At 43.3% G+C, this 72,089-nt stretch overlaps 2 long non-coding RNA genes across 2 annotated transcripts in view; both read left to right on the top strand.

Moving 5' to 3' along the window:
• The window catches only part of LOC310758864, a 16,023-nt gene extending 1,508 nt beyond the window's left edge, over positions 1-14,515 (top strand). The window contains exons 2-3 of the long non-coding RNA XR_014546026.1: positions 12,501-12,609; positions 14,431-14,515. This is a non-coding gene — a long non-coding RNA (uncharacterized lncRNA). The remainder of the gene's footprint in view (positions 1-12,500; positions 12,610-14,430) is intronic.
• Positions 14,516-26,408: 11,893 nt separating this feature from the next.
• LOC310758904 lies at positions 26,409-67,552 on the top strand. The gene is made up of 4 exons (XR_014546079.1): positions 26,409-26,475; positions 35,774-35,872; positions 58,563-58,758; positions 67,383-67,552. It is a non-coding gene; the product is annotated as an uncharacterized lncRNA (long non-coding RNA).
• The last annotated feature ends 4,537 nt before the right edge of the window (positions 67,553-72,089 follow it).

Raw genomic sequence — 72,089 nt, 5'->3', positions numbered from 1 at the left:
TCACCTAGGACTCAGCTATACAGCTGCAAAAAAAAAGCACACCAAAAAAACCAACAACGTTTTAAAGTGCATTATGAAAATGTGACTCTATATGGGGATGATGAGCTATGGCATATTCAATATATTTTTCAAAACGTTTTTTTAAAAAGCATTTTCACGGCTTAAAAAAATATGTGTCTAGATTCCACCTTAATAACAACAATCATAGATGGGATAAAAACTATGAAAAAGTCAAAAGGCACTTGTTGGTGTAATATGAAAATACTCTTAGTTACAGCGATCCTTGCTAAACTAAGAAAGTAATGTGCATTCTTCTGCCATGCTGTGGATACGCATATATCAAATAAAAGGGAAATATCATAGAGTTAGGGGCTCACAGAAGGGCCCTATGTAAGCAAAATGTATTTCCGCCAAAATAGAAGCCCTATTCAGCCACGGTATTACTGGAATTCGGAGCAGGAATTAATGGGAAGTTGTGGGTTAGCACTTTGATTTATGACCCAGGTAAGACACAAATTGGGAGAGGTTAAAGAGGTCCACTTTGGATACCTGTGGCTGTTCACTTTGGCCTCTGGTAGACACTACTATCCCCACTAGCATGCTCATTATCTCATACAGTACTTGAGATGACGGGGGAAGGGTAGTCAGAATTTCCCTGGCAGGGAGCTAGCAGTCAGATGAAAGGAGGAGCAGCAGAAGTGGGGAGGGTGTTGGTTTGAATAGCCTTGCCCTGGAATTCCCTCCCTGCATAAACAGGGTTTGCAGTGGTACCTCGGTTTTCGAACAGCTAAGTTCACAATCAACTTGGAACCCAAATACTGCAAAACCAGAAGTAGGTGTTCCAGTTTTTGATTATTTTTTTTTCCGGAAGCCAAACATTCTCCATTTTGAGTCCCCCTGTGTTTCCTGTTGCACTGCTAATTTGCATCCCCCCATTGTAATTCAAGCCTTCCATTTCCAATTGCAGTGTTCTGAGGTGATATTTGGAGCTTATGTTTTGTGCTTTTGTTTTTGCTATTTATTTTGTGTTTTTTTGTTTTGAGGCTTTTTCAGTTAATTTGATTGATTGATTGATTGATTGTGTGACTGCGGAAATGGATAAAAGCCCCCATCCAAACAATGACTATCATCAGTGCAGGTAAGAAATTGCTTTAATTTTAATTTTTATCATCTACAATACTGTTTTACTTGTTTTATAGTACAGTACATTGATTATTGCTTTCATTTTATGGATCAGTGGTCTCGTTAGATAGTAAAATTCATGTTAAACTGGTGTTTTAGGGGTTATTTTTAAAAGTCTGGAACGCATTAATCCATTTTGCATGACTTTCTATGGGAAAGCATGCCTTGGTTTTGGAACGCTTTGGTTTTGGAATAGACTTCTGGAATGGATTAAGTTTGAAAACCAAGGTACCACTGTTTTCAGGAAAAATAATCTTAAATCATGTGTAATTTGCCTGTTGATCAAAAGTTTCCTTAATTTAAGCCTGAGGGGAAGAAAATGGAAAAGAAATGGAGGTTCAGTTCACTACAGAAACATTGGACTGGATTCAGCTAATGAGTCTCACTAGCAGAAGCTCATGCAAGGACATTTCCCACCCCACCCCATCTCCACCCACATGTGCCCCATGCTCCTAAATTGGCTTGAGACAGTCAGGAGAACCCCCAGAACAGTGGGGGGGGAGAGAAGGGGATCATTCCATCTTGCAAGCTGAAATGCTAACCTTTGGACATAGTGCCAAGCTGAATTCCTCCCATTGGGTTGGATCCAGATTTCCCTTCCACCAACTGGAGCATCCCTTAACCGATTTCCTCTCAAAGGATGATGCATCCATCCATGGAGGAAGAGATGATTGTTCCTCCCTTTGTCTCCATTCTCTCTCTCTCTCTCTCTGGCAATGGGATCCTTCTTTCCCATCCATGGAAGGTGAAGTCTGGGTCCTACCCATTTTTAGAAGTTTACCAATAAGTTTCAGCTCATGTCATATCGTTCTTTGTAACCATCAACAAAGACAAGATAAAGAAGGAAAGAAGGATTGCTTTAGTGCACTTCATACTTGGGTGTTTCCTGACTAGAGATCTGGTTATTCACTGCAGTTATTTGATTAACATTTTTAAGCAGTTTATCCACCGTAATATTTACCTGTTTCAGTGAGTTGTGGGGAAAGGGAATTTCAATAAGAAACTGAAATTGGGTTTGCTAGTTTGCTCAAGGCTTCCTGCAGTTTTCTGTTTGTACAGAACTTTTTTTTTCCAATAGGATGGCTAGCATCTGCACACCTGTCATAAAGCAGTACAACTATTTCCAAATACGCTTGATAGAAAATAGCTAAAATGATCTCTTAAGCAAATCAATTTAGTGTAAGATTATGCAAGCCTTTGACTTACATAGAACTCCGCCTTTGACAAAATGGATAATAATTTTCAGCCAAGATTGAGAACCAGCAAATACAATGGATGTATGTGCTTGAGAAATGTACACATTGTCCCCAATAGCTAGGGGATATTTGAGTAATTTGTGACTGTAGCACATTCAGAGTTCATCAGTTTCCAAAACTGGGAACAGAGCTTCACCACTCCTATATAATACTGCCTGGCAGCACAACACACTTTGACAGCTATTGTTCTCATGATGCGGCTTATAGTTTCATTCTTCAAATAAAGTAAAGCTGCAGTCCTATGCATGCTTACTTAGGAATAAGCTCCATTGAGCACAGTGGGAGACATTTTGCTGCCTGAAGCAAAGGACAAGATGGCATCCACAACAGAAGCTGGCCAGACTAGTAGCTGAATCCGAATTCAACACTGGCAACAGGATTGCATCCTCCAGCACCCCCAAAGGGCAGCAAGCTAGGTGAGCCATAGTTCATCATCTCCACCAGAGGGATCAGGAAGAATAGCCAGAGGGCTGCTGCCGCCCCTGGAACCTGCTACCTGAAGTAATGGCCTCCCTCTGCCCTACAGTAGGGCTGGCCCTGGTTGGGATTGCTTTTAAGTAAACATGCTTAGTCCTATTGAATTTGAAGGTGTTTGTTGGCTCCTGATACACAGCTTACCTGCACAGGTGGTTGAGTGCAAATGGGGCTACCAAGATAAAGTATTGATTTCTACACACTTGGTATGCAGTTGAAACTGAGAGAGGATCTTGCTCATTGGACCCAGATAAGACCTACCTATCTGTCAAAGTGCCTTCTCCCATATAAACAGTCCCAGGTACTGCAATTGGCAGCGTCTCTTTCTGTTGTGCCCCAAGTGGGTTTAGCCCACTGAGTGGCAATATGGTAGGGGGTCTTCCTCTGTTGTGGCTCACCGGTCTTGGAATTCCCTTCCCCTGGAGGGACAGACAAAATGGACTATGAGGGGTTTCCTACTGCTATTTAAAACAAAAAAAACCCTGTTTTCCCATCTAACTCAATATTCTCTGTACTGTACTGATGAGCAATTGCTCTTTAGTATTTCAGAGAGGAGCCTTTCCTGGCCCTTGCTGGAGAAGTTAGCATCCAATTTGCCGTACCTGCCAAAGGCTGCTTCATAACCAATACCTGAGTTTGCTGAAAACACCAACAAAGCTGGATGTTATCAGCATGGCAGTGCCTTACTCCAAAACCATGAGTAATCTCACCTATAGGTTTTATGTAGACTTCAGATTGTGCTAAAGTAATGACACTCTCCGCTATCCCATTGCATCAGTGTATGCAAAAATATAAGGATGGAGAATGTAATGGTATGTGTGCAGAGGCCCACAGAGCACAATGGAAGGATGCAGAGCTCCTCCCTCCTGTCTCACTGCCATTTACATTTTCTTTCAAAGTATAATGTGTGTGGGTGTGTGTGAACCATTGTGGTTAGGATGGATTCCAACAACAACAACAACAACAACAACAGATCAGTGGAAGCCTGGGAAAGTAAAAGGGTCCTTGCAGCTTACCAGAAAGATAGGAGAGTGGGCACCAGGTGAATTTCTTTGGGCAGCTTGTTCCAAGGCTGGGGCATTTCCACAGAAAAAGTTCTGTGCCCTGTAACTTCCCAGTGCACCCCAGATAGCCAAAGGGTTCAGATAGGAATGGGGTAGCAATTTGATTCTGTTCACATTTAAAGGCAAACTTACCTCATTCACATTTTCCCATAAAAGATCCAAGCCGAAGCACAGCCATCCTTCAAAATTCAAATTTCTCTGAATTTTGCAATGCAGTTTTCTAGCCAAGTAATGTGTACAGAAGTGCATATGCTAGTGCAAAGTGTCCCTATGAATGCATGTATGAGTGAAAACAACACACAAAAGGCATTATATTGGGAAAAGGTTGCTTTGCAAACATTTTATATTAATGTGTATTTTAGGAGAAATTTGCACTAAAATTAAGGTGAATTTTCATGAAGACTTCTTTAAAAAAAATGCAAACTGTTGTGGAAATGCGGAGACCTGAATTTAAGATTAGAAAAATGAGAAACTGAGAGAAACCAGAATTGATGTCTGAAGTGCCTCTGATCACCGGATTTACAGTGTTGCATGGACAGGCAGAAGCAGGTCCTGAACCTTACCCTTCCCACTTTGCTCTCCCCAAAACACTAGTTTTCTGCTACTGAGGGTTATGTCTAGGCACAAGAGTTTCATGGGCAAAAGAAACAGTAAAGGAGACATGTTTTGAAACAGTGGGTGCAGGAATGAAGAAAGGGAAAGGGTTCCGCACATAATTTCTACCACCCACTCACTCATGCTGCACTTTTAAATCACCCTAGCTTTGCCTTGCTTTATATAGCAGTGATGGCAACCCAGTTCTAACACATGCTGTTGCCATGTTTAATTTGCCCAGTAGAGACCAAGGTACATCTGAGAAGAGGTGAGGGGCCATGGTGAGCGGCCGAGTGCCTTGCTTTGCATGTGAATGCTCCCATCGTCAGTCCTTGGTCTCTTTGGATAAAAAGGGTGACGTAGAGTAGGTGATGGGAAAGGCTTCTGCCAGACACCGTAGAGAATCTCTCCCAGTCATAGTAGGCTTATTGGGCTGGGGAGCACAAATGTAGTCTGATATTACGCAGCTTCCTATGTTCCTAATAGGAAATGGAAGCGCAATGCAAATCAGTGAAAAAATAGGGAAAGGCAACTTATTTCCAGCTTCAGCATTCATACAAAAATATCATGCCTTTCAGTCTTCCACACATTGCCATTAGTTGCATGGCACCCTGCATCTGCAAAACTCTCAAGTATATGGAGAAGCTTCCTGTATATTCCTTCTGGGTAATTTGTTAGTGGATATGCAAAGCAAGATTTCTTTCTGTGTACATTGTACTTGATTTGTTGCTGGCAACATTTGACAGCTCACCTGATCAGCCTTTGGCCTCATAATTATTTCAAACTGTCTTTGTTCTTTCTGTGCCTTCTGCAATATATTTGATTTTTTTTTTTTGGTCCTTATTAACTTTTTACAGCATGTTTTTCAGCTGTGGCTAAAATCACAGTGTTAATGAACCAACCATGGTAATCACTATTAGTTATCTAGGAGCTTTAATGAAGCATAATTAAAACTAACATGACATGTATGGAAAGAGCTGTTCCAAACTCTTTTATTATTATTATTATTTATATCCTGGTTTTTTTCTTGAATAGAAATTATTCCTTATTCCAGTTTTCGGTGCAATAATTGCTGCATTCAGTGAGAGCTTTTTCTTATCAGAAAACCAGAACCTGAGGGGGGAAACACCATAGTTTCCTTGGGAGGGACATTTAGCTAATCCTTAAGTCAAACACACTCAAGAAACATACTCAGGAAAATGGAAGTACATGTCACAGTGAGGAATTGCTTCAACAACTGGCATATGATTCTTTCCCCTCTTGCATGAGAATATATCGAATGAAGAATTATGGCAGATTATATATTCCATTTAGGAGATAATTGTGAACATATATGTGAATGTTTGCATGTTGAAATTCTTTAACACTCCAGATGAAACATGCTTTTTTTATTATGCAAATCTCCTCTTTTCATACTTTTTGAGGAATAGATCTAGAGAGTATAGCACCTGCACTTTAAAGCAAAGTTTTTATGTCAACGGATAGCATGCAAAAAAAGGTTAATAAAGCAAATTTGCTCTCCATCCTTAACTGATGTTGTTTTAATAAGCTGCTTCAATTTGATAGACTTAGCTTTTCTTTTATTCTGCTATATTTGAACTAGCTGTTTTAAGTCACAAGTGTTCTATTAAGACATATGTAATGACAAATCTTACCTCTCCTTAAAGTAAATCCAAACTCCAGCAGCAAAAATTGGTTAATGTCATTTTAATGTCACCAGTAGATTTTAAGTACAGGATAAATCAATTATTGTAATCGCAGCCCTTGTGTAAATCACTAAAGGCAAACCAACCTCAGGATTATAAAATGAATCTTTGACAAGTATTCAAGGTTTTAGCATATTCCCAATAATGAGGATTAAGCACTTGCTATCTTGTGAAAGAAAAGTTTTATTCAGTTACTAAGGAATATGTGCGTAATCATTAAGAGAGGTCAGATTAACAAAGGTATTTTGCAAAAAAAGGGCATCCAGTACAACATCTGGTGGAAGATCAATGATAATTTTGTCAATTCTTTTTGTAAAAGGGGAAAGATTAAGAAAGTGATAAGATAATGGAGTAGCTTAATGCTATATTTTGAAAGAATGGACAGAAATTATAATGGTATCATAAAATATAATTATATAACTTTTTGACATTTTTATGTCAAGAAAAAGACTATTCTTCCTTGAACCAAGAGCAAACAATGATTTCTGAAATCCACGGGCAATTCAGTCAATCCCAAATAAGTCCTGATTCTACATGAAGGGATTATGTAAAAAAGGCTCCAGACTAGTCTATCTGGTTCATTACAATTCCTCACACTTCACTTTTTTTGTAGCTGTAAATGCGGAAAAGAAATTTGAATGTAATGTTCTGACTCCTGATGAAATCCTGTGATAATTTTTTTTTTAAAAGACCAATCATATGTTTAATTGGATAATTTGCTCCAAAATACAGTTCACTCTAAAGGAGACTTTATGCTGAGTATAAATGATGAATAATCTTACCATGTATTGCTTTTCGAAAAGCCAGCCTTTTACTTTTCTGTTTAGTGGAATGTTGAAAACAGAACCGGTCGTCAGCAGGAATGTGTCTTATAAGGGCAAAATGGCTTTATTGTATTATCATTAATAATTTAATTATTAATGAGAAACTGTGCATTAAGTGTCAGAATATTTTTTTATTAATGTCTGATATCAGTGTTTACAGGTGCTCTCCCCCTCTGCAACGTTGCAGTATATACATTTCAGCACATATATCTTTTTAATCCAAGTACACTTGGGTTTTATCTAGAAAGATTTGTTTTGTACAAGCATTTTAAATTAATGAATATGACTTGGCTCTGGGGATCCCCTTCTGTTAATTGGAAGAGGGTTTTAAAAATACCTTCTCCAGCTTCCCGTTCTGTCCTTTTGGCACATGGAATTACACGTTTATTTTTAAACAGCACGATACAAAATTCCGTGTCTGTTGCAACGGAGAAAAGAATTTACATTGCTATTTGAGCTGCAATTTTTTTCTTTTCCAAAACAACATGTCTCTGTTCATAGATACGTCTTTCTGCATGCTTACAGTCTTGGTGTCATATGAATTGTGGCGTAATAGCATTTAGTTATGGATGTGTTGGGGAAATGTGCATATTATTCATAAATTGCACTCCACAATGTAAATGAATATCTGCCATTTGAAAACAAAACCAAAAACATTTTAACCACTTCAATTTCAAGAACCAAAATATTTTTTAAAAAAAATATTTATTCTTCAAATAAAACATAAATGCCATGGCTACTAAATTGGAAAGAAAATTGTTATATGAAAGTCATATGTGGTTTAAATGTACTGCATTTTAGATCTTGATGTAAGAATAAATATTCTTACGACAGGCTTCCTCTGTATAGGAGTAATGTTTATAGATTTGTCTGGCTGCTAAATTGTTGAATCTATTTAATTTAGTTTTTCATGTGAAAGATTTTAATTTTCTTTTATTGCTACACATTAGATGCCATTGTTCCTCATGCAACTGAGGACTGAATTTTATTATCTGGCGCGGGTTCTAGAGGGGTAAAGCGAAATGATCGAAGAGGAAAATCACAGTCCTTTAAAAAGAAGGATTCCTTGACAAAATTGTAATCACCTTTAGAAACAGTTTGCGGATAATCAAGGATTGTTACAGTAAATGAATAGCATCAAGAACACGCTGCTTAAAAGACGGGGAATTTCTGCTGAAGGGATATATTAATGCATAGAAAGATCATCTGAGTCTGTCCTGTATATGTGATAAAACAGAAATTTGCAGTAGACGTCTGGCATCTGGTGGCTTGGAAATGAAATGACAGCCTTTCCTGAAAGGCAGCAAGAATGTTTAAAGACTGCTTCGAATCTTGGTTTTATTGCAAATGGGAAATCACAGTTTCATTTCCTAACAAACTTTCAAAGCCTCTCAATTTTTTTCTGTGGAGAATTTGGAGTTCTTGCAACATCTCTGTGTGGTCATAATACTAATGATAATAAAATCATAGAGTTGGAACCTGAAACCTTGGCGTTATCAGCACCACGCTGTAACCAACTGAGCTATTGAGGGTGATTGCTATTGGTTTAATGTCTACGTGCCAAAACATATGGCCATTTCTCTGAATTTACCCCTCTGATCTCAAAGTACCTTTCTTTGTGGGAGAAAGCAAGACAAGTGAGGGGTTTTTATGCCACATCAAGCAGAGAGGAAGGAAGGAAGGGTCTCTAGAATGCCGAATTTAATCACTTTCTCACAAGTTCTGCAACTAGAATAAATTATGTAAATAAACTTGACATCAGCTGGGGTTGTCCCTGTATCTCCCACCCTGTATCTCCAATGCTGTGGCTAGCTCTGTTTTGCCATGCAGATTTCTACAGCCTCTAGTTATAAGCAACTGCCTTCAACTTCTGTGGCAAAAACTATACAGCGCCGTGACTTTCCCTTGCTTCTTGGATGGTTATTTTGGGATATTGGTTAGAAATAAAAATCCTTGCATTCTTCCATTGCTGTGATAGGATAACTGATACTTTCATATACTTGATGCTATGCAAACAATACACCTAAAATAATCTACAAACTGACCCATCCATGGGTTAGAAAGTGGTTATTCTCAGTGTGTGCCATTCTACATGAACATGATAACCTTTGAAATAGTTCTCCAGGGAGGAACAGAATAGAAAGATTGAATAAAAGAGGATAAATAGATATTTTTTTAATTCTATGGTGCGTATTATTCATACTTTTCTGAGACATTCAGATATGGAGCTCTGGCATCCTTTCCTCTATTAGCAAACTTGGGTGGCCTCATGCCACACGACCATCAGTTTGGAAGAAAAATGGGGCCAGCCAGACATAACAAGTAGGTTTCTGTATAACCAAGGAGCAACCCAGGAATCCTAAAGTATTCTGTTCATACAGTAATAGGAAATAAAAGTTTTGAAAATCCAAAAGACAGGTCTTTCTATGCTTAGTGACTCCCAGGACCTATGAAATGTTGATGACTTCAGTTTGCAGATTAAAGGAATGTGGAGAGTGTTATGTACTCAGCTTGGATCCTAGAACAATAGGCAAGTAGGATCCTAGAAGGCAGCAACCTGATTGGTCTGCAGGAGCCGCCCAATCCGGCTCCAGGAGGAAGTGAATCAGCATCCTGATTGGCCTGCAGGAACAGTCCACTCAGGCTCCAGGAGGGGAATTGAATCAGCCAATCACATGGGACCCATTGTGTAAATAATGTACCTCGGGTTAAGTACTTAATTAGTTCCGGAGGTCCGTACTTAACCTGAAACTGTTCTTAACCTGAAGCACCACTTTAGCTAATGAGGCCTCCTGCTGCTGCTGTGCCGCCGGAGCACGATTTCTGTTCTCATCCTGAAGCAAAGTTCTTAACCTGAAGCACTATTTCTGGGTTAGTGGAGTCTGTAACCTGAAGCGTATGTAACTTGAAGCGTATGTAACCTGAGGTACCACTGTATATATAACCAGAGGTTTTTGGGGAAAGCACTCACTCACTGTTTACCATGAGCTGAAATAAAGAGCATGAAATCAGCACTGAACTCCAAGTATATTTCAGAGAGGGATGGAAGGACTTGCTTTGTTTGATCCCTTAACTGCTTGTGGTATCCTAGAAGGGAGCTTAGGGTTAAGAGGATCTGTGAATCTTCTCCATGCTATATGCGAAAGCTTTGGGACAGGAAAGGGGGGAAAGCACATTTCCACTTCTCCACTCTCCAGATACCAAATGATACAGCAATAAAACACTGAGCCCTTGAGCACTTAATAGCACTGTGCAGGGTAGTTTCAGTAAGGTAGAAATGAAAAAGGGGTGTCCTTTTTCCTTTCCCGCCTCCACATCTGTGCACATCTGCACTTCTAGGTTCCTGTTCCAGGCTGGTTGGAGTTCCTTACAGGGTTTGTTTCTAGGGGCTGAGGAAACACTGCAACATTTAGTTGTGAGTCTGCTTATTGTGGGCAAATAACAAAGAGATAAGAACATTTCCTTTGTGGGAATTTCACTTGGACAGATTTTGTTATTCATTTGTTCAATTTTTAAAGTTCTCTTCATCTGTTAAGCCTAGGCTCCTTTTGGAGCTATCCAGGGTGCCACCCACCTTACATTTTTTGCCTTTTGATCTTGAACCTCTGCTTTGCCCTGCCCTTCTTTATCTGGACTTGTTCTCTGCTTTGTTTGAGCTTGCCTTGCTGGAATATGAGTTAGGCTGGGATTTGAAACTGGTGTTGGAGGTACATGATCTGGTGTCCCTGACCTCTGTGCTCAGCATAAGCCCCTACCGGGCTAGAACCACATTATCCCTGAGCTGAGACCACTGCCTTGGACAGAACAAGAGACTCTAACAGTTCCTCAAGAATTATTGGGGATCAGGCATCCAACCACTTAAATAATAAGGTGCCTATGCTTATATAGAAACATCCAGGAAAAGGCCAATGATGGGAGATGGTGGAACATAAAAAGTTGTCTTTTTGAGGCAGGTGATGGATCTGCTTATCACAGTATTATGGGCACTGGCTGCCAGTGACTCTTCAAAAATACTCGGGACAGAACCTGGGATCACAAATAGGAAGGGAAGCCAAGGTGATAAGGATTGAAATAATTGAGGCTAGGAAACATCCATCGAAGACTTGGCCATAATGTTTTAAAGCAGATAACTCTTATAGGCTCAGTAACTTGAGGAGTGTGCAAAGAATGATGCTGAAGTCTGTTGATGTGAATACTGATGGCAGCAGTTTCTCAGGCATGGGGCTTCCATTGTCTGGCCTCTAAGTCAGTCAAATGAACCATGGGTGGCTTGGTTAGGTTACAGATTAGAAAGAAAGAGAAGGCATTTGCATTTTCCCTCCAGGCTCATTGCTGTCTTAATGGGTTGACCTGGGGTTGTGGGTCCCTGGCGTGGGTCCCTAGCCATGATGGCTATGTTCTGTCACCACAGTGAGAGACAGTATGCCTCTGAATACCAGTTGCTACATGAGCAGAATGCTGTTGTGCTTGTGTCTTCCTTGCAGGCTTTCCACAGGCATCTGGCTGGCCACTGTGAAAACAGGATGCTGGACCAGATTTAGGAGACTCTTATGTTCTTATGTGGTCAGTTCTTTGGGGACGGGACTGGATTTAGACTCCAGCATTTCTGATGCAGGAGTCCCTGATTCAGAGGCTTCCAATCCAATGGGCTTAGGCCTCATAAAGTCAGGGCCCATGTAGTTTTCCAGCATTTCTGCCTGTGTTGCTGCTTGTCAGATGGACCTGACTGGCTCCTCTTCATCTGAGTTGCTCTCCAAGAACCAGGCTATTGCTCAGAGTTGGGCCCTGACACAGTCTTAGCAATCCTTCAGGACTGAAAGACAGCCTAGAAATCAAATCAGTCAGTCAGCCAATGAAAAATTTCCATGACTTCCTACTGCCACATTTACTTCTTGCCAGAAAAGTCCGTGCAATTGCCACAGAAACAATTTAGATTTTTTAAGTCTAAATTCAAATGTGAAGTGGCATTTTCTCTTTCTCCCCTTTCATCTCTACCATTCATATCTGGCATCACATAACGTGGCTGTGGAATTCAATCTGTGAAATGTGACTTCAAAAGTTATATTAAATCCACTGAAAAGTGCTGATTCAACTTTCAACAGCCCAGTCAGCATCATGCTTGTCTGCATTGTGTCAGCTGTTGTCAGAAATTTGGAGGGCATCACTGGTACATAAAAGTGAAATGTGAAAAAATGGCAGATTTTGGATTTCAGGGTGGTGGAGAATGGTTTCCTCCAAAAAAAGAGTTTCTGCTTTGAGTTTACATGTACTAATTAGCCGACTCTTATCTTGGTATATAATGTGACATGATTGCAGCCTTAATATTGCATCTTTATATGTGAATCCTATGATGTATTTAAAAAGTGAATCTTTGTTAATGAACTCGCTCCTTATACTTAGACTGTTTGAAGCATTCAGTCCAGCCACTCTACAATATTAACAGATGCAGAGTCAGACAGAAAACCTATTGATCAAAAGTGATATATCCAGAAGCAACATACTGTTTACAGTAAGTTATCATTCAACTGAATAATGATTTAGCCATTTACTAGGAAAATCTTCCAAATTGAAGTCTAATACACAGATACTAGGTCTTCCTGATGGCACCACATTGCCAAGATTAAGTCCCATAAAGTATCTCACACAAATTTTATTGAAACTACTGCACAGTTCTTTATGTGTGGGATACAGAAGCACATAAAGTATCTTGCAGTAAATTTTGTAATGAATGGCCACAAACTGCTTGTTAAAGGTCCCTGTGTGAATGTTCAGCCCCTCAGAAGCTATTGCCACTCTGATGTATTTTTCTAATAGTTTGCAGCCTACCAAAACATGTCAAGAAGATATAAGTATGGGCAAATGACTTAATGGTAAACATAAGTACTATAGCATGGAAGATGAGATTATCACAGCATCTATCTATCAAAAGGTGTGTCACGGAGTGTTTGACTGACCATGAATCCTTTGCAAGTTGGTAGCATGGACTCTCCTGGATTTATTGGAAGGGAAAGTGGTATACTGTATTGAGCAGGAAATTTGTGGCAAATACTTCTCTTTTTTTGCTTCTTGAGAAGTCTTTGGTGAAATGGAGACGTCCTGCAAAATGCTAACCATGTTTGCTTTAACTCTGGTAAAGATCCAAATAGCACAATGAAATCATGGTGCATCTTGCTAAATTATCCCTAGAGAATATGTATAGGGACACACCAGTGAGATCTGCTGCTTACAGTCTTTTAAAATACAACATTAGAAAAACGGGGGTTGCGTTAACCATGGTTAAATATTATTGGGGTGTATGGGGTGTTAGAGGAAGGGTGCCTCCTTTTGGCAACTCCTGCAGCCAGGCTGGTGCCGAACATACTGCTCTGCTTTCTTTGGACTGCATCAGCGAGGTCGAGAGGGGAGTCTTGTTGTCTGGGCAGCCCAGGACCTCCAAGCTTGTGCTCCAGGGAGGTCACTTAGGTGCCAACACAATGGTTTGACTTCACCCCCGGAGGTGCGTTCCACTGTCTCTCAAGACAGATGGATGCCAGCAGGTTAAGTATTATGTCAATATAGGCATAATAATTATATCCTTCAAGCTGTGGGTTTGCATCCTGAACTGTAAAGGTAAAGGGACCCCTGACCATTAGGTCCAGTCATGGCCGACTCTGGGGTTGCGGCGCTCATCTCGCTTTATTGGCCGAGGGAGCCGGCGTACAGCTTCCGGGTCATGTGGCCAGCATGACTGAACAGCATGACAGCATCCTGAACTGTAGCCAGACTTAAACGGGTTTAAGGACTGTTGAGCCACTTTTTGTCAAGGCAGATAAACCATGCACAACCATGGTTTATGTGGCCGTTCATTACAAACTGAAAGCTGGAGATCTAGAGATTGCGGAAATTAACATCCACCCTTCCAACATTCAAAATCTCCACTTTGACTTTGCAAATGCAAAATGTTATACACCCTGATTCATACAGAGTTAAGACCAAAATGTTTGCCACTTATGTCTGGCATAAAATGAAGAGGATATTTCGCCAAGCTGTGTAAGAGGCTTGTCAAGCGTTTCTGCTCACCCTGTTTGGCAGGAATTGCATCATAAGCCTTTTGACTGATGCCAGGTTGACAAAAAAAAGAGGGGCTTTGTTGTGGCATTAATGTTTTGAAAGTGATGTTTTTGTCCCGTGCCTCAAGTGACATAATGGATCATCCCTCTTAAACCCTTTGCTGATACAGCCACTGTGATCAGGGTGATTGATGAAAAATCCAATTGGCTCTGAATGTTTTTATTGTTAAATTGTATGGAAGAACAAGACAATCACTCTACTGATATCTTCACTTCTATAGGCAATGGCTGGACATATGCATGCAGTTCAGTATATGAATGCTTGCACACATCTCAACATATGCACCAACAGAACGAGCACACCTACAAAACAAGTAAACAAAACAAGTATTTTCTTTTTTAGAAAATAGAGTTACAAGCTTGGTAGATCAGGGGAATGCTTTGGACATAGTATATTTTGATTTCAGTAAGGTTTTTTAACAAACTCCCCCATGATATTCTTGTGGAAAAGCTGGTAAGATGTGGGCTGGACAAGGTTGCTGTTAGATAGATTTGTAGCTGGTTGACTGACTGAACACAAAGAGTGCTCACTAATGGTTCCTCAGCATCCTGGAAAAAAGTGACAAGTGGGGTATCACAGGGTTCCGTCCTGGATGACTTGGATGAAGGAATTGAGGGGATGCTCATCCAATTTGCAGATGGCGCCAAACTGGGAGGGGTAGCTAACACAGCAGAAGACAGAATTGGGACTTTAACAGATTAGAGAACTGGGCCCAAACTAGCAAAATGAATTTCAATGGCGACAAATGTAAGGTTCTACACTTAGGCAGGAATAACAAGCTGCATAAATATAAGATCGAGGATACCTGGTTTACTAGTAGTACATGTGAAAAAGATCTAGGGGTCTTAGTAGAACACAACCCCAACATGAGTCAACAGCGTGATGCAGCAGCCAAAAAAGCTAATGCTATTCCAGGCTACATCAACAGAAGTATAGTGCCCTGATCAAGGGAATTAATAGTACTGCTATATTCTGCCTTGGTCTGGAGTCCTGTATCTGGTTCTGAACACCACAATTTAAGAAGGATATGGACAAGCTGGAATGTATGCAGAGGAGGGCAACCAGTGTTTTGGAAATCAAGCCTTATGAGGAACAGTTGAGGAAGCCCGAGAAGAGATAGAATAGCTATCTTCAAATATCTAAAGAGCTGTCACGTGGAAGATGGAGCAAGCTTGTTTTCTCCTGTTCTTGAGAGAGATTCCGACTAAACTTTAGAAATAAGTTTCTGACAGTAAAAGCTGTTCAACAGTGGAATGGACTCCTTTGGAACATGGTAGTTTTTAAGCAGAGGTTGGGTGACCATTTGTCATGGATGCTTTAGCTGTGATTCCTGCATCATAGGAGGTGGGTCTAGATGGCCCTCAGAGTCCCTTCCAATTCTTTAGTTCTTTGATTCTGAGTCTCTGGCTTTCTATTCAGTCTACTTCTCAGGGTTGTTGTGAGACTAAAAAACTCTACTTGCATGTTTCTTGCTTGCATGCCTGAATCCTTTTGTTGTCTATTTTCAAACTTGCTTCCCCCCACACACCTTTTTTTAAAAAATGGAATCCATCTCACACTTTTTTATAAGTGCCAAGCTTTTTCAGTACTGAGGCACCAAGATTCATGCAAAAGCCATATGTAATTCTTGATACATTACTTACTGGAGCACCAAAATGCAGGACAGGCTTCCTCAACCTCGGCCCTCCAGATGTTTTTGGCCTACAACTCCCACAATCCCTAGCTAGTAGGACCAGTGGTCAGGGATGATGGGAATTGTAGTCTCCAAACATCTGGAGGGCCGAGGTTGAGGAAGCCTGGTGCAGGATAACCTCGGCCTTTCAGGCTGATTGAAAACAACAGCATACAGAACAAAACTGTGTGCAAAGCTTTATCTTTTGTGACTCTTCCAACATGGAAAAATAAGAATGAACTCTAGTGGGGAAATATGGATCCTGGTAAATGTTTTACTTTTAAATTTACACCGTCGGAAAACATCAGAATTAAATCATGTCTTATAAATTATTATTTACTTCTTAAAATTTAGATACCACTTGAAAAACCTCAAAGTGGTTTACAAAAATCATGGGCACACACACACATGTGAAAGTAAAATGGAGATAGATTCATACACAGCTATGTGGATTTAACCATCATCATCATCATCACAGTAACCTCATTTCCAAACTTTAAAATTTTGTTATACAGTATAACAACCGTGCCAATATTTTTGTGCCAAATTTACTAGCAGGCTATAAGAAATGGGTTTGCTTTATTGCATATTTTAGTTATGGATGCTGATATATTAATGCTTCTATAACTGGTTTTATATTTGTAAACCACTTAGAATGCAATTTTTGGCATTAGCGGTATATCAAGTAAATTATATGATATCATTAATAAATCATGATAGTAATAATACTGAGAACCCTTTTGCAGGCACACCTCTGCAAGCGAGGGGGTGGGGGGGTAGCAGCTTGGGGGATTTTGGGGGAGAGGAGGAAGGATTAATCCTATCCTGCAGCCCTTATTTGGGGGTTTGGTGGCAGAATGCCTGCTTTGATTAGTGTGCACACTAATAAGACACACTAGTGACACAACATGTAGTTTGGCTCTAAATCTGCCATTTTATGCCCATTTGCTTGGGAGTGGGCCTTACTAAACTGAGCGAGACCTCCTTTTAAGTAAACATGCATAGGATTGCCTTGCGATGAAGGAAATGAGGGGAGGAAGCCCCATGCCTCATTGATGTAATTGTCCTTGGAGACATTCACAGAATCTCTGAAGAGTCTGGCACCTTGGAGGTCATATCTCTAATTGAATGTAGAGGTGCCTTATTTTGGCTTTTATATCGGTGAATATGATTAAACTCCTGCTGTTGTGCTAAATTTCAAAGATTATAAAAAATCAGGGGAATTAAAAAGGTCACTGCAGTATTTCATTTCAATAGCAAATCTGTAGAGTAATATTGTACACGTGCGTGGGAAGTTACTTTGAAGAACTGCTCTGGAAAGAGAACTTGTTCCTCGTTTCGTTCCATTTGGCGAATGCCACTCAGTTCTATGAAAATAAGCAGAATGCTTACCACCCCAATCCAGAGCAGAGGGAAGACCTGCCCATTCCACATGGAAATCCCCCCCCCCAATTTCTATACCGGAAGGCAAAAAAACTGCAGAAGCAGCACCTAATGTGAAATAAGAGAGTTATTAATCAAAGACACGTGTCCGCCATGTTCTTCTCTGGATCAAAGCTATATAGATCATGGGCTTCAACTCACTGGTCCTCTTCCCACGCAAACCAGCTCTCTTGTTGTCCACCTATCTTGGTTCTTATACCAGACAGAGTAACCATCTTTTGAAGGGGTGAGAGGCGCAAATAGCATTTCCCTTTCTCCCCCAAAATATTTAGTTTGGACAGTGTGTTGTGATGGACATCCACAGTGAACCTTTCCTTCTGAATGATGTACTACTACTGCCCATTGAGACTGGTAATGGCAGAAGGTAGGAAGGTCAACAGCAGGTGGAGCCATAGCCAATGACAGACGAAGCCATCTAATTCTAGTTTCCCCCCTTCCTGCTCCTTGTTTTCTATAGGGATTAATAAGGAGGAAGCTGAAACCAGTATCATGGGCTGGTTGGATGCAGAGAAATTGTGGGAGACACCAGCTAGGGAACGCCTAAGGGAAGAAGGCTCAAAGCCCAGGGAGTGGTGGTAGGGCAGTGATGAGTGGGAGAAGAGGGAGAAGACTGGGAAGAGGAGGTGTTGGAAGCTGTTATGTACTGAGTTGAATAGGTCTGATTGGTCCTAGAACAATAGGATTCAGAATGCAGCAGTCTGATTGGTCCTAGAACAAGGCAGCAGTATGATTGGTTGGCAGGAACCACCCAATCATGCTCCAGATAGAAGTGAATCCACAACCTGATTGGCTTACAGTAGAATTCTGGAATTAGCCAATCATGTGCAGCCCATTGTGTAAATAATGTATATAAAGCAGATACTTTGAGGGGACATTCATTCATTCCTCCTCACCACTATGAGCTGAATAAAGAGCATGAAATCACTTTGCGGCTCTGAGTATATTTCACTGGCGACGAAGGTGGGATCCCGCTGAGCTGACTGCCACACACAGCACCGCAGCACCGCCACCTGTCGCACCGCTGCCTCGCACCGTGTATCCAGGCTTCAGCTCCGGGACACAAGGAACTCAGAATGGCAACCGACAGCAGCTTCTCGCCGTTCAACCCAGCATCTGGAGACTGGGAAGCGTACGCCTCCCGTTTCACCTTCCTCCTAGAAGCCAAAGGGGTCACCGATGAAGAAGACGCCAAGAAGAGGGCAATAGTCTTCAGCGTCTGCGGAGAGGAGACGTTCGAAATTGCCCGGGCTCTCCTTGTGCCTGAAGACGTTGCTACTGTTCCATACAAAACAATAATGGAACAGCTGAAGGGGCACTTTTCGCCACAGCCCTCAGTGGTGGCTCGTCGAAATGCCTTCTACGCAAAGCGGCAAGTCCCTGGGGAAACCATAACTGGGTTTGTGACCTCTCTCCGCCAAGCTGCCCGGTTCTGCAACTTCTCAGAGCTGGAGAACATGCTTCGTGACCGCTGCGTCAGTGGCCTGAAGGATGAGAAGCTGCAACGACGCCTCTACGCTAAGAAGAACCTAACGTTCCAGGTCGCTCTGGAGGAGGCCCTGGCAACGGAAGCTGCCGAGAGGTCGACGCAAGAGGCACGGCCGAGCCAGCCGTCCCAAACGAGGGTCCACCACGAAGACCTCACCGACGACTCAGGATCCAACAGGGAGGAGGTGCACCGAGTACAGCAGCGCACTCAAGCAGCCCACATACCACAGCTGCCTCAAAGAGAAGGAGGGAACTGCGCAAGCTGTGGAGAAAGTCACGAGAGGAGGACCTGCCGTTTCCGCAATGCAGAGTGCAGGCAGTGCAGAAAATTGGGACACATCGCCCGGGTGGGTCGGGCTCGGCCCACCCGATGCCAGGCATCAGATGACCAATCCAAGAGCCCCAGGTCCCGGGGCCCAACACACCAAGGCAACTCGACGGAGCTCACGGACTTCCAGGTATACCAGTTGCCCCACCCCAACGTAGAGATAATTTATGTAGAGGTACAGATAGAGGGGGCCCCATGCCGCATGGAGCTTGACACGGGTTCAACTCTATCCATAATCTCGGCAAGGACCTTAAGGAAACTGTGTCCTACTGGGGGTCCCAAACTCAGGCCGGCCCCATTCACCCACCGGGACTTCCAGAAACGTAAGGTCCCCACAATGGGGGTGGGGACCTTCAGGGTGCAATACCGAGGCCGGACGCGGCAACTGGACTTGCTTGTGGTCAAGGGCCCCTACATTAGCTTACTGGGATTGGCATGGTTTGGACCACTGGGGCTAGCCGTTACCGGGGTGAACCACACAAGCTTACAAGTGGACGTGGACGCCATATGCAAGGAGTTTCCGGGGGGTTTTGATGGGAAATTGGGACAGTATACGGGCCCCCCCATTGCTCTACAGCTTGACCCCACAGTATGACCGGTCAGGCTCAAGGCCCGCCGGGTCCCGTTCGCCCTGAAACCCCGTATAGACAAGGAATTGGACCGACTCGTGGAGCAAGGAGTGCTGGAGCCGGTGCCTAATGCCCCCTGGGAAACCCCAATCGTCACACCCGTCAAGCCTAATGGTTTGGTCCGCATCTGCGCAGACTACAAATGTACATAAACAAGGCCCTCACGGCCCATGCATACCCAGTGCCAGTGGTCAGCCATGTACTTGCCACCCTGGCTGGGTCGAAAATTTTTGGCAAGCTGGACTTGGCCCAAGCATATCAACAGCTGCCAGTAGATGAGGCCACAGCAGAGGCACAGACGATTGTGACGCACAGAGGAGCGTTCAGGGTAAAGCGGCTGCAATTCGGTGTCAGCGTGGCACCAGGCATATTCCAGAATCTAATGGACTCTCTCCTTAAAGGGATTCCTGGCGTTACCCCCTTCTTCAATGATGTGTTGATTGCCGGGCCCACACCAGAGGAGTTTGAGGACCGCCTCCGCACCGTTCTGCACCGTTTCCAGATGGCGGGTCTCAAGGTGAAGCGGGAAAAATGTCTACTAGGAGTGCCTCAGGTGGACTTTCTGGGATTTATAGTGGACGCAGAAGGGGTCCACCCGACTGGGGACAAGGTACGGGCCATTTGTGATGCCCCAGCGCCCAAGAACAAGACTGAACTTCAGGCCTTCTTGGGACTATTGAACTTTTACCATTCCTTCCTTCCCCACAAGGCGGCGGTAGCGGAGCCCCTACACAGACTCCTGGACAAGCGGGCACCTTGGGTGTGGGGCCAGCGCCAGGAGGCCGCATTCCAGGCAGTCAAGGACTTGCTTGTCTCAAACTCGGTCTTGGCACACTTCGACGAGAGGCTGCCGGTGGTGCTAGCATGCGACGCCTCGCCCTATGGCATTGGTGCTGTCCTGGGACACCAACTCCCAGATGGAAGAGAGGTACCGGTGGCATACTTTTCCCAGACACTCAACGCAACTGAGTGGAACTACTCACAAATAGACAAGGAGGGTCTGGCAATCGTGAAGGGAGTAAAAAAATTCCATGATTTCTTGTACGGGCGGCCCTTCACCGTGCTGACTGACCACAAGCCGTTGCTTGGCTTGTTTGCCCCCGAAAAGCAGACCCCCCAAGTGCTGTCTCCTCGCGTCCTCAGGTGGTCAATTTTCCTTGCCAGCTACCAGTATGCACTGATTCACCGCCCGGGGAAGGCGATGGGCCATGCGGACGCCCTCAGCAGGCTACCACTACCGGAAACAGGCCCCGACCCAGCACCTGCACAAGAGGTTATGAGCCTGGAGCTGCTTCCCGACCGCACAAGAAGTTGCACACCATTCCAAGAAAGATAGGGTCATCTCCCGGGTCCTGGACTGGGTGTGGAGGGGGTGGCCCAGCAGCAGCCCCGGGCCAGAATTCGCCGGCTACACAACCCGCAAACATGAACTGTCGGCCCACAAGGGGTGCCTGTTATGGGGAAGCAGGGTCGTTGTTCCCCAGCCCCTCCGCAAAAGGGTCCTCACAGCCCTACACGAGACACACCCAGAGGTAGTAAGAATGAAGGCCCTTGCCAGGAGTTATGTGTGGTGGCCGGGGATCGACGGAGAGATAGAGGCCTGGGTCAAACACTGCCAGGCCTGCCAAGAATCCCGCCCAGATCCCCCAAGGGCCCCAGTCCAGTCCTGGGAGTCCGCCCGAGCACCATGGTCACGCCTGCATGTGGACTTCGCTGGCCCCTTTCAGGGGAAAACATTCTTCATAGTGGTGGACTCCTACACCAAATGGCTGGAAGTCGCACTGGTACCGTCCACTTCTACGTCCGCAGCCATCCGGGTACTACGCAGGCTGTTTGCAACCCACGGGCTCCCTGACACTCTCGTCTCAGACAACGGGACTGCATTTACGTCAGGAGAATTCCAAACCTTCACAGCGCAGAACGCCATCCGCCACATCCGTTCGGCGCCATTCCACCCTGCCACCAATGGCCAAGCAGAACGCATGGTGCGGACCACCAAGGACACCCTTCGCAGCATGACGCAAGGGGATTGGGAGTACCGCCTTGCCACATTCCTCCTGGCACAGCACAGCACCCCCAGCTCAACGACTGGCCGGAGCCCCGCTGAACTACTAATGGGTCGGCGCCTTGCAATCAGATTCGACCGCCTTCACCCCGATAGAGCTCAGGATGAGGTAGTGGTGGGGGAAGGCAGGAACCCCCGGACCTTCGAGGCCCATGACCCAGTGTATGCAAAGAATTTTGGGGCAGGCCCTGCATGGGTACCCGCCAGAGTCACCAGGGTCACTGGCCCCGTGTCGTACGAGGTGCTAACAGATGGGGGGCAATGCTGGCGCCGCCACTGCGACCAGATACGGCGACGATTCCCGGGAGAAAACCAGGAGGAGGAGGACAGGTCAGAGGAGTCCCAAGGCAACAGTGGGGCAGTGAGGCCCATAGAGCAGCAGGGGCAAGCAGGAGAGGCAGAATCAGTAAATACAGAGGGGACCCGTGAGGCCGAAAGGACACCGGAACCAGAACCACGACTGAGCGAGCCGGTTGCGCCAGACCAAACAGCCCCATCACAGCCAGCATCCTTGGAACACGAGCCAGAACCTGAACCCCGGACCAGGGAACACCCCAGGCCACAACGCACACGTAGGCCGCCAGCGTACCTTGAGGACTATGAATGCGACCTCCCGGGCAGGACTGGAACTTAGAGGGGAGGGGTGTTATGTACTGAGTTGAATAGGATCCAAACTGCAGCAGTCTGATTGGTCCTAGAACAATAGGATCCAAAAGGCAGCAGTCTGATTGGTTCTAGAACAATAGGATTCAGAATGCAGCAGTCTGATTGGTCCTAGAACAAGGCAGCAGTATGATTGGTTGGCAGGAACCACCCAATCATGCTCCAGATAGAAGTGAATCCACAACCTGATTGGCTTACAGTAGAATTCCGGAATTAGCCAATCATGTGCAGCCCATTGTGTAAATAATGTATATAAAGCAGATACTTTGAGGGGACATTCATTCATTCCTCCTCACCACTATGAGCTGAATAAAGAGCAAGAAATCACTTTGCGACTCTGAGTATATTTCAGAAGCTGAAGATATAACAGGGTAGAGTGAACAGGAGAGTCTGTGGCAAAGACGTGTCCAGAAGCAGTGGCAGAAGCAGAAGCCTTATTCCCCTACTCCCCACTACTCCCCTGTATCTAGCCAGTCCATGACATCAGGTAACCTGAGCCTCCAGCAATGAATAGATGGATCCAGGAGCACACGCAAACGCCAAACCTGTTCTTTCAAAGGGAATACAGCCCCATTCAGAAGAGAGACAACTAGCAATACTCCTAGACATGAGAACCTCTTCATCTTCCCTGGGTTCAAGCTCTGCTTATTAGCATCCACTTCACCACTGTGCCCAAGCATAGCTGTCAACCTTCCCTTATTTGGTGGGAAAATCCCTTATTCCAGCGCCATTTCCTGCTGCTATCCCGGATTGTTGATATCCCATAAATCTCCCAGATTTCAAAGGAAGCAGCTCCTCTCCCTCCCTGCTGGCCAGGGAGGCTCCTCAACTGCATTGCTCGGCTGCGTTGCTCACCAATAAGGAGTCTGAGAAGGACTGGGGGGGGTGGAGCTTACATGCCTTGTGCCGATCAAATCGGCCGCATTGCCTGGGGACTCGCCTTTGCTTCAGCGCTTCCCAGCAGAGAGGTGACGGTGTGGTTTTCCTTGCTGCTGTATCCCTTTGCTGGGTTGCTGCACTGTGGGAACCACCGCTTGAGGCTTCGTTTGGCTGCTGGCTGGGCTTTCTGCCTTTGGCTTAGAGGGGATCTACTGTGTGTGTGTGTGTGTGTGTGTGAAAGAGAGAGAGAGAGAGAGAGAATGTGTCACTTAAGCTGATAGTAGGAATGCTGTAGCTTCACACACTTACCTTCACACAATGTGTAGTTAACTTGGGGAATTTTTTTACCGCAGGATGTGGTGAGGTCAGTACTTTAGATTTACAAGGGGATCTGAGAGATGAATGGGAGATACAGTTTGTCAGTATTAATGGACAGCTAAAAATTAACTTAACCCCAAAAGTTAGGACCAAGATTCAAATCCTGACTGGGTAACTTTGCTCACTAGTAACATTGAACCATGAGGACGAGATGGTTGGACAGTGTTCTCGAAGCTACCAGCATGAGTTTGACCAAACTACAGGAGGCAGTGGAAGACAGCAGTGCCTGGGACAGGTGAGGCTGCTGATCCCTTATTTTGACTGCTGATCCCTTATTTTCAAATCTGAAAGTTGAAAGCTATATGCCCAAGCAACAGTCCAGACAATACACAGCCTCTTCTGACTCAATAGAATAGTGCTGTGTGTCATCAGTGTACCCCAACACTTCAAATGACTGTACCTCATGGCTTCCTAGAGACATTAAACAGACCATTGTAGCTGAAGACCATGATCATTGTTTTGCTTAATCTTCTCCTCTCCAGGCTAAACACATACAGCCCTTTCAACCATATGGTGCCCTTTAGATCCAAGACATGCCAGCTGGGGGTTATGGGAGCTGCACTACAAAACATCTAGAGGGCACCAGGTTGGCCAAGGCTGTCTCATGTGTACACTGCTTCCACGCTTTGCATTTCATTGTAGGCCACTGCCGTATTTCATGATGGAATTTTAAGATGAGCATATTCTATCATGATCAAAGGGACACGCGCCTGGCATTAAATGGCACACGGGATGAAAAAGGATGTGAAGGCACAACAGCCACCATTATAAATGTTTATAGACATACCTGAAGTCTTATCTAAAGTTCATCCTGTTAAAGGACATGTTTTATGTTGTACGGTTCCTCTTAGAATATCAATCTAATAAGCACCAAATGAGTCTGAAGACAATGCTGTTATAAAAAAATGGAGAAAAATGATTAAAATGTGATAATTATACTGACAGTTTATATGCTCAATCTAATCAGCCGAACTTCCAATTTGTCATAATGTACACTCACTCATACATTATTGCTTAATTATAGCAACACTTCTATTTGGAGAGGCTGTCAATCACGTGAATGCCCATCATTTTTCTTTATTTGCATTTAAAAGACATATTTTAACTCTGATTGAAAGCCCACTCTATTATATTGAGTTAACCCTAGCCATCTTTCTTGCTTACTGTAAACTTGGCTATTCTGTTTGTAAGGTTTATGTCACTCGGAGGCATTGTGAAGTCATGCTTTCCCTTTCATCTTGCATCAGTTCTCTTAGCCACCTGCAATTAAGACTAACCAATCAATAAGAAGCACAATCCAGCCCCTGGATGCCCAAGCAGACCAGGACCCAAGTAAGTGCACTAGTCCCAGTCCACCCCAGGCACAGAGCATGTGGGAGCTCTCATGGGAAAAGGCCATAGCCCACTGTCAGAGCACATGCTTTAAATGAAGAAGACAGCAGGTTCAGTCCCTGGCATCTCCAGTAAAAATTATCATGGAAGCAGGTGATGGGAAGTACTTCTGCCTGAGACACTGGAGAGGAGTAAATGGCCAAATAGTGTGAGTTGGTACAGAGCAGCTTCCTGTTAGTCATGATGCAACTGATCTGTGCAAAGTCCAAGGCAAGAGGAAAACTGAGAATGACAAACCCCCCAAGTGTCCATATTTTCCAGGGACTGTTCTGGATCCTGGTTTCTGATTTGATCCCAGAATGTACCACTTTTCCTTAAAGGTAAAGGGACCCTTGACCATTAGGACGACTCTGGGGTTGCGGTGCTCATCTCGCTTTACTGGCCAAGGGAGCCAGCGTTTGCCCACAGACAACTTCCGGGTCATGCGGCCAGCACGACTAAGTCGCTTCTGGCGAACCAGAGCAGCACACGGAAATGCCATTTACCTTCCCACTGGAGCTGTACTTATTTATCTACTTGCACTTTGTGCTTTCGAACTGCTAGGTGGGCAGGAGCAGGGACCAAACAATGGGAGCTCATCCCGTCACGGGGATTCAAACTGCCGACCTTCCGATTGGCAAGCCATAGGCTCTGTGGTTTAAACCACAGCGCCACCCGCGTCCCTTCACTTTTCCTTAGTGCATCCCTATTTTCATTGAATAAATGTTGGAGGGTATCAGATGATCTGTGGGTGATTTGCGGCATTGATAGTACAAAGCACAGCTTCCCCTAGGCATTGCAGATCATGGACCAAAGAGTCCCTCATGGCATTTTGTGATCTCGAAGCTACCAGCATGAGTTTGACCAAACTGCGGGAGGCAGTGGAAGACAGGAGTGGCTGGCGTGCTCTGATCCATGGGGTCACGAAGAGTCGGACACGACTAAACGACTAAACAACAACAACAACCCTGAATAAAGTGAACATGATAGTGTGTCTTGCCAGAGAAAAACTATGGGTTGGAGCTTCCTACCAGAAGCAAAATTAACAAAGCATAAGGGAAACATGGGCAGGGGTTCAGAGGGAGAGGGGCAAGAGAACTCCTTTAGGAGCAACACGTCTCATTTTCAAATAGAGGAAATTCCTGCCGTGGCTCTCCAATCGCAATGGTTCAATAAACAAAGCAAAAGGACATGGAGGAAAGTGAATCCTGTTTATTTCACCCCATTCAACCTTAAATGCGTATAGCACAAAAGCTAATCCTGGGCTTACATTTCTGCAATACGGCAGGTATGCTACTGAAGAGCACCTTTCCCATGCCTGCAATTGCAGAGAACTTGCCCACAAAACACAGGTAAGTGAGGCACACTTCAAACTGTCATAGGTGTCACTGCAGGAAAAGCAGCTATTCTTCTGCGATTTGGTAGGGTTTGTGCACTCCAAAGGGGCAACCATGGCTGCAAATTCCATGCAGTTCTCCCAAAATAAAACAAGAAGGAGATTGTTTCTCCTTCTAAAAATAAATACCGTATTTTTCACTCTATAAGACGCACCAGACCACAAGACGCACCTAGTTTTTGGAGGAGGAAAACAAGAAAAAAAATATTCTGAATCTCAGAAGCCAGAACAGCAAGAGGGATCACTGTGCAGTGAAAGCAGCAATCCCTCTTGCTGTTCTGGCTTCTGGGATAGCTGTGCAGCCTGCATTCGCTCCATAAGACGCACACACATTTCCCCTTACTTTTTAGGAGGGAAAAAGTGAGTCTTATAGAGCAAAAAATACGGTAATCAAAGAGTCCAGACCCCCAAACCCTGGAGGTATTTGCTTGCAATTTGGTGGGCTTAATCCACTCTGGAGAGGCTGCTAGGCTGTACATTTCATCCATTTCTTTCAAGAAGGGAAAAAGTTTTAGCCATATTTTGATTCTCCATAATAGCGAAATATGGGAAATGGAGCTTTGTTTTTAATGAAGCTGCTTTGAACCTGAAGCATGAATTGAATCGGACAGACTATGGAGTGACTCAGAACAGATTGTACCACTTCCTGAAGTGAATCAAATCTTGAGGCTGGTGCACACTGCGACTTCCTATGTTACAATGTACATAGTCCAGTATTATAAAGCATGGATTTCCTTTCTCAAGTCAAGGTAGGCAGAAGTCCAGGTTCTGTGGGTGTTGGGTGTGGAGCTTCTGCACAGCTTTTTGATTTTTTTTTTGGGGGGGGGGTTGGGCCATGGAGGCAACCGCCGAGATGCAGCTGTTGTTCCTTAAGAGTGCAGAGAGTTAGGAGGTTCCTATTCCTCTCACAGAGCTACAATTCTCAGAGTTCCTTGTGAAGAGGGATTGACTGTAAACCTGATTCCTTGTTGACATGAATTGTGCTTCTGGCCCACGGAGGGAGCATGAATAGTGCAAATCATTGAATACACAAAAGTGTAAATAATAGTGTAAATTGTGGTCATCAGGTGGGGAGAGGAAACACACTTTATTTACTCATGGGCAAGAAAGAAATAACAAATTTTGTGGGAAGGGATGCTGTCTGATTGTTAATATACTAAAATCAAAGTCCTTTTTAGCAATAAACTGAACTGGAGCCTGTACCAGCAGGAAGGCAAAAACCAGTGTTAGGAAGTGGTGAAATGCTGGAAAGAGATCCTTCAATTATACCTAAATTATCCAAGTAGTTAGACAAGATCCATATCATTTGCAACGACCTTGATCTTAGGACTCATTGATATTTTAGGTGATGTTCTTTTAATTTTTGCAAATTTGTAACATTAGTTATGGTTCAGTACCAGTATCAAGATCATTAGTATTAAGTCAAACACTTATATGGATTCACAAGGCAGCAATAGCAATGGAACTTCCAACTATTTATCTGAAAGTTTCAACTCTAGTTTGCCGTCATCTTCTGCTCTTGGTGGCACTGAGATGGCTCCCTACAGAGCAGAACCTGCTCTGCTTTAAAGATACATGCCTGCCATTCATAAATTTTGGAACCCATAATTAGAGGCACGGACTCTTAAGTCTCGAAGCAATGCGAAGGTAATCAAGTCCAATCTGCTGAGCTGACACAAAATTCACCGTGCCGACCATTTTCATTTGCACCCCCCCCCAGGATTTAAGAAGCACTGACTCAAATAGATGAACCTATTGCCTTGCGGTGCTGGGAAGCTGGTACACTAGGGTTAACATTGCCATAGCACAGCCAATTCAACCAACCTAAGCTTGATTAATTACTTAACATTTTTTTTACACTCAAAATAAAAAAATAAAATAAAATAAAATAAAAAATTGTCCAGTAGCACCTTAGAGACCAACTAAATTTGTTCTGTGTATACCTGGTTGCCTGGGAGTAAAGATGGAAGTATCTGTCCCTTTCAGTTCTTTCAGTTTCTCATTTGTCTGGTCATAAATTCAATTCTCCACATTTCTGCATCAGTTTGCTTTAAAAAAAAAACTATCATGAAAATTTTGGTGCAAACTTATCCTAATACAGTGGTACCTCGGGTTACATACGCTTCAGGTTACATAAGCTTCAGGTTACAGAATCCAAAAACCCAGAAATAGTACTTCAGGTTAAGAACTTTGCTTTGGGATGAGAACAGAAATCGTGCTCCGGCGGCGCGGCAGCAGCAGGAGGCCCCATTGGCTAAAGTGGTGCTTCAGGTTAAGAACAGTTTCAGGTTAAGAATGGACTTCTGGAACGAATTAAGTACTTAACCCGAGGTACCACTGTAAACACATTTTCATATGCAGATTTTAATAATACACACATTCTTTCAATCAATTTCCCTTAATATATGTCATTTCCAACAAAATTTTCATATTTGTGCACACTTTCCCATATATATGCATAAAGACTTTTTGGTTAGAGAACAGCATCAGAAAACTAGGAGAAGTGCAAATTTCAAAGGCTGGCTGTATTTTGGTTCTAATATTGTTTTGGATTGAGTTTAAAATGTCAGTTTCTCTCTCCTCTCCCCCCCCCACTTCCTACCTGAGCATAAGCCTTCTGCACTTTAGTGGAACTTATTTCTGAGTAGTTAAGCATTGCACTGCTGCTTGAGTTGCAACCCTCCATTATCAACTTCAGCTTCCTGCAATGTGATTATCTGTCTCCCGTAAGAGAAACTAAAAAAAAAGTAAAAGCAAAAACAATTTGAAAGCCAACCATTTTGTATATATGTGGAACAGATGAAAAAAGATGAACCAATGTGTTGTTACTGGTTTTTTTTTTTTAAGACAGCTTGAAACAGCTGGTTTGAGCCTGCAGGTAAGAGTGGTCAAGTTTTTCACCTTCACATTTACTCTCACATCTTCCCTCAGTAGATCATTCCCTGAGCTGAAAGAAATAGGAGTCAGAAGCGGTGCAGCGGTGCATGCCTGCTCAGCTTATTAAAATGGGGAAAAGGCAATATTTCACCCCCCAGAAATAAAAAAAAAAGATAGACAAGTAAGAGAGGCTAATCCATCTGATGAAATTAGCAGGCAGAGTATGTAGCTGTTTGAAATGATGAACGAGGTTGAAATAGCTACACAGGCTTACATCCAGTGGGATAATTACTCCAAGCTCTCGGGCTAAAATCTGTCTTGGAGGAACCGGGAGGCTTTGATGACTCAATTTCAATGGGCATGCTTATGAAATACATAGTAAAAGCTATTAAAACTGAATTGTTCTTGGGTGGTATTCTGAGACTGGGCTACTGACCCCATCAGGCTGTTTTTTAATAAGCTGCACGCTAGCTATGCTCCCAGAAGTGGAGCCTACGTTAGCTGCCCACCTGCTGTGCCTTAACCACCTCATACCCCCTGCACCCCATTGTGAGCAATTATTATGGTTCCAGAATGCATCCTGCTTTCTACGTATGGAAATATGGGATAAAGCTCTCTACCTCTGCTGCCGTCCTCCCGGTTTTAGATTCAGCCTGCATATATTAACCTGCGCATCATGTTAAAGAGATGGCACGCTTCACAATCCCTCTCCTGTAGTAGATTTCATTATCTATAAAGCCTGCTGCAGAAATGAAAGCATTTGGAAACAAAAATAATATTCAGAATATTGCAGGCGTAGAACTCTTTGCAAACCGTTAGTAATTGCTGGTATACCACTAATACCTTGTAGGTGCAGCCTACATATCAAATAGCCGTTTTCTACCTGATGTCAAAGTACATTAACTATCTGGAGGTGCAGTTCATGTTCCTCCTTTTGCGGGAGATATGTATATATGTACAACCTTCCCCCCAGCCCATAATTCCAGTCTGGTTCAATGAGCACTGGACCTCTTTCCAAGGTTTTTTTTTAAAAAAAAATTATTGAAAATACTTCTGTTCAAAGAGCTTCCAGAGTGATTTACAAAAAACAAGGTGGAAGGCAAAGAAACCAATATTTTTTTTAAAGCCCCTAATACTTTTTACAAAGGAGAATAAAGAAACTTTTTTTTAACTGAAGGACTTTATTTTTCCCTTCAGATTGCTTATCGTGTAGCGGTCATGCAGGACCCTTCTGACAACTCTTCTTAATACCTCTGCGAGTGAATCAGTGATGGGTCCATCAAAGCTGATCCCAAGTGTCTGTCTATATTTGGGGGGGGGGGTGGCCTTTTGGGCCTACTGCACCAGATCTTTATCTCACCTCACGGACCAACTTTCACAGGTAGGTAGGGCCAATCACTTGTCAATCATTTGGCATCAGGCAGTCCCACTCACCTATCAAAGTTAACTTGCAGGGATGAGGGGAGGTTGACCTGCTTTGTCAGTACATTTCCTGCAAGAAACACACTGGCGAAGCAGCACCTGGCAGGACTGAATGCTCCACTCTTCAGCTGAGTCTGCTTCAGCATCTGTGCTCAGACGATGAGCAGAGACTCCAAGCCTGATCTCTGCAAGGGTCTAAGCAGGGAACTGGCATGCACAGCCAATGCAGAATTGAACCCCACTATCAGCTGACATATATGGAAGTGAGAGCTGGACCAGAAAGGCTGATCGTCAAATAATTGATGCTTTTGAATTATGGTGCTGGAGGAGACGCTTGAGAGTCCCATGGACTGCAAGACAATCAAACCTATCCATTCTTAAGGAAATCAGCCCTGAGTGCTCACTGGAAGGACAGATCCTGAAGCTGAGGCTCCAGTACTTTGGCCATCTCATGAGAAGAGAAGACTCCCTGGAAAAGACCCTGATGTTGGGAAAGATTGAGGGCACAAGGAGAAGGAGACGACAGAGGACAAGATGGTTGGACAGTGTTCTTGAAGATACGAACATGAGTTTGACCAAGCTGCGGGAGGCAGTGGAAGACAGGAGTGCCTGGTGTGCTCTGGTCCATGGGGTTACGAAGAGTCGGACACGACTAACTAAACAACAACAATCAGCTGACATCACCCATTGACATCAGCTGACTGACAAGTGACCATGGTTTAGAGGGAATGGCTTTGCCATCTATGGTTACTCGTACATATACATTAGTCCTGGGGTGGAGAAGCTCGAGGGCCACATTCCATTCTGAGAAACCACTTGGACGCCACATGGCAGTGGTGGGAGGAGCCAGAGGCAAAAGTGGGTGGAGCAACAAATGTAAAATTTCCCTTTGTATTATTGGCTAGTTTCTACAAACACACACCTTTGTACCCTCTGTCCAGGCACGCAGAAAGCAATATCAGCACTCAAGGACCCATTGCAGCCAGCCAAAAACCCTTGGGAGGTGAAACAGGCCTGGACAAGAGGGTGTGTGGCCTAGGAAGTGTTATGAGGACTACACAGCAGCATTCATCCCCCAGGCCTGAGGTTCTTCAGCCCACCCCAGAATCCTCTTGCATCGCTTTCTAAGAGGTTACAAATGTGCTTACGGACATTTCTCATAATTCTGGAAGGCGTCGATGTTTCTCAGCAAGCCCCGCTCTCTGATCCCAGGGTCCTGCTTTGGCAGCAGTTGGGCCAGATCCGTAGCACTTGCACTGCTGTAGTTTCAGGAAGCCCTGGCATCTTTGGGTGGCTGCCAACCCTCCACAGATGCTGCTGCCTGTGTTGCCTTGGGCCAACCTGCCTGCTTCCCCGTGCTTGGAATTTACCTCAGCTGGCAGGAGGCTGCAGGGTGCTTGCTCTTTTAGTTTCCCACAAAGCCCTGAAACGACACGCCATGGCGGCACTAATTCCAGGCGGGCAGGTGGCACTTTGCCAGGGAGGCAATTGGTGAGATGGGGGTGGGGGCTGGTGTAAAAATTCTTCTGTCAGGACTCCGAAAGTGCATCACATCTGACTGCCCAACAGAAATAAAATCACTAATGCAGTTGAAGCTGTTGCCTATAACCTGGTGCTACAACTTTTCCATTTCACCCAGCAATCAAGTCTGGCTTTATTGAAAAGCGCCCTTACAGAGCTTAAGGAAGGCGTCCTCCACCTCAGCCCTTCAGATGTTTGTGGCCTACAACTCCCATGATCCCTAGCTATCAGGACCAGTGGTCAGGGATGCTGGGAATTGTAGTCTCAAAACATCTGGAGGGCCGAGGTTAAGGAAGCTTGGCTGAAGGCAGCATTGGGGGACCTGTGGTCCTCCAGATGTTGCAGGACTATCCCTGACAGTTGGCTCGTGCTGATAGGACTCCCCTTTTCCCCACAGCTCTGTGTGGGGAAAAGCAGTGCCCTAACAACTCTCAGCACCCTCAAACTACAGCAGGCATAGGAAAACTTGGTTTTGTTCTGTATGCTGTTGTTTTCAATCAGCCTGAAAGGCTAAGGTTATCCTGCATCAGGCTTCCTCAACCTTGGCCCTCCAGATGTTTTGAGACTACAAATCCCACCACTGGTCCTGTTAGCTAGGGATGATGGGAGTTGTAGTCCCAAAACATCTGGCGGGCCGAGTTTGCCTATGCCTGAACTACAGCTCCCAGGATCCTTTGGGGGAAGGCAGGCCTCTTTAAAGTCGTACCATCGCGCTTTAAATGTGTGGTGTGAATGTGGCCTATATCAGCTTTTTTTAGTTTGTACTAGCAGGGCTCCTCCTGCACTCTTGTGATAGGAATGTAAATGCATGCAAAATATTAATAACACTAATAATAAGAATACTCCCACGTGGCGGATAAACAGTAGCCGGTGTTAACACAAACATCCTGGGTGTGCTGGTGAAATGCAGTTGCCCTTTGTCCCAGAGTCTCATAATTTTCCTGCGGAGATGGCAGCAAGCCTATATATTTTGGATTAGATCACCTGTCATGTGTTATTCCTTACATAATTGTTTCTGTAGCCCACCATTATCCTTATGATTGTTCTTGCTCCATTATCCACTTAGCCTTGCCTAATGCATGTGCCACAGGGAGAATGCGGGAAAGTGGGGGGGGGGAGCTGAATCAATGGAGGGCTTTTAGTAATAAAGAGACGAGCACCATACCAAAATACAAACAAGAAAGCAATTTAGCATCCTCCCCTGCAGCAGGTGAACAGGAGGAGAACATGCTAGTAGCATAATATGTTTGAGGCCAAGAAGAGGCTTATAATTGCATCTCAACTTCAGGAGCCATTATTTTGCCTAGTTAGTTCTTCTTTCAGCCTGGATCTCTTTCATTTCTTCTTTTTTCCAAGAAGAAATTGATTGCCTTATAACCTAAAATACAGGACTGGAGGGGATTCTCCAGACCAGAAATGCATTTTCATCTCACCATGTCGTCCTAGGTAATAACATGCATTTATTTGTGTATTTTGAAGATTTATATCTCAGCTTTCTAGTCAAACGATCTCCAAGATAGTTTATATTATTTTGCCACGATACAATGCAACATAACGTGGTGACTTGCCGTGTAATTCAATCAGCTCCAAGTGATGGGGCAGCCGGGGGGACATTCGCATCATGCATTTAAAGCACCGTGACACCACTTCAAACCATCATGGCTTCTCCCAAAGAATTATGGAAGCTGTAGTTTGCTAAAGGTGCTGGGAATTGTTAGGAGAACCCTGTTTTACTTATTTATTTAAATCTATATACAGTCAAACCTCGGTTGTCAAACGTAATCCGTTCCGGAAGACAGTTCCACTTCCAAAACATTCAACAACCGAAAACTGATAGCGGAAGCCTCAATACAACAGGAAAACTCAAAATGGAAGCTGCGTAGCACGTTCAGCTTCTGAAAATTGTTCGAAAACTGGAGCAGTTACTTCTGGGTTTTCAGTGTTTGGGAGCCGAGGTTTGACTGTACTGTCTTTCATCCAAAGATTGCCGGGCGGTTTACAGCATAAAACTACAAAATGAAAACACAAAATACATAGCATAACAAACACAAACAGGAAAAAGCCCTCCCACAAACACATTTAAAAGGCCATTGATTGTTTATTTAGCCAAAGGCTTGGTGATAGAAGAATGTTTTCACCTGGTGCCTAAAAGTGTGTATTCCCCTCCCAGAGCTACTATTCCCAGAGTGGCCCAGCTATCAATCTCTCCTCCCCAGCCACATTTTGTTTTGCTGTTTCGTTGCTGGTGGCAGCACAGGAGTTTTCTCTGTCACCTTCTCAACCTCCCCCCCCCCCACATCACACCGAGAAGGAACCTAGGGGATCCTTCTGGGCAAGGTGACTGGGTGACTCCCTGCACTGCTGCTGCTACAGAAGTGCCATTAAATGTCATTTTAATACTATTAAAACTGTGGCCACAAATCCCATTTAAGCTCCATTTAAAAGTTACTTCAAAGTTGGTAGGGGGTTGGACTTAGATGATCCTTGTGGTCCCTTTCCAACTTTACAATTCTATGAACAATATCTACAACTTTTTTTTAAAAAAAAGCTTTAATTGTATTTTTAGCTGTGGCAACGAACCTCTGCAACAGCTGAGGCACAATCCTGGCCATCTTGCTCAGAATTACAAGCCCATTCGCACTTCCTCAGAGAGGGGAGTTGAGGGGGCAGCAGCCAGTCTCATCTTGCCTCAGCGGGTGGGCTGCTGGTTATGCTGGCTACTGCAGGAGAGCAAGCAGGTTGGCTAGCCAATTGTAAAACAGGACAGCCAATTCTGAGGCATGTTGGCCTCAGTTGGCATGAGGGCCAATTCACTTCTCCTATCCATGCACCTCTGGCCGGAGAGAATTGTCCCATTTTGCTTCACACTTGGGCCAGCCTTGAGAAGGGGTGATCTCTAAAGAAGGTAGAGGACCATTGCAGCTCTGGGCTGGATGGAGAGCACCCTCCCCTCTCAATCTCTGGGCATTCCCCACTCAGCTTGGCTTAATTTCTCAGAAAAGAAAAGAAATTGGGGTGGAGTGGGAGAATCTGCAGTATATTTAACTTCATGGGAAAATTGAGGCAGCAGAGCTACTTGGAAGGTTGGGCGCTTGCGGATCCACCTTCACACCTCTTTTTAACAGTATGAAGCCACTCAATAACCTGAAAGACCACCCCAAATCAGCCTGATTTGCTTCACTATTTGGGGTACAGGCAGAGAGAATGCATACATACCGTACCTTGACTAAATAGGTTTGATATGTATGTGGTGATTCTTGGAATGGCTACTGATGTCACAGAAGGCATCAATGCCTCCTTAGTGAGGGAAATCAGTGATATTCCCATGTGAAGGAAGCCTGATGAACCAGCTGGACACTTTCTCCCCATTGAAAGGCTTCAGATTCCTCAAACACTGTTCATTATGTCCCTTCCTTTTTTGTTTTGTTTTTCAGCTTTCCCTCACCAGGAGGAGAAAATTCAAAGTGACGTGCAGGACATTATTCTGCAAGATTGTGATCTTTGAGGTGTGCCTCTGTCTGCAACATTTCAAGGTAACTCCATTCGTTTTGGTCAAGTAAAACGTGTCAAGGTGCCATAATGAGACAAATGATCTTCAGAGGTTTAATTAGGGGAGGGAGACCCTTTCAGTTAGTTTATTTTCATTCAATAGCCTAACATACAAAAACGCTGAAACCAATAAAGTAATGGAGAACCTGAAAAAGGAGATCTGAAAGGCACCTTTGCGAAAAACAATTGATTTGCTTCATTTCATTGAAATGGCTGGTGCTTTGATGGTTCATATTTACAATAGCTTGTCCTGTTCTTCAGTGGAGTTGATATGTTGAAGTCTTTAGAACCATAAACTTGATCAGAACTTCCTGGGTAATAAACAGCGGATTTAAGATGTTGGCCCCCTCCTCACGATGCTACTGCAAGCCCAGCTGCGTGCCAATTTGTAGCTAAAGACATCAAGAAATGTGTTCTTCATGCTCAAATGCCCTTGGAAGTTGAAAATAGTTCCTGGAAGCTCAATATGCAAACTGGATTCAGAGCCTTGAAGAATTTAGAGAGTGAAACACACACGCACACAAACACACACGCACCAAAGAACACAACACCCTGACCTTCCCTAACAAAGGGCAAAGCTTGGATAAATCCATTATCACTATAGACAGGAGAGCTTTTTGGAGCTCAGAGGGTTGAGTTTCTTCTGTCTCTTTCACTGCTTTTGTAGAAAGATCAGAGAGTGAAACCAGGGGATGCTGATTGCATGTATAGTATATACCGTATACACATGCACAGAGAGAGAGAGATAAACTTAAAGCAATTTCACAAACCCAAACGGGAAAGTTGCATGTTTTAGAAAAGGTAGAAATAACAGGAGGCCTCACAACTGCAGCAACACAATGACAGAGAAGAAGAAAAGGACCAAGTGACCTCCTGTATCGAAACAAGCACCCAATTTCTAAACATTGGGTCTAAGAAGGTTTTCTTTCCTATTAGCAGTTCTTTCATACCATTCCCATCATCCCCCCCCCTTAAATGTAGTCTCGAAATGGGATGGATCTGTTTTCCAGTAGAACAAGCATCCTCCTTCCCACTGTAAGCGCCTTATTTTTATTTTCTTTGCTCCTTTGGCTCTTTAGGGTTGCTTTCAGTGTGGAGATCTGTTGGAGGGTCCTGCTCCTCTTTATTCGTTTTATTCAAAGCATTTCTATACCAGTCTTCGTTATTAAAATCTCAGGGTAGTGTAAAAAAGCAAAAACCGGAAGGCACTCAGCTGGTAGAATATGAGACTCCTAATCCCAGGGTTGGAGCCCCACACTGGGCAAAAGATTCCTGCATTGCAGGAGGTTGGATGAGATGAGCCTCATGGACCCTTCCAACTCTTCTATGATTCTATAGCCATGGTACATTAAAGTACAGATATGGGAATGGCTGCCTAGTCAACCAGCCTGGAGTCTTGTATTTTTCATGAGTGCAAAAATGATGCTGCAGTCAAACCTTTTCTTTATTCCCAAAGTCCATTGGCCTTGCATTCTGAATGGGAATATTACTCCATCCTGTGGGGACACTGCAAGATTAATTTGTTCATGTTTGAACCTAACACATACAGGCTTTGTTGGAGTTAGGAGGCTGAATGGCCTGTACTGCTTGGGATGAAGGAGATTTCTCTGAAAAGCTTTGAGCTTAATAGGCAGATGATTACCAGAAGCACCAGAGCTTGTTTCCTTTTTGTTCCCATAGTCACTTCCACCACAAGCAGGAGCTGATCCTCCCAGTTTTCTGTCCTTTACCTACATGCTACAAAGACAAAATGAAGAACTGCCTAGATGATCAGGATGTAAGTCATTGAAGTCTGGAGAAGAACTTCTCCTTCAAGTTCCAAAGATCTCGGAAGTCCCCTTTGTAGTAGGGCTTTTAGGTTGGCTACCCCTGTTGAGATATGACAGGCACCATCTATCCACTTTTTTATTTTTTGAAACAACTGAAGACATTTTTGTTCTGACAAACTTTTCCAGCAGGATGAATAGGTCTTTGCCGTGTGGGTGCCTCTATATTTCTTTAAAATGGAGGCAATGGTGGTAAAAAGGAAAAGCGTGGATACCAATTGGCTGACTTATAGAAATTTATTAGAAGAACAAGATAACCAATTAAGACTAAAGAAATATGACATATTAAAACATATTGGTGTAAGTTGGCTGCAATGCCATCAACTCAATGGAATTGAGATAAAAGGGAAAATGGGTATGATAAGATAATTTCTGATTTAGATAAAGAACTTCTCTCAAATAATTTTTTTTTGTCTAAAATGTATAAAATATTTTTAAATTGGCACCTAAAAGATGAGGAGGTCAACGATGTAATGGTAAAATGGGCACAGGATTTTAGATACAATATAGAGCTAGAAAAATGGGGAAACCTCTGGAAACACGATATTAGATTCACGGCATGCTATACAGGTAAAGAAAATTTCCTAAAGATGATGTACTGGTGGTATATGACCCCAGCAAAATTGGCTAAAATAAATAAAAAATTAGTAATAAATGCTGGAAGTGTAATCAAAAAGAAGGGAATTTTTTCCACATGTGGTGGATGTGCCCCAGAAGAAAAATATTATGGGACATGATTTATGAAGAATTAGGTGGGAGGAAAAATGGAATATCTGAGAAAAGGGTATGGCTAACTGACTGGAACACACCGCACTGCAACATTTTGTTGAAGTCCCACTTGTCTATGTTACCAATTTGTTGCCCATGAACGACCTTTCCCAAAGTGATCCCATGGGTGCATACACGTGGAAGGATTTGCATCAGAACTGGTTATTCATATACTGTTTCCACAATCCACTGAGGATAATCCTAAATTCCTGCCAGAGCCTGCTCACAGACTAATCACAAGAATAACATATTCCAACACAACCTTTCTACATGTACAGCGGTACCTCAGGTTAAGTACTTAATTCATTCCGGACGTCCGTTCTTAACCTGAAACTGTTCTTAACCTGAAGCACCACTTTAGCTAATGGGGCCTTGTGCTGCTGCCGTGCCACTGGAGCACGATTTCTGTTCTCATCCTGAAGCAAAGTTCTTAACCCGAGGTACTATTTCTGGGTTAGCGGGGTCTGTAACCTGAAGGGTATGTAACCTGAGGTACCACTGTAATCTACTCTCATAGAATGGCTTCGTTGAGGGTAGGGGGTCAGGTGGGTGAAATCATACTATGAGCATAAGGTAGTGCTGTGCAGAAAATGTCTTCCACTTTCTTTTACCTTTCTCTATCGATATCAGTTAATGAGGAAACAATGCTTTTGAAAATTATCAAAGGAGAGAGTGAAAAAAAAATAAGTGAGGCGGCAAAGAAGTTTTCTTTCATTCCTCAAATCATCTTTCTGGTACTCTGCATATTACCACCTTCCCTGGATGCCTGTGCTTCTGGAAACTTTGATATCCTTCGCTGGGCTTTCTTCTAAGCATGAGAAGTTGGGGAGATAGCCTACTGTGCCCCGGCAGATGTTTATTATTTTTAAAAATCCATGTGGATTTTTTAAAAAGAAAAAGAAAGAAAGGTGAAATGAAGGCCTTCCCTTAAAAACAACATCAAAGAGTACACTCAGGCGCCTCAGCCACCCTGAGGTTCTGTTTCAGGTAAAACCCACAGGGAGAAATCCTGTCCCATGGGTGCCCCTCCCCCAAGGTTCAAGTTTCTCAGGCAACTGGGGAGGCTGCAGAGCACTGTGGAAAGAAAAGACCACATCAGCACCACATATTTTAAGCATTATTATACCACTTTAACAAGCATGGCTTCCCCCAAAGAATAATGGGAACTGTAGTTTGTTAAGGGTGCTGAGAGTGGTTAGGAGAGGCCTGTTCCCCTCACAGAGCTATAATTTCCAGAGTGGCTTAACAAACAAACCCTCTTCCCAGGAAACTTTAAGAATGGTAGCTCTGTGAGAGGAATAGGTAATAACTGTGTTTTTAAATGTGTGGTATAAATATGATCACACTCGCCATCCATTTACATCTTGAAACAATAAGATAGACTTAATCCCACACCAACAAAAATTCTAAAGAAATTCTAAAGCACCCAGAGAATAATGCAGGAAAGTGGAAAGCTCTTTCACAGGGAAAGAAAAGTTTCAAGAAATTGATGGACAAATTTCAACACAGGGCTAAGTGAGTCAGGCTGGTTAAAACAAACAAGATGCCACATCAACAGAAGTATAGTGTCCAGATCAAGAGAAGTAATAGTACCACTCTGTTCTGCCTTGGTCAGACCACACCTGGAGAACTGTGTCCAATTCTGGGCACCACAATTTAAGAAGGATGTTGACAAACTGGAACCTGCGCAGAGGAGGGCAACCAAGATGATCAAGGGTCTGGAAACTAAGCCTTACGAGAAAAGCTTGAAGAATCTGGGTATGTTTAGCCTGGGAAAGAGGAAACTTGAGAGGAGATATGATAGCCATCTTCAAATATCTTAAGGGCTACCACATGGAAGAGGGAACATGCTTGTTTTCTCCTGCTCTTGAGGGTAGGACTTGAGGCAATGGCTTCAAGTTACAAGAAAGGAGATTCCGACTAAACTTTCGAAAAAACTTTTGGACAGTCAGAGCTGTTTGGCAGTGGAACAGACTCCCACGAGAGGTGGTGGCCTCTGTGGATATTTCACCCCTCCCATTGCAAGAATCTACTGACAATGTTTGTTTTCAGAAAGGAGGGGGTGGACTCTGCTCATCGCTTCTTCCGCTCCAGCTTGACTCTGTGAGAGTCTAAGTGTTATCTGTGTAGAGATAAGATGACTGCTTAAGCAACTGTAACACTCATGCAGTCCAGTAGCCTCCGATAGTCGTTAGTCTTTAGTTTATTTCTAGTTTGCAGTAGCTGTAAAAGAATAAAGAAGTTATGCTTCAGAGCCGTCGTTCGTGTAGTTCACTCTGCTGTGCTCCGCTGACTTTCGAACTGAGTTTGGTGCTCACAGCTCAAAGTTGTGAGTCCATTGCACTTAGACCTGCTTCCTGCAGTGGAAGGTCTCTGGAAGTGTCTTCCCAGCTCTCCTGGCTCAGTCAGGGCTGAAGAGGTTGAGCCCAGTCGTTGGCACTGGCTCAAAGGTGAAGCTGACAGACTCTCCTTCCTTGGAGGCTTTTAAGCAGAGATTGAATGGTCATCTGTCATGGATGCTTTAGCTGAGATTCCTGCGTTGCAGGCGGTTGGACTAGATGACCGTTGGGTCCCTTCCAACTCTAAGATTCTGTGATTCTATGAAGAGCATGAAAAGGCTCTCTCCAAACTGAGTGAATCAGCAGAAAAACAGCAGGTGCAATTCAGTGGAAACAAGTCTAAAATTATGCACATTAGGGAAAAAACAACAATAAACCTACACACAGAGAGATACTCTCATGGGGTTTGAACTGGTCGCTATTGACCTGGAATGAGACCTTGGGGTTGCAGTGGACAGCTCAGTGAATATGTTGACCCAGTGTGAAAAATTTGAATTCTGTGCTAAGGATTATAAAACTGCAAATATCATAATGCCATTATACAAACCTATGGTGCAACTGGGGCTTTTTTTCAGCCGGAACTCGACGGAACTCAGTTCCGACACCTCTCAGGTAGGCAACATCACCACTCAAAGAGGACGAGGGAGAGGTTCATGCGGAGTTCTGGCACTGCTTTTTCTAGAAAAAATAGCACTGGGTGCAATGCTAATTGGAATACTGTGTGCAGTTCTGATCACTTCACCACACACAAAAAGGATATTTTAGAACTGGATAAGGTTCAGAAAGGAGCAACCAAAATGATCAACAGGGTGGAACAACATTCCTATGAAGAAAGATTACAACATTCGGGGCTTTTTAGTTTAGAGAAAAACCAACGAAGAAGAAGAAGAAGAGTTTGGATTTGATATCCCGCTTTATCACTACCCAAAGGAGTCTCAAAGCGGCTAACATTCTCCTTTCCCTTCCTCCCTCACAACAAACACTCTGTGAGGTGAGTGGGGCTGAGAGACTTCAGAGAAGTGTGACTGGCCCAAGGTCACCCAGCAGCTGCATGTGGAGGAGCGGGGAAGCGAACCCGGTTCACCAGATTATGAGTCTACAGCTCTTAACCACTACACCACACTAGTGTAGACATGATAAGATCATACAATTATGCACTGTGTCGAAAAACTGAATAGAGAAAAGCTTTCTCTCTCTCTCATAACACAAGAAGAAGCTGCATGTTGGATGATTCAGGACAGAAAGTACCTCCTAACACAAAAAAGTGCTTCCTAATTTCATTAAACAATGAAATTTGCTTCCACGAGAAGTAATGACGGCCAGCAAATTGGGTGGCTTTAAAAGAGGGTTAGACAAATTCATGGTTATCAATGGCTACTAGCTACTGTTATGTTGTTCTGTCTCCACGGTCAGAGGAAATTTGCCTCTGATTGCCAGTTGCTGGAAATCACATGCGAGGAAGTGCTGTTTTTCTCTGGTGCTGCTTTGAGGCTTCCCACAGGTATCTGGCTGGCTACGGTGAGAATGGGATGCTGGCTTAGATGGGCCACTGGCCTGATCCAGCAGCTTCTTCTTCTTTATTTTTTTTAATAATTTTTAATTATTTTTACACATATTTTAAAACATAACATCCAGCTTATATATAACATAACATACATTTGGCTATAACAGCCTAAGACTTCCATCCTCCTTACCTGATGGTTTTCCAACTTACTTTCTGATATTGCCTTTTGTTATTATAGTTATTACTGTTAAATCCTTTTCATAGATAAACAGATTATAAATTATAATTGATAAAATTAACCTTACAAAACTTATTGTAACCCTACTAGGGATGTTAGTTGTTTACAATTGTCTTTTAGATACACCATAAATTTATTCCAGTCTTTCAGGAAAGTCTGGGCTTGCTGGTTCTGAATTTTCCCAGTTAATTTCGCCAACTCGGCGTAATCCATCAATTTCATCTACCGCTCTTCCTTCATTGGTATCTCTTCCTGCTTCCATTGTTGGGCTAATAATATTCTTGCTGCAGTTGTTGCATATAAAAACATTTTTTAAAATCTTGCTTATGTATTTCATTACCTACAATACCAATTAGGAAGGCTTCTGGTTTTTTTTACAAATGTATATTTCAACAATTTTTTTTAGTTCATTATAAACCATTTCCCAGAAAGCCTTCACTTCTTTACAAACCCACCACATATGATAAAAGGTACCCTCTTTCTGCATTTCCAGCATTGGTTATTTGTTTTGTACATTTTTGCTAATTTCACTAGTGTTATGTACCATCTATACATCATTTTCATTATATTTTCTTTAAGAAAACTGGAAGCCATAAAATTTATTCCATCTTTCCATAGTTTTACCCAATCTTCTAACTGTATATTATAACCAATATCCTTAGCCCAATGTATCATAACTGATTCTTCTTATTTTCTTACTAGCACAGAGTGCTTTTCTAGAAGGGGCCTTTTCTCTTAATGGTGTACTGATATATTAATAAGTAACATATTCAGTAGCATTTTCTACATCTCATTTGTCAGCCTATAACTATTGGCAAAACATTTCATTTTGGGATACTTCTACAGTAATGAAGATTTTCACTGGTATTTATTATATAGATACTCAATTGCAAGATTTCACCAATAACACTTCCAAATTCATCATCAAACTGGGAAAAATTACTGTTGGTGGTGGGAGTAGGAAAGGTTAAAAGTACTGAGAGAACTCAGGACACCAAGATGACTTTGGAAACACAGATCAAAAACAAAGAGACTGGAAGTATAATTAACTCCATTACTGCTCAGTCAAATGAAAACATCCGTGACACCCTTCCTTATTTATGACAGCAGCAAATAGCTCTATTCTCTGGCTGGTTATTGCTGTAGGACAGCATTGGTTCTATGGGAGATGAAATGGAAACAAGCCTGCTAATATTTATGTCGCCAAGATCAGGTTATAGATACAAGATTTATGCAAAAGTTGCATTAAAAAAACCAAACCCCTCAGTAGCTTTTTATGTCTTCATTCCACAACCCTTCTCCAACAGTAAACAAAATAGCTTTTAGATTTCAATTTTGCAAGTAATATTATGGAATTATATCAGGCTTTCTTTAGCTGACTGCGGCTGTATTTCCATTATAGGGATATTTGGCCAACCTTTACAATCTGCCCCCACCCCCCAATAGGAATTAAAAGCGGCTGCTTATATTTATGAATACAGTTATGATTTGCATTGGAGGAAGGCTTCTAAATTACTGGAATCCAAGATTGTATGAGCAGATCAGGGCATGCTTGTTATATGAAGACCTATTTCAGGCAACATTTCTAGGGCAAGAGCCAAATATGACAGGGTTGAGGGCTGTGGGTCCCCTTAGCATGCCATCAAAGTAGGACTTGGGGGCAGATGTCTGGAGCCCCACTCAACAGAATACATAGGGGGGTTCCAGATTTGACATAGCACATTACAGTGATGTAAAGGGAGGTTTACGTGAACACCCTCTAATATACGTGATGGAATCTCTCCAGATCACTATAGCACTAAATCTTATAATGAGAACTTCTCTTAGAATTATCCAAATTGTAATGGCGGGGACATATTGGTGCCTGGGACAAAGTGACATGCCACATTTGCTTTTCTCAATCTCTACATTGTCTTTGAGTTGGTTTCTAGACATTCGTTATGTATTCACTTGGTTTCAGGGCAAAGCTATCAGCTTGTTCACTGGAACATGCTGGTCTGACACTCTAGCGGGCCACAGCCGGTCAGTGGGTATAGTTTTCAGGTAGATGGTACAATGGTCTGACCGCTTTCAGTGTTCCTATGTTCCTCCTTCGCATGCAGGTTCAGTCCCTGGGTCGTGCAGTTCTAGGTTGCCCAGATATCTGACTACTCATAGACTGAAACGGGACAACTGCTTTGGGAGGACTTTGGGTTTGAAAAGCAGCACAGTGTCTTAAGTAATACAATATTTGCTTGAATCGCCATTCCACATAAATATTTATTTGTGGGGGATCAGAAGTCGATCCTTTTGTTGCACCTTTAACTGCTACACTTTTGGAGACAAATGGTGGTCGGGATAAATCCGACAGGAGCTTTTGATTTACAACAGCTTCCTTGAATGAATATTCAGGTTTCCATTTACTTCTGAGGCAGGTGGAATTTGGCAGATTTAACAAATGCTCTCACTGCAACTTTATGAAATACAACTGTAAACATATTGGGAGACCAGATGCAACTGGGAGAAGAGGTCTGCCTTCTTCTGGCAATGTTGTCTTCTGCACAGCTTCGAGGCTTTAAAAGGTGCTCACCACACTCACTGTGGCCACTTTGGGCCACACCTCATCTCATACCACTCACTTTGACATGCAGCCCAAAGCAAGCTGGGTCAACGCAGCCCAAAAATGGTTTAGCCACCCCAATTTAAAGGTACTGTTTTGCTTTGCATTCTTGTCTGAGATAATATAGGGCACTGTAGTGTTAGGATTGTATGCTGACATGCCAACATTAACCAGAGGAAAGTTGCTTTCATTAATAATCACTATGGATCGGTTATTTATGTTACCGCCTTGGACTACAATGTTCACTGCTGTGAATGCAACAGTAATTAAAATGATGTAATGTGCACATAATGAGTATGAGGTTTAGTGCACTTGAGGGGCTGTGTGTGTTTATGCATATGCAGAAAATATTTTTTAATCTCTCCTCCCAATGCGCTCGCGCTCTCTCTCAGACGCACACACATGTGAAACTGTCCTTCCAAGAGGAGTGCTTGCAGGCCAATTCCGGTGGAGTGTGCGTGTGTGCTTTAAAGTCCTGTCATAAAATCTCTAAAAGGGGTTTTTCATAGAGACATGATAATTTATAATACTTCTGCCGTTTTCAATTATTCAGATGTTCATAGCCCAACAAATTGAATAATGAATGGAATAATGAATTGAACCCTGACAAGATGATAACAGAAAATATTATGAGTAGTCACTACACAGTGAAGCCCCCATACTGGGGAGGAGTGGGGGAGGAATCCCTGAAAGAAATCAACTTGTTTGAAGGACTCGTTTTCTCTTCCAAGTTCAAATACTTACACTGTGAGGAGGAAATCTGTCTAGGGCTTAGCCATTAACAAATAAATATTAAAGATGAACACCTGTAAAACAATTTATTTGATGGGGACTAAACAGTGAATCAAAATCACAAATAGCCCAGTTATATTTTCGAAGGGTGTAGCTTATGCATTTCATTATTGCTTTTGCCACGGTGAGAGAGAGGAGAAGGACAGCCATATAAATTCTTAAACACTGTAGCTCCAGGCTCAGCCTTGGAGGACGGATGATATTGCACAGATGCTAAAACACACAGGTTTCCTAACAGTATTAGAGGCATTTGCATCAACACTGCAAGGCGGAAGGTTCAATAATAAAAATGATAAACATGCTTCTCAGGTAGGAGGGTAAGCCATGCATATTTGTATCTCCAAGCCAGGAGTGTAAAAGATGAAGGTTATACTCATGCAGTTAGCATAAGTCACATCAAGAATTGCGTTTTGGGGTGACTGTTTCCGGCCAAGTAAACGGAAAACTCAAATAGAAGTACATTATCTCTACATATAATGGTCAGTTCCCAACATTTAGTCTCTTTGTTACATTCTGAGATTTAATGCTCGGAGTGTGTGTCAAAGAAAATCACAATCTGCAACAGAAGGTTAAGGAAGCAATGCAGTTGCAATGCATAGCAATAGTTCAACCCAGGATTGCTGTGGGACAGCGGAGGGATGGAGTACAAGAGCTGTGAGCCAAATTATAGGTGGTCCTATATGTCCTTGATTGGACACATTTTCTGTCAGAAGTAGCAAGCGTGAGGGGCTCCAACTCACACCAGGATATTCCTCTGTATAAGAAAGAGGAAGGGGTAAGATATGGCCCAAAATGTGCCTGCTAACAGGGATGTTTTCCAGGTTTCAGTTGTTTTAATGATGTAGCAATTCCACACCCACCCACACCAAAATCCATGGAACTTCCTTGAAGGAAAGAAAATGACCTTCTAGGAAACATTTTTAAAGTACAAAATCCCTTCATGCATTTGGAAAACAGTCTTCTCTTGATATCTGGTGAGAGGGATGTGTGTGATATCTGAGATGGTTTTCAAAGATTCTTTGAGTCATTTTGTTCTTTTAATGGGAGCTCTGTATAGGAAGAGAAAGCATCCTATTTTATCCTCAGCTGCTTTGCAAAGCCTAGCCTTTTTTTTCTTCAAGTGGCTTCTTTAAAGCAATAGATTTCTGTTCTTAAGAGGCCACTGGTGGATAATGAAGAGCCTTTGGCAAGACTGCTGTGCAGCTCTATTTGATAAGCGTTTTGTATTGTTTTGGTCAGTGTTCATTGTCGTATTGATTATGCCTATGAATGAGTTGTGCCTTTTTCACAAATGATCCCTCTTCTTAAAAATCCTGGCTTGTGGTGAGGGGGAACCAGCCCTTTCATAACAGGGTTGCACACTTATTTCCCTATTATTCTTATTCTTATTTTAAGTTTACAGTTATTCAGCTGCTCTGAATGCTTCTGACCCCCTTTTGTAGCATGGGATAAGAAACTCTCCACATCTGCAAGGCTATGTCAACGATGCTTGGAGTTGTAGTCTGGCAACATGTGGAGGGCCACAGGTTTCCCACATGTAAGAAGAGCCCTGTTGGATCAGATCATAGGCCCATCTAGTCCACCATCTTGGAATGAATACTTTGAATAATCCTTTTACATATAACTGGCAGATGGAGAATTGAAAGCCCTTTTTATTTTCTCTCTCTTTCCCTTTCATTCCTTTCCTTATTCTTTTGTTACTTTTATCTCCCTGCTTTTTCTTCTTTTTTCCTTGCTTTCCTTGGTATTTTTTTGGTGTGTGTTCTCTTCTCTGGGTCACTGAGGGGATTATGCACACATGAAAGCGAAGGACCCTGTGTGAGAGGCAGGGAAGGGAAGATCTCTTGGGGTGAGAGCCGGGAGGATCCACCCCTTCTGTGTGAGACAAGGATTAAGATTAATTTTTATTTTATTTATTAAATTTGTATGCCACCCTATACCCGTAGATCTCAGGGTGGTTCACAACATAAAATCACAACATAAAATATCTATCTTGAAGAGAGGGCATTGTATTTTCTTCACTCTTTTTTATTATTACTTTGTTTTATTTATTTATTTATTATTGTTTATTATTATTATTACTTTGTTTTTATTATTACTTTGTTTCAATAAAAAATTATGGGTGGGGAGAAAAGTCTACCTTCCTGTTTCCCACAGTGGTCATGCCCATGCCCATGGGAAGTCCACAAGCAAGACACGAGTGCAATAGTCCTCTCCACTTGTCATTGCTATTAGAAAATCACATCTCCAGAGTTCACAATGCAGTTGTGAGTGCAATTGCAGAATATTTAATTATTAGTATTAAATTTACCACGCACCCTTTTCTAGCGGGTCCCAGGGTCGGTTACAACAATGTACAATTCAGAATATAAAACAGTTAAAACAAATCCTTACGCCAATAAAGGCTAGTAGTAGTTAAAACAAATTAGTCATAGGAATAGAGTGGGGCCTAAAAACACACATCTCAGGTATCGAAGAGCGTCATAAAGAGGCATGTCTTCAGCATTCACTGAAAGCCGTATAGTGAAGAAGCCAAGCACGCCTCTGTAGGGAGAGAATTGCACAGCTTAGGCGCTGCCACAGAGAACGACCTCTTCTGGGCCACCCACTGAACTTCAGAGGCAGGCAGAACTACCAATAGGGCTCCCCCTGCTGACATTCCTACCTGAAAGCATCTGTAGGTAAGGAGGGGTGGTGTCATCTTTAAGATATTTGCTGCCGTCACACAGCTTCATTTCTAATCAGTGCATGTCCCGTCACTTCCTGCTGAACTCCTGTAACTTTTTATACCACCAATATTCCAGACCTTCCAAGTGTCCCTATTTTCCAGGGGCATCCCTGATTTAGAGAAGCCATCCCAGTTTCTGCTTTGATCCCGGAATGTCTAACTTTTCCTTATGGTGCCCCAACTTTCATTGGAAAAATGTTGGATGGTATGGAGTTATCTGACCCCCGAGGCATCTGAAGGCAATCCTGCATAGGGAAGCTTTTTCTAATGTTTTATTATGTTTTTATATATGTTGGGAGATGCCCAGAGTGGCTGGGGCAACCCAGTAAGATGTGTGGGGTATAAATAGTAAAATTACCATTATGGAATGGGGTGTCCCTATTTTCATCAGAGAAATGTTGGAGGGTATGATATTCAGGTTTCTTTTTGCCCTGCTTTTGTTGTGCTGCAGCCCTTCTGGGCAGCAGTAATGTTGTAGCCTAGCCCAGGGCAGGAATGGACTTCGGCCTTTCAAATTTCTGTGGCGCCCTATGCAAGGCCTTCCATTCTACTCAATTCAGCATGTCATCATTGTGATGCCCTGCAGTGCCCCCTAGGCTTGGTACCCAGTGTGGCAGAACTGCCCTAAATCCGCCTCTGCCTTGGGGAACCACCCTAGAACAAACAAAAGCAGAACTTGGCCACCACTAATGCACTGTTATCAGAATATACTCACAATAAAACAGCAGACTGGGGAGGCGCTAATTTAGTCCTACAGCACCTTGCCTACTGCTCCCCTGCCTCCTAAGGCGCCTCGTTCACTTTGTCTCATGGTAGGGCTGGCCCCACTTCTGCCTGTAAAGGGAAAAAAACAATGTCCTCATTCTGACGTCTTTAATTATATGTTTCCCCTTCCCCCCAAAAGCATATTGGAAATCACTGGCGGACATTTTCAGAATGATGTTCTCGTACAGCTGGTGCAATTAACGCTGTCTGACAGTTTTCTCCCCAGCTGGCTCATAAGGCTTGTTTGTTCCTTCCTATTAGTATTTTAAAGGGGTGTGTGTGTTATTGTTTTCTGGAGGCTTAGAATGACTATCCTGCCCCAAGCTGAGGGCTTTACTTCCAGCAGCCTAACCTCTGCTTGCAGAGATTAGAAAGGGGATAAGCTACGCCTGATACCACCACAGTTGCGCCTGTGCAAATCTCCCCATAGAACGCAGTCAGGATTTGTCATGTGCACATTTTATTTCCAAGCAAAACAAAACCACCACAAGCTAATGGTTTATGACCTAAAGGCTAGTCCCTCCTGCTTAATGGGAAGAAATATCCACACACAAAAAGGAGGACAGATTTGAGTTGGTGTGTCCTTATGCGCTGCCCGCTGTGGTAATTGCATGCCTTCACACTGTCGTTCTTCAGATGTTGTCACAGATTGTTCTGTGTCGCCTTGCTGTGCTCTGATAAATAGATGCTGCCGTTCTGGCGGGGCTGACGTGATTCCTCTGCCCATGGTGGCTCTCCAAAGCCACGGAGTGCTTTGAGATCTGGAGAGATGAAAGGCTTTCCCCTGCCTCCCCTCCCTCCGAATATCGGCTATTATGTGATTTCAAATATCCTTCAGTGCGCCAATGCTTCTCTTTCTAGGAACAGCAGTACAGAGAACAGTTATTTCACAGGAGGGACATATTCCGGGAGTCCTGCACTCGTCCAATTCCCTATTTGACCCCAAACATAAGGATAATGTCTGAGTGTCAAAAGTAAAAGTGAACGAGAGGCAGAGAGTTCTTGAAGGAAGTAAAAAGAGAGAGAACAGCTTTCATTGAGTCTTAGGGCGCTTCCCTCCCACCTCGAGACACTGTTAAATCATCACTGTCAGGGATGACTTTTATCCCAAGGGCTACTAAAAATTATTTGAGGAGGATTTATCTTTTATCTTTTCCCTCACCTGGGTGGTGCCTGAGTCCTCGCGGCCTGCAGTCTTTTACTCCTTCCTCTCCCAAGGCCATGGTGTAAATCATCCTTCTACAGCCACAAGCACACTGTAACAAGGAAGTAGCTTTCTTCCAATGAGATGTATTGGTTTCTGTAGCTCCCTAATGCCAGCTAGCGTTTCCCTAAATTTAGCTATCCAGCGTACGTTCCAAGGAATTCAAGGGGCCTCGTGGTGGCACAGCCCCTTCTCCTGGATGCTCCCAGTGAAATACAGTGGGTGACTAGCAGATCTCACAGAGGCAGCACTGCATATTATGCAAGACATTGGAGCTACCCCTCAAAAAACAGCATTACAGTGGTACCTCGGGTTAAGAACTTAATTCGTTCGTTCTGGAGGCCCATTCTTAGCCTGAAACTGTTCTTAACCTGAGGTACTATTTCTGGGTTAGCAGAGTCTGTAACCTGAAGCGTCTCTAACCGTAGGTACCACTGTACTGTGTATTGCTGAGTTCGCCCACATAAAGGCTAGCTGTAGCATCTTCTGTACCCCAGTGCTAGTCTATTTTGCGCCATAGGTAAGGCACAGGTGCACCCCCCTTAAAAAAATGGTTTTCAAAAACTTGTAGAAATGATAAAATTATTCAAAATATAAAATATTATCATGAATTTATGGGGTATAACAAAAACTAATCATAGAATTGTAGAGCTGGAAAGGACCCTAAGGATCATCTTGTCCAACTGCCTGCAATGCAGCTGTTCCATTCAGGATTCGAACCTGCAACCTTGGCATTATCAGCACAACACTATCCAGGTGTAATCTATATGAAACCATGCCCCTCAAAGGTGAGCACGGCTCCCCTCTGAGGTCTGCGCCCAAGGCATCTGCCTGGTTGGTCTAATGATAGCACTGGCCCTGACCCCATGAACCATATATTGAGATGCAATTCTGCATCTGAGTTACTTCAAATTAGGGATTCCTGTGCAAAATTTGAGATCTAGCCAGCAGAGCTATGCAAAGATTTACTGAGAAGCGGCCAATTAATGCTCATATTTTACAGGTGAGGATCGCTGAGGTTCAGGCAGAAGTGATTAGCACAAGGCAGCTATAATGGTTTAAAAAAAACACACAAAAAAAACTTGCTCTGGATTTAAACTATTTGCAATCAGAAACCTTTCCCAATCTGTTGAGGGTGATAAATAAATAAATATCTATTATTTATACCCCACCCATCTGACTAATCAAGCTGTAGATTAGTCTACCTTTTGCCCATGCCTAACTTACACCACCACAAGGTGGGTCTCTCCCCCCGCCCCCCCCATTATTGTGGTGTTTAGCACAATGCTCCTGTGTTCAGCTCCTGTGTTTAGCTCCTGCTCCCTGTAGGCTGCTGCTTGAACAGGAGGTCCATAGAAATCTTGGTGTGAAATTTAACCCTTCCAGCGAACACAAGCTCTGTTGCGGTTTCACACCAGCAGCATAAAAAGGAAAGCTGAGGAGACAGAAACATATCTGTGATCATTAGGACAAATCTAGTTGTCTGCACATTACAGAAAATGAGTCGCTTTTTAGAAAGGGCTTTTAATTGCTTAATCTCAGAAATGTGGACAATGGCATACGTGTTTTATTTTAGGGTCTATCTAGCCCACTCAGAAAATGTAATGGACCTAATTTTCATTTAGTGTAGGTCTGTGCAGTTCCTAAAACATCTAAATGGCTATTAATTTAATCAGGTAATTTAACTATACCTCCAGAAAAGGCCACTAGCTAGTTGTCACGCATTGATTATGAGGATGACATTTCTATCCCATGATGCCAGAGGCACACTTTGATACATCATTTTCTTTTTGAAGGTTAAACTCAGATAACCTGCCTTTGGCATTTAATTAGCTACATATTAAACACTCTTTTAATAATAAAATGATTAAAATTTTTATTGCTTCTCAAATGAGGCCCTTTTAGATAGATTTAATGACTTGGTTTGAGCACTGTAGTTTGTGAACCAAACCTTAGGCCAGGATGTGTTCTAATGATATGCTTTACAGCTTGCAAAATCTGTGTTTTATTCAAATGGCTGCCATAATCATTTTGGGCAAAACTTATAATGCTATCTTCTGTGTTTTTAAGTTGAACTGTTAAATGTCATTGAAAAAGTACACAGAACCTTTTTGATTTTCTTTTAAAAAAGCAAAAAATTGGTTCAGTTCAGCACTAATAGTAAGTGGACCTTTGGCAAAATTTGTGTCCTGGATGCTATGCACACACAAGTTTATTGTGGAAAGGTCTGTTTTTTGGTGTGCCTGTAAAACCATATCATTCTACCGGCAATGAAGAATCATGAGGTAGCTGACCATTTTTGGTCCTTAGTTAACAAAACAAACAAAATCTGCACAAGGAAAAAAATCCTTGAAGAATAACTGTGATATGAAATTTCCATATTGGTTCAACAGTAAACAAACTAGTTTACAACCTAAAGAGGTGGTGTGGTTTCAGTCTGTGACTGATATTTATATATATAATTTAAGGTGTTTATATACCACCTTATATTATTCATTTTTATTTATATATATAATTATATACTTCAAAGTTCCAAAGCAGTGTCCAAAAAAGTTATAATCGTCCACTGCATAAATCAGTTAAAATTAATAACAAAAACAGGAAACACTCTTTAAATTGGTCTGTCTTTATTAGGTTGTATTCAACTAATATTTACTCAGAGTAGACTAACAGGTCCTTCAATTGCAATGGGTCTACTCTAAGTAAAGGTTAGTTGCAAACAACCCGATAAAGACATGTAAAAAAGAGGGCTTTCCTTTGTTACCTAGGACATGTAGTCCGTTGAGAAACCCTTGATAAGCTTGCTAGAAAAACCTCAGAATTTTTCCAAGCAGTGGTTAAAAAACACAGCACGCTAGTTCAGTTTTCCTGAATAAAAGCTTTGAAAGTTCATTCCCACTGGAAAGTATGTGGTACTAGGCTCCAGCTGCCTTTTTAAAGTAGCATGTATTTCATTGCCTGAGAGTCGCACAAAGACAGACCTTTGCTCTTTCACCTCCAGTTAGGAGAAGCATCTGAGGCTTTCCTTGTGCAATCTTTATGGAAACGCAATGTTTCTGTTAACTTTGTAAATTTATGTTATGCAAAGCCAGCAATTCTCCCTTCTGCAATTTAGAGGGCAGCCTGTGGAGCCTGGCAGGTACAACGCGAGGAGGTGGAAGGAGGTCTGAAAGGGCTTGGAAGGCTGCTAATTTACAATGCCTAAAAAAAACCTAAACTGTAAAAATGCCAGCAGAGCTAACAGCAACGAAAGTTAAGCAGGGATACTCTGTGCAGTTGAGGACTTAGGAGAAGGGCTGTAGCTTAATGGTAGACCTTTGGATGCAAACGGTCCCTGGTTCCATCACTGGCAGCTCCCGGTAGGGTTGGAAATGTCTCTTGCCTGAGACCAGGGACAGCCATCACCAGTCATTGCAGATAATACTGAGCTCCCTGGACTGATAGTATAAGGCGGCTTCCTATGTCCCGATTTATATCAGCCCTTTGTGGGGAAGGCCACACCTCAGTGGTAAAGAATCTGCGTTGCATTCAGAAGACCACATCTTTACCAGTTACTCTGGCTCCCAGTGGAGTTTCGGGTCAGGTTTAAGGTGCTGGTTTTGACCTTTAAAGCCCTTTGTGGCTTAGGTCCCTCGTACTTACGGGACTGCCTCTCCTGGTATGCCCCGCAGAGGACCTTAAGGTCCATGAATAATCATAGTTTAGAGGTCCCGGGCCCTAAGGAAGTTAGATTATCCTCCACCAGGGTCAGGGCCTTCTCAGTGATGGCTCCGACCTGGTGGAATACTCTGTCCCATGAGACCAGAGGCCTGCAGGATTTAACTTCCTTCCGCAGGGCCTGTAAGGCAGAACTATTCCGCCTGGCTTTCAATTTGAACCTGGCCTGATCTTTTGTTCCCCTTCCTTCCCTCCCCCTCCCCTTTTTGTGAAGATTCCCCACTCTGGGATCCCACATCTGGTTCTCCCCTGGTCTCCTTGCTGGCCCAAGTGGGACTAATTTAGCCAGCTAGCCCTGGTGTTCATCTAATGTTTATTGGATGGATTTTCTCCCTAAATTGATTTTTGATTCTTGATTTTATTGTTATTTACACTTTATATTGTATTTTATGCTGGGGTTTTTTTGTAGCATCAATTAAGTGTTTTAAATTTGTTGTTAGCCACCCTGAGCCTGGTTTCCTGAACTGGGAAGGGCGGGGTATAAATAAAAATTTATTATTATTATTATTATTATTATTATTATTATTATTATTCAGTCTACAGCATCTGCAGGTAGGGCTGGGAATCTCCCCTTTCTGGAACCTTGAAGAGCCACTGCCAGGCAGAATGAACAATGCTGAGCTAGACGGACTAAAGCTCTGACTTGATATAAGGCATTTTCCCGTGTTCCTATCTTCCTGGTTGCAGTACCTGTCGCAGTACCACCTTCCCCTATGCAGTGAGTACTATGAGGTGTGATAGAATGAGCTCCAACAATGCTTAGCCAGCCAGCCAGCAAGGTACTGCCCATCTGGGGCTTCCGATTGGCCTATTTAAAGCCCACATTTTTGCAATGAATCCCCACTCCTTGATTCTGCCGGCCAGGGAATTTCTTAAAGTCCAGCAAGACATGTGAGTCCTAGCTGCTGGGGAGGATGGACAGAGTCAGGGTCCACAACCACCACCCTCCTGAGAAGGGATGAGCGGCCATTTCCACAAAAGAGGCCAAATGCCTCTCAGCTGAAATACGACATAAAGTAGAGGGAATCATTTATTATTTGCTCTTCCTGATACGCAAAGCAGCAGTCAATCCACAACAATGAAAATTTCCACAGAGGTGATGGAGAAAGCAGGAAGAGCATTGTTTACCAGGCTCTTCTCGATTCTTCACCCTGCACCTGGTTTTCCATGTCGGACATATTTGTTGTGGTGCGAATACATTCAAGGACCTGCAGGAGAGACCCAAGGGAGCCACATACAGACTGCAGATTGCCTACATGTGTGTTATTGTTTTGAATGTTATGTCTCTCTCTCTCTCTCTCTCTCTCTCTCTCTCTCTCTCTCTCTCTCGTTTCTGAGAAATCTTCAGAGGCAGCCCATAGCTACATACCCTTCAGGGCATTGCACATGGGACTACCACCTTGCTGAAGCTAAGTGGGCCTATATCCAGTCAGTGCCTGCATAGAGAACCATCTGGAAAGTCTCATGTACACCCCCCCCCCGGTTCTGTGAGAAAATAAATAAATGTAGGACGAGCAGCAATGCTTGGTGAACTGTGTTTAGTTTGTTAGGTGACAAGCTGTGCCAAGTGGGCATCAGTGGTTCATATATTTCACACATAGCCTTGGTGCTATTTGGCTCACTTCACACATGTGATATTCTTATGCAGGCATACTTGACCATTGGTCATGCTGGCTGGGGTTGATGGGAGTTGGAGTCCAGTGACATTTGGAGGACCACAAGTTTGTCACCCCTAGTCTAATACAAACCCTGCTGCAGGCCTGTATTTAGAGGCCTGCCTGAGTGCTCTGTAAAGCCCCTACTTAATGAGCCAGTTATTAGTGCCTGTTTGGAGACAAAGTACAACAGACAACGTGTAGGGGAAAATATGTGTGTGGCCATACAGATGGTCATGTGTAAAGACTGTGCATATTTTGAGAAGCCACTATTTCCCAAAGCATGTGCATGAGGCAAATTAAACACGTGTGAGATCTTCACACATTGTTCCCCACTACCACCAGAACTAAGCATAAAATCTATTGTATTTGAACCAGCCATGTATTAATTATTATTATTATTTATGAGACACCTCATAAAGTAAATGCTGTAGGCATCATACAAAATAAGAAATGAGAATAGAACACCACAATAAACGAACAACAATAAAACCACACTGCAATAAAAATTCACAAGTAGCTTGAGAGACAAGCGCACGTTAAAATCAAATACAAAACCAGTGTGATAAAATAGCACAGAGAGCACAGAACCAAAACATCCATCAGGTTGCATATCTATGTGCACACTTACCTGAGAGTAAACCCCATCGATTACAGTGGGGAATATTTCTGAGTAAAAACACATAAATCTGCACTGATAAACTGTGAGATATGGAGCTGGTGTGTGTTGTATTGTAAACTAAACTGCAAGAACCTTTTTAAAGGGGGGGGGATGGGGATGGAGAGGAATACATGTGAAACTTCATCCATGGGGAAAATGTGGCAGCATTCCCCGAAACCTCGCCTCCTTCGTCTGGATATTCTAGTATTTTTGAGTGATAATTTGGTAGGATTAAATTATGTTCATGTGACAGCTCAACCTCACTAATGAGGTACATTTCAGTAAATTGTTGACAGAACTGTCTGGAAGGCTTCTTTAATTTACCAACACGTAACAACATGGGAAAAGCATTATTCAAGCCGATGAAGATGAATAAGCAGTGGGGATTGAAGGGGGGGGCAACCTTTCAGCTTTAAGACATGACAACCTGAAAGCATTTTTGTCACTTGCTGTACTTAGCCTGAGGCCGTTGTACCTGTTAGTGTGATTGACTTACCAAAGCAACAGAAGAGATTATGCATTTTAAACACTACATGGTAAAGCGAGGGGGGGCAGGCTGGGTGTGAGGGAGATTCTTTCTTCTTTTGGGAGGGGGAGCCTGTTTTGTGCGAGGGTGTTTTACAGAGAAGAGAATTAGAGAGATATTTTTATATATATATTAAAAAATACATTACCTTCCATCAATCTGCTACATGGGTGCTTTTATCTAAAATAATTCTTGAGGAGCGTCATTGGAAAATACTTCGATATACCACAGCGGAGAGAGAGATTCAGAAGGAAAACATAACCTTTTGCTCAGATGAATAATTTCTTCGAAATGAAGGGAAAGGGGGAGGAAGTGGGAGACAAACTTAATGTCCTCTAATAAAACTGGCATGCTGATTCTAAACAAGTTAATGTGGAGCTAAATATTCTTTTGAATTTTCCTGGGTCCCTCAAAAGTATTGCAGTCATGTTCCTTTCACTAGGAAATGTCAGATTTCCACCCCACCTCCCTTTCTAAGTGACGAGTGCGGTTCTATGTTTCAATACACAGAACTGCCACAACACACCACATTTGGTCCTGCATGAGTCACGGTTCTGCATGTGCCTTCTGACTGGAAAAAGGCAAATTCAGTGCAGTAACTCAGGCAGAGAGAAGATGGGCAACCTCTGCTGAGGGCGAACCTGTTTACTGTGTCTCTGCACTGGGAGCGACTGTGTGAGCCAGATTTACCAGTTCAGAAGTGTGTTGCAGAATGACCTGCCCACAGCAAAAGCTGATTGGAAGGGGACAAGGCCAGAGCAGTAAATCATGCAGAGATGCAACTGGCAAACTCCTCCAAGGACATGCAATTTTGCTTCATCTCTGTACACTGGACAGGCTTGGCCAAGCCATTCAATCTCCCTTAGAGCTGCTCTTCTCCAACTGATGCCACTTAGAAAGGGGCAATGCCAGAGCAATGACTCACAGAGAGTTGTGATTCGTGCATGGGCTGGTGGTAAGGAACCGGAAAACCAGTCCCTGGAGAGCAATGGTGGGAGAGAGCTACTGCCTCACTGACCTGCTTTGGGGCTTCCCAGAGGCATCTGGCTGGTCATTGTGTGTGAGGCAGCACACTGAGGAGCCCTCCAAGCGAGAGCATCTGCCTTTAAATACTCTGCCAGGGTGCTGGGCCAGACGGGGGCCTTTGATGGGCCCTCAATGCTCTTAATTTTTCAACATATTTTCCCACAACACACTAATATCCTCTCATAGCACATCATACCGGGATAACTGCTGAGCACATTCTGTCCATGCATTGCTTTGGGGATTTCTTCACCTCTGTGGAAAAGTGCAAAGTTTTGATGTATCTAATTGTGATGTTTGTTTGTTTGTTCATTGAGAACGTTTTCCAGACGTACGAAGAAGTGTCTCAAGTGAAGAATAACCTGGAAGGCGGAGCAAGGGAAAGGAAAGGCGAACGTCTGACATGGAACAGCTCTTTTCAAATTGTTTCTGAGGACCCTTGCTCCTTGTACTCCTGGTGACAGCTGATTGAAAGCACCGATGCACTGCAGTGACATCAACAACAAAGGAGAAAAATAGAGCCAGGTAACACAGGCAATGTATCTTAAAACTCTCTCTCACACACACCACTTTCTTGAGCTAAAGAAGGCTGATGTATGACTTGGGGGTTCCGTCCAGTCCAGTTTCATTTCAAACGTCAATGCAAAACCATACATTTTGCAAACAGTGCCATGAATATGTGCAACAAACAGATGAGTGCAAAGGAGAGTATGATTGATAAAAACATCATTTACACAGCAGTTTTAAACATATATAAGAACATCAATCTAGACACTAATAGCATGGGCACAGGGAGGGGAGGTTTAAGCCTTCCACCTCTAGCTATGATCTTGCAGGAAATTGCTCCCACCCCACACATACGGCGGTTAGCATTGGAAGCAAGCTCCCAGTTGATGTCAATAAATTTATATACAGCTTATAATTAGAAATAGTATCCAGGACAATTTGTCCCATATAGCCAATGGTACAGGAGCAAACAATCACAATCCTTTCCCTTAGTGGTTATGACTAGGCCACACATATAGCTTATCTCAATTCTGCTTGACGATGAAATGGGACTCATGAGAAGATGGTAATAAATCCTCAGATCTATACCTTTTATACTCTGTGAAACGGTGACTGATTACTGGAAGTATTGATAGTGTGTTTTCATTGGACGACACGTGTGCTTTCAGATGTGCTTCCTATATTTGACATTTTAAAGTGTATACATGTTTTTCATTTTTCTTTAAAAAAAAAATACAGTAACAGAATTTCTGGTTTTGTACTGTTCTGAGAATTTGGTCTTTTCGAGTAAATAATTTGGATGATGTTGCTGCAGTATTCTGGATTTCTTTTAGCACAAAATATACTTGGCCCTGATTCCTTTGAGGTGTCACTATAAGAAAAAATGTGCTCCCTTCACTGAGTTGCTTTCAAACTCAAACATGTCAGACCAGCTGACCACCTAGATCATGGGTAGGCAAACTAAGGCCCAGGGGTCAGATCCAGCCCAATTGCCTTCTAAATTTGGCCCGCGGACGGTCCAGGAATCAGTGTGTTTTTACATGAGTAGAATGTGCCCTTTTATTTAAAATGCATCTCTGGGTTATTTGTGGGGCCTGCCTGGTGTTTTTACATGAGTAGAATGCGTGCTTTTATTTAAAATGCATATCTAGGTTATTTGTAGGGCATAGGAATTCGTTCATCCCCCCCCCATATAGTCTGCTTCCCCAAGGTCTGAGGGACAGTGGACCGGCCCACGGCTGAAAAAGTTTGCTGACCCCTGACCTAGATGTATTCTCTCTACTGCAACCGCCAGTGGACATCTCTTTGGTCTGGGGTGGCGGAGGGGGCATTTTTCAGCTGGGAGGTGCACATTCCCTTCTGCACAACCTCCATGGGGCAGGACCAGAGGTGAAAATGGCTTTTCTGTGGCTCCAGAGAGTGAGACTTTGAATTACAAGAAAACGAATGAGGGAGCGCTTCCTGGTGGTGCAAGCTACTGACACTTCAGAAGGTGGTGGGTTTTCCTTTGCTTTTGTTGTTTAAGTAGAAGAATATCTAGGTGCGCTTTTTTGATAACAAGAATACAAAGCTCAAAATGAATGAACTGCAGCTAAAATATTATCTTCATTTTTCACATGGTCTAGTCCTTCCTCTGCCCACCCACCCCCCTAATATTCTTAGGATAGTTTCTTCTCCAGTCTTCAGAGAGTAGCTGGAAGTGGGGAGGCAGAAAAAGGTCCTCCTTTCCTTACACTATGCAGTTTTAATCTGAAATCTTAGGCGCGGAGCTCAGAAGCTGCTCACGGCTAATGAAATTCCCTGTCGCAAAATGCACCTACAACAATGGGAGATTCAAACACTGCTTTTAAGCCAATGCTGGGTCACTGAATTCCAGTTAAAATCAATTGGTAGTTAAAATATGTCACCCTGTCCCTCATCCGCTTCAGTCTCAAAACAGAAGGGAAACAATCTAGTAGCAAAAATGTTGCACACCTCCTGTTTTGGAGGCCCAGTTACATGGTATCCTCAGTAGCTCCTCCAACCCCAGTTTGAGTGGGCCACCTTCTCCTTGCCCCTGATAGTACTCCCCATTCGCTTGCCTTCTCCCTTTGAGTTGAAAAAAGCACCACCAATTTGCACAACTATAGCATAACTGTAACTGTTGAGTGGATTTCTGTTTAACTTTTATATGTTGATATTATTATTTTATACTACTCTAATGATTGTTGAACGTTACTTTTTTGATGGAGGTTGCCTATTTTAAAGTTATGTTTTATTATCACATTTTTGTATTGCATTAGAATGTGTTAAGATATACATTTTTTGTTTCTTCAGCTTGTAAATCGCCTTGAGTATTGTAAGATAGAAAGGCGGTATACAAATTAAGAATGATGATGATGATGATGATGTCTGGAAAGATGGCTGGTCTCTACCCATCCAGGTTGGCTACTGGTTTATCCTGTTGCCAATTATTATTATTATTATTATTATTATTAATAATAATAATAATAATTTATACCCCGCCCATCTGGCTGGGTTTCCCCAGCCACTCTGGGCGGCTCCCAACAGAATTAAAAGCACAATAAAACATCAAACATTAAAAACCTCCCTAAACAGGGCTGCCTTCAGATGTCTTCTAAAAGCCAGATAGTTGTTTATTTCCTTGACATCTGATGGGAGGGTGCTACTACCGAGAAGGCCCTCTGCCTGGTTCCCTGTAACTTCATTTCTCACAGTGAGAGAACCGCCAGAAGGCCCTCAGCACTGGACCTCAGTGTCCAGGCTGAACGATGGGGGTGGAGACGGTCCTTCAGGTATACTGAACCGAGGCCGTTTAGGCCTCTAAAGGGCAGCACCAACACTTTGAATTGTGCTCAGAAACATACAGGGAGCCAAGTTGCAGGAAGGAGTATAAAACGACTTCCTTTTCCAGCTGAGTATTGCTTGAGCAACATGGTATACCTGGGTCTCATCAGCAGCGTGGCAAGCCCCACTGGCGCCTAGGGAGTGGCACACCATGGGGGCAGGGTACGTGCTGGAGTGACTGCAGGGCCTAGCAGGGATGTGGCTGGCGTGTGCTGGCCCCATGCTGCTTTTTCAGGCAGCGCTGGTCCTGCAGGGTGCCCGAGTTGCCACGTCCCTCCCAAGCACCTTCCAGCCAGAGAGCGCCTAGGAGGGATGGGGCAGCTCAGGCCTGTTTTCCAGCCCTGTCTCTTGGTTTCAGGCTCCCAGTTTCTAAGACTCACTCCGGGTTGCTACTCAGGACTGAGCCTTGAAAAAATATTTAGAATGTGGTCCAAGGCTGTTGTTGTTCTTAAACAGGCATTAGCACCTAGAATGGCTAGTTGAAGACGTGGCTGCACTTCACCTGGGGAGGTGTCACAGTAAAAGTAAAAGAGAAGTAAAAGAAAAGTAAAAGGGCATTACCCTTTATACTAATGTGGAACCCACTGCTCAAACAGCTACCGGATCCATTCACCCAAACCATGTTTGCAATATGGAAGTCACGGCACTCCTGTCTTTCCCTGGTTTGTTCTTTGTTATCTCTATTGCAACACTGCACAGGCTTAGTTGATGTTACTGAAATATACTCGGAGTCGAGTGTGAATTTCATGCTCTTCATTCAGCTCATAGTAGCAATGAATGAAACTTTCCCCAAAACGTCTAGCTATATGTACATTATTTACACAATGGGCCCCGCATGATTGGCTAATTCTGGGCTGCTCCTGCGGGCCAGTCAGGTTGCGGATTCACCTCCTCCAGAAGCCTGATTGGCTCCTGCAGGCCAATCAGGTCGCTGATTCGCTTCCACAAGAGCTGGATTGGGTGGCTCCTGCGGACCAATCAGACTGCTGCATTCTGGATCCTATTGTTCTAGGATTCAGCTCTGTACATAACAGTTACATTGAAGAAACAAATAATTAACAAATGGTTCAGGTGGATATGGATAGTATGGGCACGCTCTTTCACTGTCTTCTGAGACAGACAGATGCCAACAGCTGGTGAAATGAAAAGTTTTTTAAAAAACCCATACCAGGTGAACTGGGCTGATTTGGGGGTGATTTTCACATTTCTGAGTTGAATCACACTGTTAACTAAGTGTCTTGATGCAGATCATGGACTCCCTAAGCTTCTGGGAGGCTGTATGGCTGGTTGTCCAACAAGTGCATGGACACCCCACCTCCTGAGATATGAGACCAAGCAGACTGAAAAAACATCCTGTCCTCAAGAAGGGAGGGGTGGAGAAGTGGGAGATCTTTCATTTTGAGGAACAGGTCGAGCTTTTCATCACAGTGAACTCTTTTCCCAAGGCACTCCAACTGGCGGAGGAATTAAAAACTGCATTTTTGACATCGGTCTATGCCTTCCCCTGTGCAAATACAGTCATACCTCGGGTTGAATACACTTCAGGTTGAGCGTTTTCGGGTTGCACTCAGTGACCACCCGGAATTAACGGAATGCATTACTTCCGGGTTTCACCGCTCGCGCATGTGCAGACGCTCAAAATTACGTCACGCACATGCGCGGAAGCGGCGAATCGCGGCACGTGCAGATGCGGGTTGTGTTCGCTTCAGGATGCGAACGGGGCTCTGGAACAGAACCAGTTCACATCCAGAGGTATGACTGTAAGTGGAGTGATCTCTACTCTCTTGTGGGGTCACTGGGTCCTCGCTGAAGATTTATGCTATTTCTTCACCATCCTTTCCCTATCCAAGTCAATTAAGAAATCACTGTATCCCAAATAATCCATGGGTTGCTTATTGGGGAGTCTGCCTCCCAATTCCTCTCAAAGAGCTACCTATAATTCCAGAATAGCTTGACAATCAATTCCTCTTCCCAGGGAACTCTGGGATTTGTAGTTCTGTGAGGAGACTAGAGAGTCTCCTGATAAATGCTCAGTACTCTTAACAGAATACAGTCCCCAGAACTCTTTGGGGGAAGCCATGACTGCTTGAAGTGGTATCACAGTACTTTAAATGTATGGTATTAATGTAGCCGACGTTTGGATGATCCAGTATGAATACAGCACTAACGCACTATTATTGAAACAACCATAGAATCATAGAATCATAGAATTTGAAGGGACCCAGCCCTCCGCCCCCTCTTCCCGGTAATGCACAGCTCAGTGACACACAGCAGAATATGCCTACAAAAACTCCACCAGTCTGGGAGCGGTCATTGTGGGGTTTTTTTGCATGCTGCCTAAGAAGGTGCCCACTGAACATTCTTTTTCGTTTGCTGTCGTCCTGTCCTGTTGTTAACTTTGACTGCAGATTGTTTTAGCTGTGCTGGTTTTTATTGGGTTGTTTTACTATATGTTTTTAAAATGTGCACACAGTTCTGAGTACCGTTTGTAGCAGAGAATTGTGGCATAAAGATGCTAAAAATCAATGTTGGCCTCCTTCCCAAATGGTCTGAATCTGAGAACCCACCAAAGAACATTCTAGAAGACAGAGCAGGATAGGCGAGAGGAGAAGTCGTGACGTTGAAAATGTGTGTGTGTGTACTTATATAAACACACAGGTGCACATTGTGGCACTTGTCTCGGGAAAATTAATGAAAACAATGTATAGCGTTTGGATTGGCGATGGGAGAGACCAAAGAAAATGCTTCGGCCTAAAGCCCTTGCCCCTTTAATCCAGCCTTGATTGAGTGTGTTTGTTTTTTCTTATAAAAATGTATACTCTGATATTTACGCATGCATTACTTAAGGAGGTTTGCAGTAGTTAAAATCACAATATGAAATCAGAAGCGCAAAATCAACCAAGCAAAGGCCGGGACATAAAACATCTATTCCAGTGTGTCAAGTTAAAAGCCCGCAGAAATGATAATTGCAAAGCGTTCAGAAGCCAGAGGAAGGCAGTCAGAGAGGGAGCTATTTGAACATCACAGACAAGCTGTTCCTCCAGTATTGATACGGCCGCTGAGACAATGCATTTATAAACAATGCATGTAGTATTCTGATTCTGAAATAGGATCGTTTTGCATAACTTCAAACCCCACTATAAATGAGCGGGTTTTTTTTGAGGGAAGCATTATTAACATCATCCATCCATCCTGGAGCAATTTGTGGAGCTTTTGCAAAAGTGCATCAGATTCAGACTATAAACGTCAACACTGCCATTTTTTATGTTGACACCTCCTTCCTCCCCACCCCCGCTCCCTGTCAAGTGCCACTGTTGGTGTCTGGTTGGTTCTCGCCCCCCCCCCCCCGGCTGCTGGGCTAATGCAGTTGGGCTCGGCATCTGCATGATCCATCACATCCAGGCTGAAGCGTATAAATCATCTCGTGAGGTTTCTGCTCTCGTGCTTCGACAGTGACAGATTCGGTTTCATCGGGGTCCTGCAACCCCATTGGCTTCCCCCTTCCCCTATGACTAAGGAACAGCAGCAGGCACCGGGAAGAGCATTTAGGCTATGGAGCCTCGGCGCTCCTTTCCCATCGCCGCTATGTCCGCCGTAAATGGAGACTCTAGGGAGCAAGTCATGGCCTTCCCATCGGCTCTCCTTTCATCAGAGCCACAAAGGCTTAACCTGAACACAGGGCCTAATAACTGCCCTGCTCTGCCTATATAAGGAACAGCAGCAACAGCCGGGAAGTCTGCACGGTTTCTTGAACTGTCATCCATCATGCCTTGCTCAGTTCTTCCGCTTGGACTCCTGAGTCACCTTAATGGCTGAGGGCCAAACTATACATAGCATGCAATTGCAAGTAAATTTACCTGAGTCTTCTCTCTCCCCCCCCCCCCCCTTTGAAAGAAATGTGGTTGGAAGATACCGTTTTGAGCTGAACACTGTATGGAGAAGGGCTGCTCAGCCCTTTCCCCTTTGGGCTCTTTTCCCACTCAAAATCCTTCTGGGCTGCTTTTCATCATATGGGGAGGGGGAATACATAGGGGTTTTCCTCTCTAGGTGGTGAAAAGCAGCTGGGGTTGCTGTTGAATAGGAAAGTAAAAAAAAACCAACGTATTGCATATTGAAACAATCTAAGAAAACAACTATAAATATAAAAAGATAAAAAACCAACAGCAGTACATATGTAAGATTAATTTAGATCCAGGACAGAAACCAAGTGGGATATATTAGCAGGCAATGGAAAGTCAATAGACAAGGTGCCTGTCTGATAGGCAATGTGGGGCAGGTGCTGTCACACTAAAGCCCCAATGTGGATTGGACCTTTTGAGATGATGGTATCTGTAGGATGTCCTCTCCCACACAGCACAGTGATTGGTTGGGTGTGCAAAGGAGTCATGTCTGCAGCATTAGGAATACCTTTCCAATGCTAAGAGCCAAGGCTGTCATAATAATAATAATAATAATAATAATAATAATAATAATAATAATAATTTATTATTTGTACCCCGCCCATCTGGCTAGGTTTCCCCAGCCACTCTGGGCAGCTTCCAACAAAGATTAAAAATACATTAAAATGTCACACATTAAAAACTTCAGATGTCTTCTAAATGTCAGGTAGTTGTTTATCTCTTTGACATCTGGTGAGAGGGCATTCCACAGGGCGGGGGCCACTACCGAGAAGGCCCTCCGCCTGGTTCCCTGTAGCTTTGCTTCTCGTAATGAGGGAACTGCCAGAAGGCCCTCGGAGCTGGACCTCAGCGTCTGGGCAGAACTTTACGATATGTGCCACCGTGGTACAAAGATCCGCCCAGTGCCCCCAAATTTAGTTTAGCCCCCAAATTAACTTTCATTTTGCTTATGTTACTATTATCATTTGATAAATAGCGTTCACGCCTGCGCGGCTCCAAAAGGAAGTGTTTTTTGTGTGTTTAAAACCAGCTTTTCTAAAGAAGACAAAGAACACATTGGGAGTCGGTGTAAAGACTCCACGCATGCACTTACGGTCGTAGAGAGGTGTCTGAAAGATGAGACGGGCAGGCATTGTGCGCATGCATGGGAGAACCATCTTGGGCATTGTGGGAACAACCTTATTTCTAGAGGAGCTGGGAGGGCCCTTGCGTGCGTGCATATACAAGTTCTTCTTGGGAAGGTTCTGGAGCCTGTGCGCGAGATCAGTCATGTCAAAGGCGCCACTGACCCTGCTGCCACATAGCAGCCCAATACAATATGCTTAGGCGGCTTCAGCGGTGGGCACCTGGAGCCCCCCAGAATTTGGCGCCCGGGTGCCCTGCGCCCCTTGCACCCCCGGGTAAAGACGGCCCTAGTAAGAGCTGTATGACGGTGGAATGGACTCCCTCTGAAGGACCTCCCTCATTGGAGGTTTTCCCACAGAGCTTGGATGGCCATCTTCCAGGAATTCTTTATGTGAGATTCCTGCATTGCAGGGGTTGGATTGGATGGCTCTTGGGGTCCCTTCCACCTCTATGATTCAAGCCGTGTGTAGCCAGGGGGAGCAAGATGCAGCCAGCTGTGAAAAATGACAAATTTGATTACTCATCAAACCTGGCACCTACAATGAGCTTTCTCTTTGAGGAGCAGCCGAATAGGTAAGTGTGAGGCAGGGAGAGGGAGCAGGTTATCAGGCTGGCTTTATCTTTTAGATCTGATTGGGACATTTTCCCTGGAGACATGACTTTTGTATAGGGAAAGCTTAGAGCCCAGAGGATTTCCAAGGCTGGCACTTCATTTATTTAATTATTATCAGGTGGCTAACATGTTAAATTTGTATCCCGCTTTCCCCGCAGGTGAAGCTGAAGGTGGCTCTTACGAGAGATTCAGCCAGGGAGGGGAAGTAGCTGCCGCGAGCTGTGAAAAATGGCTTAATGACAAGCTTGATTATGCGTAATATTTTGCATTTGCTGTTATTAACAAAGAAGAAGAAAACGAAAAATGCATCCGTTGCCGGAATGGGAAGGTGTGTATGTGTGTGTGTGTGTGTGTGAGGGGAGGGGGCAGTTGGGAGCGCTATCATAAATTCTGAGTTACCATAAATTTCTGATAAAGAAATTAAGTAGGCTCAAGTTTAATCACACCACCAGTAAATCAAATATCAAATTTAAACCAATGAATTACAGAGAGTCTCCTCACAGTCACTTAGCATTGATAAATTAGTAATGTAATATTAAATTATTCATATCCTTTCTCCCCCCTCCCCCTCCTCCTTAGGACTATAATGATATACTGTACACAGCAATGATAATTTACTTAGGCTGAGTCCATTCATTTAATTATGCTGCTAAACTTGGTAGGCCAATTGGTCATCATGAGAGTTTCCAGGCAAGCTAATCACAAATATATAGAACATGTCCCTTATTGTCCCCAGCGGCTAAGTGCTAAAATGCTATTTAGTACTCAGAAGGTTAATGTCCTGCTTATGTAAATTGTCCAATTTAACATTCAGCAGCAGTATCATAAATTCTGGCTCCAGGATTTCATTAAACGTATGTTCAAACTAGTTGACCTTAAAGGTTAACAAGCACAAGTTAAACAGGACAATTATTTAACTCGCTTCTTATCAAGAGACTGGAGCACTAGCCATTTAACAGTTCTGCATACTTCACAATTAGAATTCTTAAAAGGTCCCCGATAAAGCTGCAGGTCATGAATTTTCATAAGGATGTCAGATAATAACTATTTATCTGTGCTTGTTTTTCACTCTTATAAACTTAAACTTTGATCTTAACATTCAATTAGAAACAATTCCGGTGAGAAGGACTAGGTGACTCAAGGATGTTGCCTTTGCGTTCGTTTTCGTCTAAATTATGCGTCCAGAAGTGTGGCATCAATGAAACGAGTTTGGAAGTTACAGGGGAACTTATCCCTGTGCAGAGAAAAATGCTCTGCACTTCCGCCTCGGAGCTGGACACATCACAAAAATGCTGGCTGTGCCATTTATGTCACCCAAATGCAATTTTTATTGTGGCTGGCAGCGTTATCTGATTAATTGGTGTAATTAATCAATTGATTTAACTGGAGATTTAAAATGTGGATTCTTAAGTAGGTATTAATCAGACGTGCTCCCAGGTCCAATGGGCAGCTGATCTCCTTGTGTACGAAGGGTCTTCAGATTGTTTTCCAGCAGTGCCTGAGGAGTTTGGGAAGCTTATTAAGGATTCCTCAATGAGAACACTAGCATCCCTGAAACGCTGTCTGTCTGTCTTTATTACTATTCATTTAGGGTATATCTCTCTGCGTTTTGACTCAAACAGACCCCCACAGTTGCTCACAACAACAATACCATGTTTTAACATGATAGGTTAACCGAATATCATAGGTCAGGAACAAATTGAAGTGACTGATTTTTTTAATAAAAATAAATAAACCAACAGAAGCAACGGCAGTTAAATACACCCCAAAACCAGACTTAATAGAACCCAGATGCAACATACATCACCTAAAAAGAAAAAAAGATAAATCAGGATTTATTTGTGTGTTTTATTTAACAGAATTTGTTTCCTGTTTAATTGTAAAAACTTCTAAGTGGGTTATGAAAGATACATTAACATTATCGATAAAAGTCAGAAGTTGAAAACAAGTAAGCGTAAAAGATTTTTCAAAACAGAAATACAAACAGCAGTTTAAAAAATAAAATAAAAATGCATAGTAAAGTACATATTAGCATTACATATCTGGGTAGACTTGCCTTTAAATATGGTGTTTAGCAGCCGCCGTAAACAGTACAGTGAAGGCATCTGCATGATGTCAATGAGCAGGGAGTTTCAGAGCATGGGTGCGAAAAGATTGGTTCTTTATAAGTGTGGAATAAACATTACATGTTAAAATGACAGCTCCACAGATCGAAGTCACTTGAGTGGGCATATATGAAGTAAGGTGATCCTTTGAGCAAACTGGTCTCAAGCAATTAAACACTTTTAATACAAATAGTAACCTTTAATTTGGCCTGGTGTAACATGAAGGTTTCCTTCCTGTCAGCAATCGTGCTGCAGCATTCTGAGTTACGATGAGTCCCACTTGGGAATGCATTCCACCATCCTGGTGGTGCTTCTCCTAACTCCCATCCTAAAACATGTCAGCAGACGCTCATACTTGTACAGTGGTACCTCAGGTTAAGAACTTAATTCGTTCCAGAGGTCTGTTCTTAACCTGAAACTGTTCTTAACCTGAAGCACCACTTTAGCTAATGGGGCCTTCTGCTGCTGCCGCGCCGCCAGAGCACGATTTCTGTTCTCATCCTGAAGCAAAGTTCTTAACCCAAGGTACTGTTTCTGGGTTAGCGGAGTCTGTAACCTGAAGCGTCTGTAACCTGAAGCGTATGTAACCCGAGGTACCACTGTAAACTGTTTTAAGGTTCCCAACTCCCTACAATCAAGTGGTATATAACTGATATGAAATACTGTAAGAACAAGGAAGTGAGCTTTATTAAGCAGAATAATGTTACAGACTCAGCAGCAGGAAAGGAGCTAATCCAGACCCAGAGCTCTCACGAGGCAAAGGGTTGGCGGAGAAGACCCCGATTGAAAATCCAAGGGCCAAAACTCCTGAGTCCAAGACCAGCGAAGAGAAGTTCAAGACAGGAGCTGAGAGAGGCTCCATCCAACAAGTTCTCCACTCCCATCCACCAAACTTTAAAGCTGACGCTTGGTATGACCCTTACTTGCAAGAGGTTACTGTGCCTTTGAACATGGCCCAGTGGAATACAGTGGTACCTTGGGTTACATATGCTTCAGGTTACAGACTCCGCTAACCCAGAAATAGTACCTCAGGTTAAGAACTTTGCTTCAGGATGAGAACAGAAATTGTGTGGTGGCGGCATGGCAGCAGTGGGAGGCCCCATTAGCTAAAGTGGTGCTTCAGGTTAAGAACAGTTTCAGGTTAAGAACGGACCTCCGGAACGAATTAAGTATGTAACCAGAGGTACCACTGTAAATGGCAAATTGTGTTATTGTATAGTATTTAACTAAAGCATTAAAAAAAACAAAAAAAAACCAACCCTGAAAATGCCCTCAGGCCAACAACAGCAAAAAAAGAAGACCATCCTTGATTTGGGGAATAAAGGTAACATTTCAGAGAAAATCTGATTCACAGCAACATTTCTTCGTTAATTGCTGTCAGCCTCTCTTTTACTACCCTTCGTAAAACATAACAGCAGCCTGGGAAAATGTGGAGTTGGGAGAAATCAACCCAACCTGTCTTCTGTTGCATGGTCCTGGTTTAGGGTGTTGGAATTTTGTCCCCCCTTCTCTCTAACTGCATACACACCATACATTGAAAGCTCACACAAACACACACATACTCATACATACAGAGGAATGTAGTTTATCCGTCAGAGCTACTGAGTTCCTGCCTTGTGGAACTTCTTACTAACAGAAGTTCAGTTTTCTCTCAGATGATGATTAAAAACTGTAATTCACATTTAGAATGTGATTTATTTCTTTTGTGTGTTTTTTAACCAACCGGTTTTTGTTGATATGCTGTTGGTGTTTTTACTGTTGCTATTGTAGCATTGTGTTTTTATGTTGTATACTGCTTCGTCGTATTTGCAAATAATGAAGTAACTAAATAAATAAATACTTAATTATTTGTAAAACGCACTGCAAATACGGCGAAGCAGTATACAACATAAAAACACAATGCTACAATAGCAACAGTAAAAACACCAACAGCATAATTAAGTAATTAAATAAATAAATAAGGGACGTGGGTGGCGCAGTGAGCCTAGGATTTACCGATCAGAAGGTCGGCAGTTTGAATCCCCGTGACGGGGTGAGCTCCTGTTGCTCGGTCCCTGCTCCTGCCAACCTAGCAGTTCGAAAGCATGTCAAAGTGCAAGTAGATAAATAGGTACCGCTCTGGCGGGAAGGTAAACGGCGTTTCCGTGTGCTGCTCTGGTTCGCCAGAAGCGGCTTAGTTATGCTGGCCACATGACCCAGAAGCTGTACGCCGGCTCCCTCGGCCAATAAAGCGAAATGAGCACCGCAACCCCAGAGTCGGCCACGACTGGACCTAATGGTCAGGGGTCCCTTTACCTTAAACTAAATAAATACAAATACAAGGATACAGTATTGCTATGTCATTGTAATGTATTTTCCACTAGCACCAGAGAGGGGCAGTAAGGAGCCATTCTGTCCTGGCCACCAGGTCTGATGGAGAGAAGCTTACTTGGTTAATATTGCTTCTTTGCTTTAATTTTGCACAGGAAATTACTTTAGTTTGGATTTAATTCTTCCAGTTGATCCTTGAGAGGTATTATGCTTTAACAGTGCCAGGAAAAACAAAGATTAGATGAAGGTTAATATCCCGTAGTCTTTCCAAAGTAGGTGTCTGCAGAGCTTAGTTAAAAGAAAATAAAAAGGATCTTCTAGCATAAAGGATATGTCAGTGTTTTATATCCTTGTGCACTGTGTGCCTCTTCCAAATTTCATCTCTTGAATTACTGGCTCCAAACTCTGCCGGAAAGGGGACATAAATAAACCGGAATGGCTAATGGACTA

This window comes from Podarcis filfolensis (genome assembly GCF_964270895.1).
Source record: "Podarcis filfolensis genome assembly, chromosome: 3".
Taxonomy (NCBI): Eukaryota; Metazoa; Chordata; class Lepidosauria; order Squamata; family Lacertidae; genus Podarcis; species Podarcis filfolensis.
Note: the sequence above shows the minus strand (reverse complement) of the source record. Positions and strands in the feature narration are given on the sequence as shown.